Here is a 69,205-nt window from a genome sequence, read left to right on the forward strand (position 1 = left end):
GGAGAACCTGCTTGTTCTTTCCTTATGAAAAAGGTACTCACTGGCTATAAGAATTAATCCACAAAGCTCATTTGACAAAGTGCACCAGATTATAATGTGCTGTTGGACCTTTCCGTCTGCTCAACTTTTTTAAAACCACCCTGAACCCTCTGGTAGAATTGAAGGAGTCTATCATTTGTTTAATTCAATCAAGAACTAAATCACCTGGTAGCTAACTTGGGACACTGCATGACATTTCGATTTTTCAATATTTCCACAAATATATATATATATAAATATTTTAATATTTCCACATCCAATTGTGCACAACTTTTTTAAGGCACAGGCCAATTTGTTCCTGTCTTTAGAAGCCCGTCAGTTAGTAATGTCTGACTTTGGTATTCACAGCCTTCCTGGATCTACTTTTTGAGCCCCTGGAAATTTATTCATTCTTACATGTATTCAGCAAGGTGCTTTTTCCAGTGATAACAGGTGTGGTGAAGTAGGAAGAAATCAAGGCCAATGTGTCTGCTTCTTCAAATGTAATATTCACTTTTGGTTGGGTACCTCTTTTTTTTTTTCCAGAAGCAATACTGAAGTTTAATCCAAAGATTAACGTACCTGTGCTGTTTGCTAAACTTCATTAATCTGAGGCTGAGGTGTATGCTGAGGTGTATATCAAGAGGGCCATCTCCTCCACAGCACTATTTGTTTCAAATGGTCTGGTAACCTGATTACATTAGCAGCCAAGAAATCCAGGGCTACAGCCATCTCCACATCAAGGAAGTGTACAGGACAGATTGTGCCAAGGCTTGTTATGACACTAGAGTGGATGGAACTATCCTTTGTCATCACAGTTCATGCCAGTTCATGCCAGTTCAAACTTTGTTTGTGTCTTCAGTGAGAAAAAGATGCATACTGCAATTCTTCCATTGCCCACGTCCCATCTGTAACTTTATACATACTGCTTCCAACCACTGTGTCACTACTGAGGACTCCGGGGGGAACTCCACTAATTGTAAAGGCTTCTAAATTTCTTCCTTACATAATGGATTATGAAACCCATCACTCAGTAACTGTGAACAGCTCCTTAGTTTACACTATGAAGTTAACATGCTTATAAACAACAACTTGAAGGTAAAAAAGAAAGTTACTTCTCCCAGCTGGAGTTCTCTGAAATAGATCTGTCTTTATGGATACTTGCTTCTTGATATTCTTTCTTTCTCCTCTAGAATCTACTACAAACATGGACTCTTGGATTCTGACATCAGGAGAGAATCAGACTGATGCCAGACAGTTTTTTGTTCTGTGTACTCATGCGTGTGAAGGAAGCAAAAGGGATCATAACCTACCTCTTTACTGTAAGGCTGAAAATGCTTCAAGCTCTAAAGACTGGGCACATAACAGTGCAAATATTCATATATTAAATGTATTTAAAAGAACTTTAATGAACTCCAGTTACTTTGCTGTTGAGAATACCTAGAGACAGCATAATCTAGCCAGTTCTTAATGCAGTAGCAGCTCAAATACAGGATACAGGCTCAGGACAGTCTCATGTCAACCATGGTCCTAGTTATCTGTTCTTCAACAGACAGGGAAAAGTTTGTTGATCCCTAAGGAGCAAAATAATTCTGGTAGATTATAAATATATCTGTATGTTCTTAAATGCTCTATTATTACCTGTAATTGTCGGGTAAAGGATGAATCCTAAGTAGTGCACTCCCTGGTGATTTGGTCATGGTATTACAGATTTCATCTTGAATTGATGTCCTCTTTCAGTTGCAGCCCTAGGCCCTGTGACTGCCTGTCTGTCCTGTGACTCAGTCCCACAGCTGAGATCATTCTTATTTCCAGCCGTCAAGGGTACTGGTTATCCACATAACTCCGAACCTAACAATTGAAATTGCAAACAAAATACCATTGTTCCTTGTATGCTTTCCTGTTCCTGTCATCCTCAGGTAGGAAGCAACCAACATTTTTACCATTACTATTTGAGAACACACAGTTGAACAAATGAACTAATGAATCAAAGAATGTGTGAAAAAAAGATGTCCTTTTTAATATCCTGAATCAAGATAAATACATTAAAAATACATTTGCTTATGTTCTTACTCATTTTCTTTATATTCCTAAAATACAGTGCAGAAAGTACTCTTAAAAATACAGGGTATTTGCTGTGAAGTGTCTCCATTTAAATCCAGCTATCATTACAATTCACTACAACATCATGAGATGTAGACAGATAAATTGATAGATCAATAGACTGCTTAGTTAATAGGAGTTTCAGAAGTTCTTCTTTATAGTAATGTGGCCCAAAGACTCATTGAAAAAAAAGCTCATCTGCTATAGCCTGTAGGGTCATCAAAAGAGTATCTTTTTTAGAATCTTTCACCCAACAAAACCATTCTGCTGCAGCTGCAGCTGAGAGTAGCTGATAAGGAAAAAATAAATTTGAGTAGATTTTTATTTTCTTAGTTTTCTTGCCCAAGTTATATGTCTCAATGTGATGATGCCTCAGTGAAAAAGCATCTGCTCACTATCAGAAATGTGGCCAGTATGAGAAGCTGTACAAAGTCAGACTTCAAGATTCAAGCTCCTTTTGCATCCTGGTCAGAATTTACCTGGATCATTAAAGTAAAAGTGAGAGAACAAACCATTAATTGACTTCACATCTATGGGTCAAGACCATCTTTGAAACTAACAGGAGCGCCACTTACCTAGAAACTGTACGTTGTAGAGCTGATATTAAAGTCATAGTTTGTAAACAGTTTAATCAAAGTTATAGCAAATAATTAACTCTTCTATCAACACCACCCGGGTGTGGAAATAATCTTATTAATCATCTGGGTTACAGCAGTGCCTGTAAATAATATTGCATAACAGTTATCATTATAGAGAGTCTTTCTCCATCACTATTTTTATTTTCTTGAATGTACTTTATATATGTCTAAATACAGACTGAGCTTTTGGGTTTTGTTCCTTTTCTAAAAAGAGATAAAAAGAGATCCATAAAGCATCGTACTTAATAATAAAGTTTTAGAATAGCTAAGTCTATGTTAAAAACAGAAGTATTTTTGTAGTTCTAGCTTTTCTTTGTTTTGAACAAATAAACAAATTTAATAGGGATACAGGATCTAGACTGTATTTTTATTGATTTTATTGATTTTATTGATTTTACTTGTTTGGTGAAATATGAAAGTAAACTTTGTTATACATATATACTATGATACATTTTTGAGTTTTTAAACTGCATATGTCTTAACATACCATTGGCAATTCATGTTTGAATGTTAGTTCAGCATAAATTCTTATCCAAAATACAGTCTCTCACTTTAAAGTTAATTCAGTATATTTTCTCATTCAGGAACTCAATTAACTCCTTTGGATCAGGGTCTCAAAGCTCAGGTTAGGTCAGAAAGGAGAGAAACATTTATAGAGGTGGATTCTGCAGAGCAAAAAAGACATGAATAACAAGATAAATATTGAGCATGTACCTTAAATAACACATTTGCACTAACATGTGTGTCCAATGGGAGGAAAATTACGCATTTGTCTACAAAAGAGAGCAGCTAATGTTGCAATAGTGAGCCTAAGATTGGCAATATGAGACTTCACATTAGCAAATCTTAATGTCATTTCTGTTTAGTGCTTCTTTGTATAAATTACTTGTAAATGATAAAAACAAACAAACAAACAAACAAAAAACTAAGGTCCTATATGCATAATATATAAAATTGGCTTTTGAAAAATGTGTATAACAGGACAACATCTCATATGTCTTATAGGGGGATTTTTAGAACACATAAGTAAGTATGTATGTGCAACATCCTTTAATCCCATAATTATTATCATCTATCAGCTGGAGAGTTGCATTACAGATTTATTTCCCTTCATATAATAGTGGTAATTGCATCATCTGTTGAAATAATCTGTTGAAATTCCAGAAAACTAGATTTATTTTAATACATGGTTACCATTTAATCTTGCACTCCTCTGATTAGTTTTCCTCATCTTACATAAAATTATTCCCAGTCATTTGGGAAAGACAATAATTACATCGAGTTAAAAGCCTGGCACCATGCGCAGAAATGGTAACCTGCTTTATGTTTAAAGCTGCTGAAAGGAAGACAGTTACTCCCAGCTTAGATGGAGACTCCAAGGGAGGTTAGAACCAGTTTCTGAAAAAAAAAAATCATTAGAGTAAACCTATTGAACCTATTGTAGTAGGTTGAACACTACTGTTCTATTGGCATGATATTGTTACTGTGTAAAGTTTAAAGTGCCTCAGGCATTTCTAAAAAATATACATATGATGATACATAAACTGCCACTATTCCCTATTGGTTATGGAAAGAAATCTTAGGCTTGGAGTGTAAAATGTCTTTTTCGTCTCTGTCATTGTATGCCATCTGGTGAAAAAGGTCATTACGATTTAGAAAAAACTATATCCAGGTATCACAAGAACAACCTGAGACATTCAAAAGCCCTCACCGCTGAGACTCATAGTCACATTGTACATGGACATTTCTTCTCCGACACGTAATTTGTTGCTGAAAGTATGAAAACACAGTTCCCTCAATTTTCACATACTAAATCTGGATTGCATTGTTGACGGTTTTGGATGAAATGCAATTCCAGAACTTTTTCTTTTTTAATCTTTTACAAAATTACACCCTCACTTCTCACACTACTATTTTTCGTTAGCACTTATGATCAGGAATAATACTAACTTCTATTCAGAATATCTTTTAAGTTCTGTAATCAAACCTTCAAAACAATATTGGTGTAATGTGAGGTTTTCATACATAACTCCACTTATTTTTGCTTTCTTGCTTTCTTGCTTGAAGAACGCTGTTTTGATTAGTAAATTCTCTCTTCCTTGTAATATAATGATAATGAATTCCATGGTAAGCATTTCTTATTGTCTTTTTTCTTCACAGTAAATGACATGAAATATTAATTGCTCAGTAAAAGGAAGCACAGACAACTTATTCAGGAGTACAGATAAGAGACACTTCATTTGTCACATGAACAGACATCAGAGTTTTGAACAAATAAACCCAAACAGAAGAAAGCAACAAGCAATACTTTTCATTTAAAAATGTGATTTTTAACGTTTTGCAAGAAGTCTTACCTGTTTATCACATTATTATATTTTCTGCTTAGAGACTACATGTAAGCTGAGTTGTGCTTCGTCGATGGTTTTCTTTTAATATTTTACCTTGGCCTACAGAGATAACTACAAGAGATGAGAGGCTGCCTGTTGCTCCTTCCCTGATTCCTCAAAACTGCTTCGAAGCCCCGTGTCTCCAGTCCCCGGGGGACATACAGTCACCCTCACCTGGGAGAACAAAAAACCTGAGTAGTGGCTTATTTTACCCAGGCAACAGGAGAAATCTCTCTGGTGGAATGCTTGTATCTCATCCAAAGGTTTATTCAGAAGAGAGAGAGATTTTGTAGCTAGTCCAGATTGGATATTTCTTCAACAGCCCACAAAATTAGTACTGTAACATTTGCTATTCAAACACTGTTTTAGCCAGAATTTTATTTTATTAAGATTTTAAAAACTACTCTGGTCAAATACATACAACGGTAACACTGTAAGTTCATCACTCCTTCTCTTACTCTCCCAAATATGACATTTTGTTCAACCTTCTTTTAAAATATATCTGTTTCTAGTTACCCACTGAATTAAGTACGCTGCTCCTAATTCTGTTTTCAGAAATCTCCCTTTTGATTGTCCAGGCCTTTTGAAGGACTCAGAACAGTAGTTCACAACCTTGTGGATTCTGACAGATAGTTCAAGCAGGAGGTAAGTCAGTAACCAACCCCAGCTGCTTCACTAGGTGACATCCTTCTTTAGATAACCAAGATGTCCAAAACACAGTCTGCATGTCCAAATTAAATTTGATCTGGTGTAACATCTTTTTCACAAAGCTTCCCAATGACTAAGCCTCCTTAGGCTGTTTTATCAAGGAGAACTGGATCAAATAAAATAAACTTGAAATTAGGTGAGATAAATATTTTTGTCTTCCTGTTTCATTCTTGCTGTGTTCAGCAGGGCTGAAATTTGTACTTTCTAGGAAAAATAAGCAAGATTTCAGTGAGGGAAAAAAAAACTGATAGGAGCACGCTACAGAATAAATGAATAAATGGGAGCAAACCCAGTCTCCAGAAGTCTCAGATATAGCTAGATGGCTACTGGAGAAGCCCACAGAATATCTATTCCACTTGCAATGACACACAATGCTTCCACATCACCAACCTTAAGAATTTTAATAAGAGATCAGGAGCCATAGCAATTAAGTGTCACAGGTGGAGAACAGGACAGATTAAGGGAGTTATTAATGATGGAGATATTTGCAACAAGAAGAATCTGTTAAAGATAAGTCCCAGATGATACTGTAACATAAACCTGTCCAGTGCTAAGAGGAGGGAAAAAAAATTGTTGTCCCTGCAAAACCAACTTAGGGAAAAGTTCTCTGCTGATTACGAATCCAGGAAACAGATTAGCTCTGAGCACATAAAGAGTGTACACCATAAACACACCTTGGCAATGTTAATGCCAATAGAAACAAAGATATTTTGTCCTGCAAGCCCAGGATTAGAAAGGAAGGGGAAAAAAAGCCTCCTACCCTTCTCCAAAGATAAGCAGCAGAAGCACTAGCACATGGGATCAATGTAATATTTGGATTATATTACACAAATGTAAATGAAATGATCCAGACTCGTTTGCTTGCCCCTCTGGAGGTAATAACACATGCAATATGCAAGAACTTAATTTTCTCTCTAAGGAGAGATCTTTTCAAAAATGTTTCAGACTCAGTTTTAAAACCCTGTATGTTTTTCACACTCAGGACTCTAGGACTCTATTCAATACATTATTCCAGACCTCGGTCTTCAGATATGCTGTCTAGTTTGCATTTATTTATTACCAAGATAACCATTTGATCTTGTGTCAATATTGTCCTTTAACAATGCTCTTTCATATTTAACCCTTCCTGTGTTTGTTTGTTTGTTTGTTTGTTTTGGTGGTGGTGGTGTTTGTTTTTGTTTTTTGTTTGTTTGACTGATTTTTTTCCCCACTTATTTAGTCTACCACCTAGGTCAAAAAGGACATAAGCAGATGAAATTCAGTTCCTCACCCTTCCTTCTCTTTTGATCCCAGCCTCTCTGGTAATAGCCAATGTATTGCAACCAGTTGCAACATTCCCTTCATCCTGTATGTTGCTACTGGATTTTTGTTAACAGTCCGTTCATATATCTTAGGGCAGATACTGGCACAGCTTGGTCTGTATTTCGTTAGAACACTTTTCTTTAAAGCAAAATGAAATCTCATTTGATCCCTTCTAAGCAACTTCTCCAGCATGTGAACAATCCTATTAGCTAGTGGTGTGCTCTACACTACCTCTCCCTCTTTTCCTTCTTTAGAGTCTGTTTTACCTCTGGTGTAAAAACCTGAATATTATCTAAAACCACATGACTGAGAATCCATTTGTGCAAAGTACTAGGTAAATGCAAAAAGGTCTTCACCTGCTCCAAAGAGCAAATGGAAGGCATTCTCAGAAAAAACAACAGGGGAAGTAATAACAGTGATAGATCTTTTAGTAGGCCAAATGACATATCATATATATAGTTTCTAAGTCAGGTAAAAAGGCAATGCTAAAGGAAGAAAAACAGAGGAAATGGTGGTAAACAAGAACTGTGGAAGTCGTGGACTTCTCAACTCTAGCTGCTAGAACTGAATACAGGGTGTAACATTACACTGGTTTAAGTAACCACAGAGTAATAAAAATAAGTTTAAGTTGGATCTGATTGCCAAGGATTTGAGGTCTTAGCTATACCTACTTCTTTTACTTTAACACACTTTCATCTCAGTAGTAAGATTATGGAGGAAAGGCTTATCTCTGAGGCACTGCTGTCTGGTGCTGAGCACACATTTATCCTGATACTCCCGCCTGGAGGTGCAATGAGACCTTTGCTCTGCACCCTGTTGTAGTTCTAGCATGTCTGGCACCGCAGCGCTCAGCAGTGGTGTGACTTCATTCAGGCCCCGATAGTCCGCCGTTAGCCTCCAATCTCCATTCGACTTTCACGTGGGCCTTATGGGACTATTAAAGGGTGAGCGAGTCTTGCTGATCACTCCTTGGCTCTCCAGCCAATGAACCAGCCCACGGATGGGAATCAGGGAGTCTCGGCTGGTGCAATATTGCCGTCGGTGCACCATTGTGGTAGCGATTGGCACCTGCTGTTCTTCGACCTGCCGCAATCCTACAACAGAAGTGTCTTCTGAGAGGCTGGGCACAGTAGACAGCTGCTTGACCTTCTCCATACTCAAGGCAGGTATGCAACAAGTCCAGCAGGACTCTTTTTGATCCTTGAAGTACCCTCTCCTGAGGTAGTCTATGCCAAGGATGCATGGAGCCTCCAGGCCAGTCACGGAGGGGTGCTTTTGTCACCCATTCCCAGTTAGGGTCACTTCAGCCTCCAATACAGTTAGCTGTTGGGATCCCCCTGTCACTCCAAGGATACAGATGGGTTCTGCCCCTTGGTAGCCTGATGGCATTAGGGTACACTGTGTGCCAGTGTCCACTGGAGCCTTGTACTCCTGCGGTTCCGATGTGCCAGGCCATCAGATCCACACAGTCTCGTAAATCCAGTTGGTCCTTTCCTCTGCCTGGCCAGGGGCAGGGCCCCTGTAGTCCTGGTTGGAGTATCTATCACTTAATTCTTGCAAATGTGAGGAGGAAGATATATGTTACTAATGGGGTGGACTTGTTGGAACAGTTTTTGCACAGCCAAGATGCAGGCCTGTAGTGGGGCAGAGAGATTTTCTTCATATTGCTGAAGCAATTGAATTCATGGGCCCATCGAGCTACAAACAACTTATTGTATTACTAAATACAATTCCCTTTCCTGTCATTAGAGAACATCTTCATGTTTAAGGTAATGTAACTTGATTGGCCTGTGTTTTACCAGTATGGACTAAAACAAAGTGAATCTGTAAAATATAATATCTGTACTTACTGCCTATATTCTATAAACATAATTTATTAAATTACTTGAGATATATTCACAGAAGAATTGAAAAAGAAGGGATAAGGACTGGAATAAAAATCAGTCCTATGGCAGAACTGTAGAAATGGTGGATGTGTCAGCTCTAATAATGTGAGACAGAGATGCATGCAAAATTAGTTATTACTAGACTATCTACACCTCATTGTGAAAGAGCATTACAGTCACATATGTGATAAGCACACTGATAGAAATAAAGGAGCTATGCTATTTTACTTTCTAGGGCAAGACACAAAGCAGAAGCCAGAACCCAGTCAGCTTGGTAACTGGTCCAGCCATCTGAATGGCCTCCAGTCTCTCTTATATACATACAGCAAATTAAATAGAGACCCTCAGTAACTTACTTGACTGTTTTGATTGTATTTTATCATTCAGTGAGGTATTTTATGAGCAGCACATACACAGCTCAAGAGCACTCAGCAATTGTTTATCGGCTAATACAAAGAATAGACAGCTGGGACTAACAAGCTACCAAGTTAAGCATCAACCTGCTCACCATCGCCTTCCAATTCTCTGTTTTTTCTTGCTATTGTCTCCTTCAGTTGTTAACAATTGCCACGTCAATAATTACACTTTGCCTGCGTTTTTACTTTTCTTACCTTGCATCACTATAGCTCAGGTGCTGCCTCACACCTCAAAACCAATCTTCTCAAACTCTAAGCTACCAATTTGCCACACCAAACTAGAAGACAGGTCACAGAGAGCTGAATCTAAATCCTTGGGCTGAGTTACATCTCCTGTCCAGATCATTCTCTGAGCAAACAGCTCTGGAGTCTTCTTGCTTCTGCCAAATCTACGCTGTCCCCTTTTTCTTTCACACAGTTTTAAAAGCCTCTATTTGCCTTTTCTGCTTGGCTACACAGCAGTGTGACATAACTTAATTTCTGCATAAAATCCATTTGCTATGCTGATGTAACAAGCTATGTCAAATGGTTCATACTTTTGCTTGCAACTCTGACATCAATGATAGTAAAAATAATTAAGGAATTAATTCTCCAAGCTGACAGTAGTTGTGACTGAAGAAAGCATAAACAAAATTCTGAACAGAAGAATGAAAAATCCATTCTGTATATCATGGTATGGAGGCCTGTGTCTGCATTTAGATTACAAATTTACATTCTAAACATCTTATTTACCATAGAAGAATTTACCTGGTAACCTCTTGATAAAGCGATTAGTTGCTGAGTGGCAGAGCCAGCCTGTGTTATTGCAGGAATCAAATGTAATCTATAAGAACAGCATTGCAGTAATAAGCAATAAGCGTAGGTCCTTCCAATGCATTTTCTGCATCACACTGTTCATAAACAGGCAGGTGCTCAGAATGTAATACGTCCAATACTAGCTTCATGCAAGTCATCCTACAATTTAGCTCCTTATAACATGCTGAGGAGACACAATAAATGAAAGTACGCAAGTCAATATTCAGTGGGCAGTCAAGAATTAAATATGTCAGCAATTGTCATTGAGTCTTGGCAACCAAACATTTCAAAATGTCAATATGGTCAAAATGCTGGGAAGACAAACCAAGACCATAGCATATGGCATGCTTTGCTTGCATATCATTCATTTTGTTACAGAGGTCTAAAACTGGTTGATGATATTGCTTCTGTGACACTTTTGTAGTTAGTAGAAACCAGTTCAAAATAATTTTTTTTAGCCCTAGTTTGTATAACTTATGAATACATGAATATATGTACCATATTATTGTTTGGAATGCAAATTTATGCTTAAAAACAACTCCAAAATAAATGCGTACACAAAGGAAGTTAGAATAATTCTGAGGGTAGAAAGTTGACGAGATGATCATGAAATCATCACATCATTAAGCACAGATTGTCCTAAAAATAAATAATAATTAAAAAAAATCACCCTTTTTTGTGATCACTTTTCATTAGACTTAACAAAGAAGCTTCTTAACAAATCTTCATCTGAGATTTTATTTGCTGTTTGGCATTGCCCATCAGTTTACTGTCCTGGTGTTAACAGCCATCCTTAATATGTGTTTTGTGGCTGCTATTAGGATAAGAGAGTCCTCTCATAAAGGATGTTAGTAGTTCCCTTGCACTCTGAAACAGCCCTCACTGCTTTCAACCTAACGTAACTGGAAATATTTGATTAAAGTAGTAAATATTGTAAAACTACTAAATTTGAAAATATCAAATACATTTTATGGTGTTTTAATACTAATTAAATGTTTGTTCTTTTTAAAATATTAAATAAACCATCATGTAGTCTTAGCAAAATATCATTAGTTACTCCTGCAAAAGAACTGAGTACGTTACAACAAGTACTTAAATGAGTTGTAAAGGTGTTATCTTTCAGTTTTGAGTACCTATACTCAAAACCCTTGTAGTAGGCCGACTGAAAGACAGGAAACACACAGCCTGTCTTCTCCATAGTGTTCTAATGAACACTGCAGGCCCTGCTGCTAGTCACATCACCCCTGAGGAGTCCCTGCTGGAACTACAGTGGTTGGAGCCACAGCATAACCTTTTAGATCTTTGATTATCTTAAAAATTTTCTAAGTGTTAAAGCCATCTGCACAGTCCCTTAGGTACTCATCCTGCTTCCACTAGGTTGTCCTTGAAAAGAATCAGAAACTGTGATTTAACATAATACTGAAAATTAGAGCTATGCTATCCACCCTTGAAACACTGTACAGTGACTTCTAAACAATTATATTGCATGTAACAATTTGACATGTAACGATCCTTTCCCCATGCAATTAGGATACATTAAGAAGCATACACACAAAACATAGGATTGAAAGTGTTCCCACTGGAACAAGGAATTGTGTGCAAGGAAGACTCCTATGCTGAGTTCCCCCATTCTTACTTGCCTAAGTAAGAACATCATTGTAAGTGTACAGGAGGGAGCATCAAAGAAGGCTAGGTCAGGAAAAGGTAGCAACTTCATACTAGAGATATTAAAATTCAGGTTTTACTTGTCTGGCCACTGCGATTAAAAAGTAACAAGCATTGCACATACATGTCCGAAGAGGAAGGTGACCAAGGAAGAAATTTACACTTAATTCAGAAACATGGAAGTAAACATAGACTCATTAAAAAAAAAAAAAAAAAGACAATTCTAAACACAAAATAACCTGCACACACAATTTCAAAGTTCTGCTCAAAAAAAGTAAAACTGGTGAAGAAAGGCAGTCTATTCATGGACATTCATTTTGTTTCCTTTCTAGGTAGCACTGGGACTTTCATTTCCTCCAGGCAAAACACTGAAAGACTTGAGTAAGATTGCATTTTCTATTTTCAGCTTAAAAAATAAGACACTGTCCACAGCATCCTCTGAAATGTACAAAGAAAAAATCTGAAAAGTTACAGGCTTTATATTTTCTCGGATTTGTTGGCATTTTAGCAATATTCAGCAGATGCAAAAACTTCTGTGAGCTCAAAGAAATACGTTTTCTAGAGGACTACCCTGTATATACATCCCTTGGAAGAACATATGATAACTAGGTGATACTAGACAAAAAGTACAAAAAGTTCTGCTGCCAGAGAATATCTCTTTGTATTTAACTCCTAGTAAAAACATAAAGATCTGAGACTATTTTTCATTTTAAATAAATAAAGATGTTTCAAAAGAAGCTGTGTATACTCATTGCTTCACATTTTAAATAGAGGTGATTGAAAATTTCTGATGTTATTCTTCAGTAAATACAGGTTCTAAAGGAGTACTCTCTTAGAAATTTAAGAGGATTTCAGAAGAAATCACCATGTCTCTAAGTTCCCAGAGAACTTTTGTAGTTTTTTTAACACACTATTAGACAAAGTTTTAATTAATCTGAGGCGCTGAGATTTGGGGAGCATATTTGTCTTTGGATACATTTTGGTCTGTTTGATTTTTTGAAAAGATACAACACAGACTCCCCCTTCAGCAAAAGACTGTACTTTTTAAATAATTCTCCTCAAATTAGAAGATAAGATTAAAATTAAAATAAAATAAAATAAAATAAAATAAAACCATAGAAATTAAAGCCTATTTTCTAAGAGCTCTGGTTTAAAATAAGTAGTAAAATACATATGTCATGATAAACCTGAAAAAAAATACTCATTTGGAGATTTCAGGTCAAAATTACCTTGAAAACTCTGTACTAGCAAAAACAAGGAGATGCTCTGGGGCATTTTTTCATGGCAGCAGGTTAACTAACAGTGCAGTGCTCTTTGTGTTTCTAACTCGCTAAAAGCAGGTTCAAAGCTGTGCGATTCTTTAAGTGCTTCTTCAAAATTGGTGAGAGTGAAAGGAACCTGGGAAGGAGCCCTGGACTGCCAATAGAGATGACAACTAGGCATGTCATTGGTAAATCGTAGGATTTACTGTGCTAAGGAGTGGGGATGAAGACATTCTACATGAAGAAAAAAAAAAAAAAAGGAAGAAAAAGCAAGAGGTAATAAAAGAGCAAGGCTAAGGCTTTGACGTGTAAAAGAAGCTGAGACAGATAAATCCTACTCGGAACAGATAAGCAGTAGAAACTATAATAATTTTCTGGCGAACACTGTAGTAAAAAACAGTTTACACAGCTGTCAGCAAAGATTTTTGAAAGTCATGGGCAGAACGCCCCCTGCTTGGAGAGTCTCACAAGCCACCCATGCTGTACCAGAAGCTGGCCCAGCAGCTGGTGAGCTGGGTCAGCTCCACAGGGAAAAAAAAAAAAAAAAAACACCTTACGGGGACTTTTATTTTATTTTATTTTATTTTATTTTATTTTATTTTATTTTATTTTATTTTAGCGCTGAAAAGGAAGTACCTGTATGCACAGGGCTGCTTTAAAATAAATCTGTGAAATGCTGCATTGTGCATCAGGATTTCTTGCAAAGGTTGTTGAAATGCCATAAGGAGGGTATAGCAGAATAATTTTCTCGTGTCTGATTTATTCTCAGTTTAAAAGTCAGTTTGCTAGTCTAATCTCTCTCCACTAGCATAGGAACTCCTGAAGATTAGCAGGATGTCACTTTCAGGCTTTTATATTAGCCAATGCTAGAGCTGACATTTCCCAGATTCATAAAGATGTCACTCTTTTTATCTGATACCATAGATTCAAACGATACCTTGCCCAGAGCATCTCACAATACTTGCTGACTGTGTAAGATCCTGCTTTCATCTCAGATCTTTCCTTTCCTGCACAGTCCCTTACTCAGGCCTTTGAAAATCTGTTGTGTGGCCAAGTGCCATGGCCCCTCTTTTTTCCACGTACTGCCCCCTCACTGTTCAACCAACAGAAAACTCCCCCATGCTCATCACCACGTTAGAGCCCTCCCATCCCCTCAAACCAAGCTCCAGAAGTCAGGGAGAGGCCAGAAGGCCTGCTAGCAGCTTAGAAGCTCAGCAACCACGGCTGGTGGAACGAGGTTCCTCTGCTGGAGATCCAGGACCAACCTCCAAGAAGCCTGGGCACCTTCTCAGTGCACGTTCCTGCAAAGAGCTGAGGGAGGAGATGGTGTCCCAAGGGCACAGACACCACCGGCCTACTGTCCACTGCAGCAGAAGGTCTTGGTGGAGAACCCAGCTCACTGGCAGCAGAAGCTGCTCGCCCTTCAAGGCTGGCATTACCCTGCATTTATGGAATTTCTCCTTGGATCTGCTCCTGTCTCTCCCACCCTCTGCCCCAAAGCTTCATGCTAAGCACCACCAGGGAGCCTGCTGGGGCCTCCCTGCCCTCCTCAGGGCAGCAATTATTCCTGCACAGTCCTTCTGCAGAACCTAAGGAGCCATCAAAAGCCCCAGCACTCATGCTACCGAGATTCCTGTTCAAAGCATGAACTGAACACGTGCTGGAGCACGGGGGGAGCCGGCCTTGCTTCCCAAACTGGATGTCTGCTCTGAGGCCTCCTAACGCTTCACACTGTGATAGCTGCTATCTTACTGTTTCTAGAGGAAATGTCAGGCGGGTGGAAAACTCAGATTGCTTGCCCTAAGGGACTGCGGGGTGTCAGGAAGGGTGAGGCTGAACAGCAGGCTGGACTAAAATGCCTGGCACCAAGTACACCGAAGCTCCTGCAAGACCTATCTTCCAAGAAGGCCTTAGCCTGAACTGAGCCTGGGAGGACTCATTTCTGACATCTCATGCAGTTATACACTTTAATTACTGGTTTTATGCTGCATTTAACATTTGACAAATGAAAAATACATTGTGAAACTACTAACTTTTAATTTCACAGAGCATACGGAGTCTGCTCAGGGAAACACATTTTCTATTTCCATTAACTCTGGTGTTCCGAGGTATATAAAGCAGTGTGCCCCAGTGGTCAGTACTGACTTAGTATGTTGGCTACTCAATGAATAGAGTATATAAAACACCATTACTTCATTCAGCTGAAGAACCTCTCATGTTAGGACAAATACTGTCTCAGCTTCGTAATTCAACTCTTTGCTATTTTGTTTCCTTCACAGCTGCACACTGGAATGACAGCACAGCCAGTGGATTTCCTTGCATTTCCAGTGCCCTCATGGGGAATGCTTCTGATTATCTAAAAATATAACATCCACTGATCCTTTTATTTTCCAGAATCATCTTGCCTAAAAGAAAGGGATGTGTATTTTTGAGCTAATTTCTTTAATATGTCATTGACATATTGATTTAAAAGTCAGAGGTCTGTTATTTCTTGCTTGGCTTCATAACTCTGTATTTAGTATCTCCTACTCATAAACTCTCCCAATCCCCCCATCGACTTGAAATGACTCCAAAAATGACTGTCATGATTTTTTAGTTCCTTAAAAAAACTCTTTGTACATCATATATCTCTAAAGGAGTAATTACTTTTATTACATGAACATAATTTCTCTCTCCTTGTTCTGCTCTCAAGGTCTGAGGACAATCGAATTGTCACAGCTTAAATAAAGTACCTCTTCTCTTTCCTAAAATATCCTCATGCCACTATTTCTGGTACTTCCCTTTTTGCTAGTCTCTAGTCTGGTAAGAAACATAATGTTTGTTTCTCCCTTTTCTGTATCTGTCTCTCCATTCAATTTGAAAACATTTTCTTTATATCTAGTTTTGTCTTATCCCTTCTGGCTGGTGTATCTCTCAGGTTTGTATTTTCTTTGTCTCTTGTAGATGTGTTCTGATCTCTCATGTTTGTCTTTTTTTTTTTTTTTTGCTTTACTGTGGGCTTTGGAGTTTTTCTGCTTTAAATTAATTCATTATGCATTCTGTTTTCTAAACATCCTGAAGACTTTACTCTATATTTTACACCTGCCACCACCACCTGGCCAGCAGGGAGTCCCATGGTGGTGGTGGCACCAGGTTCTTCCGAAGGAGAGGACAAAAGTGTGGAGCTGCCCAGAGCACAACCATGCACCATGCAGGATGGGATTTCCAGGAGCGCCTATCAAAGCAATGCCCATCATCCTGGAGCCCTGGACTTCAAGCTGTAAATGAGATTTAATACAGACAAGATAAAATCTCTGTAGTTAGGTTTACATCTTGTTTATTGGGTGGCTGGTATTATCCACGCTTGCTACCCACAGAGCTATCAGCATAACAACAGAGGCGGGCTGAATTTGTATTATTCACGGTTACGCTACTGTCTGTATGTTTAGCACATCAGAGGTACAAAACTGATTTGTTTACATTGTCATTATAAACCAACGCTAAATTGATCTATGTTCTACTTTCTTCTTTAATAAGTTTTCTTCCAGAGCTTTCATCTGATATTTATTCTCAACCATGAAGCAAGGCAGAAGTTTCAGATATGTCTTCTCTGATCTGGCACTGTCATCTCCAGGCATTGTCTAATACAATTGTTTACTTTCAAGCATTGAATCATTTAATTTTCTATATTTATATTTTATTATCAGGAATGGTATTATTGTTTGACTTCAAATTCTTTTCTCTGTTCTAACCGTGCTATTTATAGTTATTATTTATTGGTCTTATTCCTCTTTCTTAGGTACTCTAATGACAGAATTAACTGCTCTAACAAACAAGGTCATCACCTTATGAGGGAAAAAGTAATTCATACTCATAGCTTGTACTGTATCCTTTTGAAAATCAATTAGATTTTTTTTCATGGACTTTAGTAATGACACAGCCAATACCTTTGAACTTCACAAATATGTATATGAACAATTATATAAAACACGCACACATATGGAATTGTTGTATTGATTTCAATAAGGCATCTACAGGTTCTTCATTATGTGTGGTACTAGGATACAGACTGGCACTCATCCACACTGCCTGCTGGGAACAGTGGCTGGCAAATGCTGTCCCCCAGGAACCATCTGGGAGGCTGCTGAGTGTCTTGGGCCAAAACTGTTGCAGGGAACATGCAAGTAATTAAGCAGAAGTGATGACTTCACGCCAGCACCTGGCCCTTCCCCATCCTGTTTGCTTTCTCTGTGCCTGAGGCTGTCAGTAAGGATAAATGCCACTGATGATGCTGATGTTTTGTTGTGCTTATGGCTAACCAAGCTAATCCCAAACTTGCTGTACATTAGGCAAACAGCCAGATGAAGATGGCAATACCTTTCAAATATTAGCCAAGGATCAAACTGAAAACAAGATGTGCATTAGTCTGTACTCCATTTACTAATGCTCCCAACCATGCTCCCAACCGTCTCTTCAAATCACCCACGAGCATATCTTAGCTACTATCTTTTAGCTCATCTTTGTGGAATTACTGGCCCCTGTACCCCAACCTTTCCACAAGTCCACATTTAATGATTCAATGTGTGGCAGTAAGAGCCAAAACTAATGCTTGTGAAACTCTGCCTGTGTCACCCTGCCTGTGCTGATCCCCCGCAAGAGAGCAAGAGGCTCTCAGCAGACACTGTGGAGCTCGCTGGGTTGTTGGTTAATGCACAGTGGTTACACAGGCGTTTGCTAATGGATAAGTATAGGATAAATCTGCAAGCTATGCTGTTTCTGATCGCAGTAAAGGAAGACAAATACTCAGAGAGGACGGATGGTTGTAGGGGAGACCTTCAGACTTTATGCAGACTTCCTTGCCTGATTTAAAAATTTGATTTATATTTGATTTCATTTTTTACATGATTTATAGATCATGTCCTGACCCCTGATCTGATCGTCACCTGGCCAGACGTGCCAGTGATTTCACTGCTTGCAATAACAGAGCACAGCCACTGAGCTGAGTGTGCAATCTGAAAAACACACCTCAGTGGTGAAAGCTCTTCCTTTTTTCTGTGTGGTTTTGCAGAGCGTTTAGCACCCCAGCTTTGTACATCCATAACACCCAAAGAAAATCATTAGAGCAACAGCAAGGCCAGCACTGACACCAACCCCAGCAACACAGATGGTAGCTACGGGAACAGACAGTCTCTTCCTTTTGATCTCTTCTGTGGACATTCTGCACACAAGCCTAGGGAAGAAAAAATAAATAAATCATGCATTCCATCATGTTTTAGTATGAAATCTGGTCCCTCTTTCTACAGCTTCAGTGTACTTGTTCCAGTACAAACAGGACAGGTCATTACTCTGGCATGGAGCTGATCCTAATCAGAGACTGAGAACAGGGATCTTCCTCAGGTCTAAGACCTCTGCTGTGCACTTTTAAAGCTTTTTGTCTGTATACGTATTTCTGGTGTGCTTAAGTGTTTAGAAACTTGTGGATTAAAAGAAATTTGTGGTAAAATCACATAACTGTGAACAAATTTATCGTAAAGCATTTTGCTTTTCCAGCCTCTGGAAGACTCAAGCAACTACAGAAATCTTCCTGACTCACAACTGGAAATCTCTTCCAGCCAGTACCATGGTGCAAAAACTCCTTCCCCAGGCCTCTCTCTGTGCTACAAGCCACTGTTATCAGAAAATGCCAAAACACCCTTCTCTCTCTGTTTCAGTTACCTGCACACCTCATCCATCCCCGCATGCCACTTTGAAAAGTACTGTTTGGATTCATTATGGCTTTGCATTGTTTCAGGAAATAATGTACTTCATCCTTAGTGATATGTAAATCTAGCACTTTCTAAAGATTTAACAGAACAGAGTTAGGAAAAAAAAAAAAAAAGCCTGTGTGTTTCCTGTGGAAATATCTTTTCTAATCACTGTGTTTCAGTACATCAGAGGGCAGTGGGGCAGCCCCTGGTTTTGTCACACAGGATGTCCAGGATGTGAGACCTGATGTGACACCAGCAAGAGAGCCCCGTCCTCGGTCTTGAATTGCTTTCATGTGTCTAAGTCCTACAAGTCTTAAAACATTTAGACAAATGACCTAGGAAAAAGGGCTATGGCTTTTTCCTCTCCCCTCCCTTTCCTTCCTCTTTTACCTCTTTCTAATTCAGAAGAAATGCATGCCTGATCCAGGACCAATGTGGTCTCACCAGCGACCCTGGCTGATGGGATATCCTAACTTCACTACTGCCTGATTCTGCCACAGTCATACTAATTAAAAACATGACACAGCGAACAGATGGTTTTTGTTTGGACCTGTGTTATCAAAAGCATTATCAAAAGAACAACCCAACCTTTCAATTCACAAGGGCCCAATAGATCAAATCTCCTTTAAAATTGGAATTTATTATGCTGCTGAATATTAAAAAAATAAAAATAAAAATCTAAACTCCATTAAACAAAACATGCATTGAGTTTGTCTCATTAAAAAAGCACATAAGAAACTAGTAGGGAAACAAATCAATCAGCTTTGTCTGTAGGAACTGTTTTAATTTAAAGTATGTTCTTGCTGCAGAAAATGTTAGGGACAGTAAATGATTTAATACATGTAAGACAGAAGCTGGGAGGAAACACAATCTTCGTTTTGTATTTCCTATTCTGTCTTTAGATCTTGCCCTCCTCAGCACTAGTTTTTTAGTCATGGTGTCTAAAGGAATGCAGTCCTGAGTTGTTTAAAGATTTGTTTAAACCTTTTGCAAGGACTACACATTAAAATTAGTTTATGTTCAGAAGTTCGGTTTCAATTACAGTTTTAGTGAACTGGAAATGAGGCCAATGGGGAAAGATTTTATTTTTGCTAATCCCCATGTAGTAGCAACATAAAGGGTAATTACCTCTCACTGTAACTTTATCACATAGGTGCCTTTTGCTAAAATCACTGCTAAAAGCAAGCACGTAAATTATAAAATCATACAAAGGTAAAAATGCTGACAACAAAAACAACAACGTTGTATTAACAAACACTAAAATAACACCAATGGGAAAATACAGGGATGAGAGTAATCACCTACCAAATGCTGCTGCAAACTCTCTAAACCTACATATTTTTCTGAAACAGACAGTAAACAGTTCAGAGTGATAAACCCTTTTGTGACACAGATTGTCTGATTCTCCTATCACTTGTTTGGAAAAGAGATAGAATGTCTTTTGATGTTTAGCTAAAATAGATGAAAACTGTCTACAGAAAAAACTCGTGTACTGTTAAATGGAAAAACGGTTCAACAAAAACATCACAATGTCACTCCCTGTAACCTTACTGTAACATTCCCAACCTGATGGCAAGGTCATCTCATCCCTTGGCCTATCTAGAATCAGCCTAAGATTGAGGTCAAGAGGAAAAAAAAAAAAAAAGACAAACAATTTCTTATGACCTAGGCCAAATGCTTGCACCTGCTACTTAACCTCTGTGATAACTAGAGGTCAAGAAAGGCATGAGCTTATCTAGAATAGAGAATGCATGTCTGATGTCCTATAGAAAGAACAACATCAACTATGGGCAGTGACTTTTACTTTAAAAACAGATACCTTTAAATAAATCTCTTAAAGAATTAAAATGTCTCCCTTAAAATACCACAAGCTTTAGCAATTTATTAAGTTTTGAAGAATTCTCAGGATAAAATATCTCAATGTATTAAAATCTCAATTTTCTCATGTTCAAGAACTCATACTAATAATGCTTTCAGCGAGTTCATTGTATTTTTGGTGCCTGTCTCTTAGAATCTGGAGTGCAATTTTTGCCCGTGAAGAAATTAAAAAAAAATAAAAATAAAAATAAAAATCTGGTAGTTCAGGGACTTCATTCTTTATATTCATGACATAAACAGGCAAAATACATCATCTAAAGGCTGTAGGATTTTCTAATCAATGGAAATACTGTTGTATTGGAAAAGTTTGGAGGAAGGAACCCCACCCCAAAATCTCGTAACACACACTTTGTTAAAAAATTTCATTCCTAGCTGCTGACACATTTCATGATGTTTGACAAGAGCTTAATTCCTCCATGAGGTTTGCCCACACTGTGCTCAAGTAGGATGGGTCCATTCTGATCCAGTCCATTCTCGGTGACAGATGAGTAGGTGAAATCTTCCGTGGATCATAAAAGGAGTAAAAAAAAATCTGGGGTAAATAATTAGGAGATACTGTAAGTGCAGAAAATGAAATACCGGGAGGAAAGGAAAGAAAACCAAAAGAGGTCAGTATACATCTCTGAACTGTTGAGCTATCAGAAAAAAAAATACATGGAATATTCTGCACCTTTCTAGTTGCAGGCAGAAAACAGGTAGGGATTGTTTCACAGCACGAATGGTCTGGTGAATGTATGAATGAAAAAAAAAAAAAAAGTGTGATTTTCTTCCTGTGTTCCAGAGGCTGAAGGACCACTTTCTGCCCTGGCTGCTGCTGCCTCTCTGCCAGAAACCACCATTCTCATGGCTCGGCTGCTGAGACAGCTCACATGAACACTGCTGGCCCGTTTTTAACTCAACCAGCCTGTTCAGTTCATGCTGGTTATTCAAGTATTAGACTGACCCAGATTATTTTGTTTCTGGTGAACCAAATTGTCACAAACTTTCTCCCTCACTGGCAGAGCTGTGGCCATGGCAGTTTCCAGCAGGGGAGGCGAGTACAGCAACGTCTTTAATGGCCTTGCCTGCTTGCTAAATCATCACCTGCCCACAGCAAGAAGAGCTTTATTTTAGAGCCTGGAGAGTCATGAATAAAAATCATTTAATGATACATTGCTTAACCTACATCATTCCTGGGATGTCATCCAACATCATATTTTCTCCAGTGGCAAACTAGATTTAATAAGTCCCTATCCCTTGCTCCCATGTCCCTGTCACATGCCTCATCACTTTTGGGAGTCATCAAGAGAAACTGTGCTCAGAACTGGATCATGGAACTGATATTTTAAAAGAACTAAAAAATCAAGGTGTGTGGAGAGAGGGCAGAACAGAAATTTATTGCATATCCACTAGATAAAATATAATGTTAATAAATGAGATACTGATCAGGAGAAAGGGCACTGCTATGTTTTATGTTAATGCTACATTAGAAGTTTTTGGCAAGCTATTCTTTGTTAGCATCTGTGAGCTATAGGACACCACAGATTTCCTAAGACATTAGAAGTTGCGCTGTTTCTGTAGTAATAAATAAGCTCAGTCTGGGATAGGTTGCGATGGCCACTTGGGAAGAGATCCTAAAATTTTAATAGATATTTCTGTAAAAATGCTATTACTGAGTTCAGTGCTCAGTTACAGTCAAAAGTAAAGTGAACGCTAGCAAATAGAAGAAAATAAATAGAAAGCAAAACAGAAAATACTATTACACCGAAGTATTATTCAAGGCTGGGAAGTTTATTTGGGAACTACCACAGCATACTTGGCTTATTCTTATTTTTTTTCTTAGCCACAGTTAGCTATGGTTGGACATGGCTGAAGAGGGATGACTGGGATAACTGCCCCTTGGTTTGTCTCTTTACATTATTCTTTTCTAATCGGTAGTACTGCAGATATATCTGTGAGTTTCATTAAAGTATCTTAATTTAAAATATTTCATACTTAGGATTCTCTCATACAATGAGAATATTTTCCTCGTATTGTAAATATACAGTGACCAGCTACTGCACCTCTGGCTGGGTAACCTAGCAAAGAAATACAAGCAGTCAACAAGGATAGCTCCACAGTAATGAACACCAAGTGCTGGACCACCTCGTATTTTTCCCCATGTAGCTCTGATGGGGTGTCCTCCCCATCCCATGCAGAAGGCAGACTGGTGGGGTGATGGGATGGGGTGCAGCAGCAGAAGAACCCCTGTCTCGGGGTGCATGCAGGGACTCATGGCGTGTCCTCTCAGCCACACGTGGATCAGCAAGTTGCACAAAGCAGAAGCACCCCCATCGTCAAATGGAGAACCTGCACAGCACAGCCCAAAGAGGCGAGAGAGGGGTGCCCATACACAAACGTGCATGGCGGATTGGAGCTTGGGGGGCTAGGTATGAAAGGGTTTCGGTAACCTGTAGGTGCTTGTCAGCGTTTTCTGAGTGTCTTGTGGTCTGGTTTCTCTGTTGGACTGCTGTTATTGATCCGCCACATAAAGTTCACCAATTGGTGGATAATTACCTGTTTAATAAATCAGTAAACCAATTTAATCCTGATTTGAGTTAAAGCCTGTGAGTCAAGCAAGTCTTCTCTGCCACACTCCCATATGTTTAAAAAGTAACTTGGCCTCTTAAAAAAGAGGCCATTACAAGACTATTACAAAAATAGTAAGCAATTAGCTTAAGTACCCCTGAATCACACTCAATTTACAATAGCTCTTTAAGTCTGATGATTGAATATTTCATTTCATAGGATAAATGTAGTTAGAAATTACATCTTCTTAATCCTCTAATTATATTGCTCTTCACTTCAAAGAAATTTGCTGGTTGGGTGCATTTATGTGTCAGTCCTCTCTATGTGTGGTCACCACTTAATATAAATTTGTAATAGAGAAAGGAAATTTCTTATTTGTAAATTGTATTTCAATAGGTAGTCTCTCCTCAGGTACTTCAGTGCTATTTGCAACCAAACTGCTGAATTTTCAGAGCTACTTCCCAAATGATTATACTGTCTTCAGTTAAAATATAAGACTATGAGAAAATAAGGAAATTAAAAATACTTGTCGGGCTAGGAGAGTGCAAAAGAAGCAGAAAGCAATCAAAGTTTTCCATTCTGGAAAAAAAAAAAAAATATATATATATATGAAAAGAAAAATGAAGCTCAAGATTTGGGATCTTCAGATATGAACTAGGAAGCAAGATGGTTCAATTGGAAAGCAAGTAGTTCCAGACAAACAATGTATCCCCAAGAATTTTACAGAAAATATTAATCATGAAACACAGCAAATAAATTTAAAACCATATAACAAAAATGTAGTAAAAAAGAAATGCACATATAGTTGTTATGAACTTAATAGAAAGAAGATAATAAAGCTACTGGTCATTTAAAGTTCTAACATAAGAAGAAGCTCTAGCAAATGGCCAGCCTATGGCTAAATCTTGCCCAAACTTAAGGTCTTACGTTGCACCCAAGGTCATACTTGCGTCTGCATGTCAGGACCTCAGCAGGAACAAATACAGTGACTATATGGAAGATATTACTTTTATTATTGAAGCACTAACATTAAATTGCTCTACTGCAGCTAGGCAAGGGCATGTCCCTAATTTGCTACCCTGTTTCTTGGGATGCTAGATCTGCTAGATTAGTTTTGTTACCCTGCAGTTATTTCAACCAGTACGATCTTGTTTTGTGGTCAGTGGTAGCTGCTGAGGTGAAAAATTAATTGCTTCTATAACTTCTTGCCTATGGCCATATCCTTTGATTTGTCTTTCTTCGACATCACTTTTTGGACTATTTTAAAGTTTAATAAATCTCCACAAAATTCTCACATTTGTTATACAAAGTAAAGAACCCTACCCACTCTTTAGATTAGAAGCACTCAATATGTGCATAGTATTTTTTATAATGGTCTGTGACTCCAGCTCTTATATAATGCCAGAAAGTATATGAACTTGAAAGGAAAAATTAATAAGGAACAGAGAAACATAAAGTTATTATTTTCAGAGCTGCCCCAGAGAACTGTAATAAAACTTCCTAATAGGCACAGTCAGAGAAGGCTGCACCTATGAAATCTAGCCCAGTTCAAAGAGAAATGCACTTTACAGTAAAGAATTAAAGCTACACGTCTTTAAATTAATTTTTTAAGGTGTTCCCAGTGTGTTCACAGTCACAGGATGTGGTCTCCTCTGGCTTCAGCTACATCAGCAGCACTTTCAAAAGTGCAAAATGAACAGTGGTGCTTTAAAAATCAGTGGTTCGGTCCATTATCTAGGACTACATGACCGGGTATGATTTAACGGCATGTACTACCATACAAAAAAAAAAAAAAAAAAAAAAAAAGGAATATAAAAAGTTAAACCAGAGACTACAATCAGTAGAAACAGAAGTATAAGGCTAACAGGGTCTGACAATTGGCAAGACCAAACAGGTACTGCTCCAATTAATTATTGTTCAGCCAGGATTCAGAGCTGTTTGAAGACAGCAGGCACTGGCGGTATTCGTTCTGGCACTGTGAAGACGCATGAAACAATGGGACGATCAAAACCATGGTACAAACATTACAAAAGTTATCTGTTATCTTTCTAGCCCTTCTGTCTTTTGTCTCCAAGTGGGAGCTAAAAGATGCTTTATGTAGAAATTAAAGCTGCTACCAATAACTGATGTGACTCCCCATTGCTGCAACAAACCAGTAATCTGTTCTGTGGGAATTTCTCCACTCTGGCAAAATGTCACATAAGGTTATTTGTCATGGCTTATACAGAAAAAGAAACAGAAAAGATTCGGCCCCCTGCCCCCCCCCAAATCCTACAATCTCTTACCCCCCCAAAAAAACACCTACCCAATGCTTCAAGGTATAAAGGTGTGAACAATTAAAATTCATTCTGATTTAAAATAAAAAGATGGAGAGCTGTGACCTAAGCACTCCTTTATTTCTTGCTTTTCAATAGACTTCTGTTAAAAAACTTTTGCTTTGCTTCTGTGAAAGCTAAGTAATTACTGTTCAACAGTGTTACTGTTTCACTGCAATTGCAAATGCCAAACAAACCACAACAATTACAAGAACCTGCATCTCTCATAGATCTGTCTAATGACATAACCTGAATATGGCTATAGCATAACTAGAGGAGTCTGTCCATCACTAGAAGGGTGAGACTTAAGGTATCTTTAAGAAGGTAATCATGGGATCAAAAATGCACAATATGGTAACTAGCAGACCTAAATAACATGCCTGAATATATGTTCTGTTGCTGTCCTTCTAAACATTTGTTTGGCCCATCAAACATTTGAAGAAAATACTGAATTTACCTGGGATGGCTTAATATATTTCAAAATTAAAACAAATATATATATATATATATATATATATATGCTGAATAAGAATTAGGAGTGTAAGCTTTCTGGGACTATAAGAGTTTAATTCTCCCTGACACCATTGCTGCAGAAGATTAATTCCTCATGTACCAGATCACTCATATCTAAGTGCCAAAGGGGCCTCTCTGATGCTGAAAAAAATCTCTCTTACAGATGGTCATGAAATCATCTGTGAAACTACCTTGACCTTGTGATAGCTTTTGATAGCAGTTGCACAATGGGTTCTAGCCTTCAAAAAAAAAAAAAAAAAAAAGAAAAGAAAAGGAGGTAATTCTGAGAGACCTGTAGTTCTGCAAGGCACAAATAGTATTTGAGTATTTGTTCATTTATACATTGCCAAACATCTTTTTAGAGGACTCAAGGGTCACTGGAGCTTAATCCAGTTCTAAATCCTTCTCAGTTTCTCCTCTTTACTAGAGTTTGTATTTCAAGCCAAAAGGAAAAACAAAACAAAACAAAACAAAAAAAAACTCACTATGCCATAATTTTCCATATACACTCCACAGATACGCTGCCATTTGCCTTCTTCTGTCCCATAGTTTACTGGAGTAATGTCCCTTTAAGCCATACTTTCTCTTGCAAATGTAAAGCAAGAGACTGAAAAGGTACAGAATGCCAAGCAGGAAGCCATAAGATAGAAACATATAATTGGAATTTAGTTCAACCAAAACCAGTGAACACAATGCAGAAAGTCTTCCTGATACTTCAGCTGAATCTATTCTTGCCATATACAAATTGCACAGATTACAGATTTTCATGTATGGGATTCAGGCTACATATCACTTCCTGGTCAGAGAGAATACAGCACATTGAATTAAATACTCTTAGATATTTCTCTGGGCTTATCCACTACAGAAATATGATAGAATGACTGTGTTTTGAAACATGTAACTCAGAAAATTTTGCTCTGTTTAAATCTGTTTATAAACCAAGCCTTTGATAAAAGACTTGGATTCTGATTATATTCTGATAGGTATGTAATCCAAACATTTCCTCCATGAAAAGAGTGAACGTTCTTTTCTATGAGTTCTTACATAGGCATATAATATAAACCCCATCCTGACTCAGAAATATTTGCCTTACTTCTACAGCACTTCTTTCACACAGTAAGGTACACGTGCTTGTAAGGCTGGAGCTCAGAATTACACGATAAGAGTTACTCTGACAACACCTTCTGTATATAAAATATACACATTGCATATATTTGTTTTGGTTTTGCTTTCAACAGCTAAGGGCAGCATTCTCAGCACCCCCCAACTTACCCTTATTTGGTCAATAGTCATGGAAGTTAGTCTTGATAAGGGATTTCAAAAGAAGGAAGAAATGAACAGCTTTAAAGCCAGCCAGGAGGCAAGGCCACACTCTGAGAAGCACGGATAGATGTTATGAAGCCAGGGTCACTGGCAAGTGGAGGTCTTTGCTATCGCAAAAACAAACAAACAAACAAACAAACAAACAAAAAACTATAAGGTCCATGAAAGAAAGGCTTTGATGCTGAGGGCAAACATGATGTGTGAGAGCAGAAAACAGGAGTGAGAGTCAGGGAATGAGACAAGGCAGTACTTCAGGCCAGGACATGTGAGAATAGAACATGGGCCAGTAGAAGAAGGTAGGCAGAAAAAAAGATGGATCACCAGAGTCATGCAGGCATGTGGAAGTGCAGTGCTCATGCACAATGCTCTCTGCCACTGGTTGTAGCCCATTGCCCTGCTCTTCATGTGTCCTGCTCATGAACTTCCCCTGGCACGCTAAGGCAAGGTCCATTTGCTACAAGCTACAAATTTTGCTCAACTTGTACTTACCAGGTAATTTTTTTCAAGTTCCATTGAAAGGGCATCTCAACCCCGTACTGTGCCAATGTGAAGCAGTCCATTTTTTTTCCTACAATACAAACTCCTTGTCAAGCACAAACTTAAACCAGCTTCATTACATATGCCTTTTTAAAACCTGTATCATCAGCAGGTATTTTTTAAGGGTGGTTTATTTTACTTTTGCTTAAGCACATTATTTGCCAATGCAAGCTAAAATGACCTAAGCACTGTTACACACACCTTTCTGCTAGTTAGTGAAACATTTTAAAACCCTGTCTGCTAAAAATCATACTCAAAGTGCATTGTCCTGCCTAAATCAGACTTATTTGTGCAGTGTTGGTCCAAAGGAGATATCTCTTCTAGGACATAGTCCAACTAAAACAAGGAAAAGCAGAGGTGCAGACTGGCTCACAGAGAAGGAACGTTGAATATGCCAGGGCTCTTCAGCTTGAGAAAGAGATTACGAGGAATGTGATTGACACATATATAATCCAGTAGCATAGCAGCTGAGTACTGATCAGTTAGTCAGTTTTCTAATATGGTAACATCTCTGGAAGCTGATAGAAGCCATATTAGAAATGAAGAAGGTGACTTCTCATGCAACAGCTGACAGACCTGTGCAATTCACTGCCAGATGATGGCTTCAGGGGAAAACTGGCTAAGTAGCATGAGGAGAAATCCACTGTGTTACTAAACAGGCAGAAATCATATGCATCAGCTGCAGATGACTGGAGAACAGGAGAGTATCAGCAGGGATAAACATCTGGCCTTACCTGCAGGTGGCTCCTCCTTGGGGCTGGAGGATATTGGGCTTGGATATTATAAATATAAATAATATAAATTTTTAAATACTTTAAATATTATATCCAATATTGAGCTTGGTTATTATCACACAACTGGAACACTGCAATTGAGGGCTCTAAGCTTTTCAGAAGAGATAGGCAGGGAAGGAGGGGAGGGAGTGTTGCCCTCTATGTTAAGAAATTGATAGATTGTGAAGAGCTGCTTCTGAGAAACAGCCACAGACAGGTTGAGAGCTTGTGGGTAAAAGTTAAGGACTGGCCCAATAAAGGACACCTTGTGGTTGGGGTCTACTACAGGCCACCTGATCAAGGGCCCAAGGCCTGTTGACGAGGCCTTACTGCTTCAGCTGTAAGAAGCATCATGCTCGCACGCTTTGTGCCTGATGGAGGAGGAATTCAACCACCTGAATATCTGGGAAAGCAGCACAGCAGGCTGTAAGCAATCCAGGAGGCTCCTGGAGTGCTTTGAGGATAAATTCCTAGTCCAGGTATTAGACAAACCAACCAGAGAAGCATTACTGTATCTGGGGCTCACCAATGCAGATGAACTCATTAAAGAGTTTAAGACTGGAGGCAGTCTAGGCTGCAGTGACCACCCTGAACTTCGGAAGAGTGAACTTCCAGCTATTTAAAGACCTAGTGGATGAGACTCCCTGGGACACTGTCCTTAGGGACAGAGGAACTGATCAGAGCTGGCAACTCTTTAAGGACACTTTTCTTAGAGTGCAAGAACACTGCATCCCCACTTGTAAGAAAGCAAGTAGGAAAATCAGGAAACTGGTCAAACTGAGGCACAAGAAGGAAATGCTCGGGCAGTAGAAGCAGGGGCATGTGGCCTGGGAATGCCCTCCCACTGTAAGCAAAGAGCAGGTTTGAGACCACCTGATGAAACTGAACAGGTACAAGTCTACTGGGCCTGATGCCACGCATCCCAGGGTCCTGAAGGAATTGGATGATGTAGTCGCCAAGCCTCTCTCCATCATATTTGAAAAGTCCTGGCAGTCAGGTGAAGCCCTTGGTAACTGGAAAATTGGAAACATCACTCCTATTTTTAGAAAGGAGGTCCCAGGGAACTACAGAGCAGTGAGCCTCACCTCTGTGCCTAGGAAGATCATGGAACGGATCCTCCTAGAAGCAATGTTAAGACACATGCAAGACAAGGAGGTGATCCAAGACAGCCAGCATGGCTTCACTAAGGACAAATTGTGCCTGACCAATCTGGTGGCTTTCTGCGATGGAGTGATTGCATCTGTTGACAAAGGAAGACCTACCAATGTCATCTGCCTGGACTTCTGTAAGGCCTTTGACACGGTCACACATGACATCCTGATCCCTCAATTAGAGAGAGATGGATTTGAAGGGTGGACCATTCAGTGGATAAGGAATTGGCTGGATGGCCACAGCCAGAGAACTGCAGTCAATGGCTTTATGACAAGGTGGAGGCTGGTGATGAGTGGTGTCCCTCAGGGGTCTGTCTTGGGAACAGTGCTGTTTAACATCTTTATCAATGACACAGTGGGATCGAGTGCACCCCCAGCAGATGATACAACAGAAGGAACGGACACCACCGAAATGGATTTGGACAAGCATAAGAAGTGGGTCCATGCAAACCTGATTCTTTACTCAGAGGGTGGGGAGGCACTGGAACAGGTTGCCCACAGAAGTGAAGGTGTTCAAGACCAGGTTGGATGGACTTTGGGTAACCTGATCTAGTGGGTGTCATCTCTGCCCACGGCAGGAGGATTGGAACTAGATGTTAAGATCCCTTTTCAACCCAAGCCATTCTATGATTCTATGTAAAGAATAACCTTATTGTTCTTATACAAAAGCATTCTTTGTATTTCACTTGTAATGTAGTATTGTTTCTTTAGGATTATAATAATTCCCAAAACATTTCACAACCTACAATTCAACTCAGCACAAGGCTGTTGCTAAACAGTTTGTGTTGAAAGATTTTTGTTTTATGGCTTTTTCAGTTTTGAAATACTAAGGTGACATAGTTTCTTAATTGCAGATGCAGTTATAACCACATAAGTGCTAGAATTGGTGTTACCTTTGTCTGTATTTCTAAAGTATTATAATTAGAAAGTGTTAGATACATAAAGTCACGAGTAATGACAGTATTTAATAATTTTGGTTATATCAGATGGGAGAGTATGCGGGATTCAGGATACAATTAGCTTTAAGATTTTTGTTTGTAATAGATAGAATTTGTTGTTGGATGGTGGTTGTCCTACTGTCACCTGTATGGTCAGTCCTGCATCCAGATTCCCCTTCACGTATTTCCTACCTGACACTTCTTAAAACTCCCAAGGATATTTTGTATTCCCATGAGGCCATATAGCCTTGTAACCCAGAATGTACTAATGCAGATGAAACAAGACAGCACAGCGGACAAACACCAGAGCAGATTACGTGTTGAATGCAGCTAACATAAAGCCCAGTATCCTTCATTAAAAGTAAACACCTTGCAGGGGGGCTGAAAACAGAGCATACATGTATACTTCTTCTATAACTCTGCCAGCGTCCAATAGACAAGCTACCAGGTAAGACCACAAATTCATGATTTTATTATCTGAGAAATTCACATTCCACTCAGGTCCAGGCTGCGGGGACAGCGGGCGCCCCCACACGGCTGCCGGGCCGGGCTTGGTGCTCGGGGCGGGCCGGCTGCTGGCGGCGGTTCCGGCGGAAGGCGGCGGCGGCAGGGCCGCGGCGTGGGCCGGGGATGGTGCAGGACCCGCGGGGGGTCTGGTGGCCGGGCTGCTGCTGCGGGCGGGGCCGGCGGGCGGTATCGTGTGCCTCTGCTCCCGAGCCTTCGTCGAGTGAGTGAGGGGTCGGGGTGCGGGCGGGGGACCGAGCTGCTATAGCGGCTATGGGGGGGGGGGGGGGGGGGGAAGGGGGAAGGGGGAGGAAGGGGAAAAGGCGGGGAGGGAAGGGAAAAAAAGGCAAGGAAAAAAGGAAAAGGGGAAAAGGAAAAAGGGAAAGGGGAGGAAAAGAAAGAGGGGAAATAAATAAATACAAATTAAAAAGGAGAAAGAAAAAAATAAACAGCCGCGCGCGGCTGCGGGAGGGCCCGCGCGGAGGCGGAGGGAAGGGATTCGGGGACACGGGGAGGTGGCCGGGACCCCCCAGGCGTTACGTCCCACCGAAACGACACCTTTCTGGCCCTGAAATGCTCTCTGAGGGGATTCTGCCGGCCAGCTGTGTTTTCTGAGCGCCTCTAGGCTCTTTACGTCAGGCTTTATTTAGGGAGGCCTTTTTCGGGTTTTTCGTCGCTTTGTTTAATGGTGGCCAGCTGCATCAATGTTCCTCTTTATTTTTGTAGGGATCGGAAGTTATATAAGCTGGGGTTAAAAGGATTTTATGTCAAAGATGACAATGACTGTACAGGTAAGGTAATGTACAACATGCTGTGTGGCCATATATTATTTGAGTTGTGTGTGGCTATTTGGGGTACAGTTGGACTGTGTAACCTATAGCCCATACCTTTGTGCCTATTTTTGGCATGTTTTTCTGTTCTTTTGTTACAAAGACAGTTGTGAGTAAAAACGTAGCACGTATGTAGCTTTCAAGTCACTACAGTCTTGATGTGGAGCTTTGTGTCAAACCAGGCACGATGCTTATTTCTGCCCGCACAGATTTGTCAGCTCACATAATCACTACCTGGTGCACAGAGCACGTTAGCTCACACGTGTCTGACTTCTCTCAATTCATAATTTCACTTTCCCCAACTCAAAATTAATTCTATAACGGAAGGTCTTTAGGTCCTTGGTGGGCCAGCTGGCAGCAATACAGTCCTCTGCCTCTTCCCTAGCCTAGGATATTAGCTGGTGCTGATGAATCTGTTGGGCCAGGATTAGGGGTAGAAGCAATGACCCTGATGTCTTGCAAGGTACATCATATGATGATGGCTTGGTTTGAAAGGAAGAAGTCTGAACAGAAAGGAATGTCCATAGAAGCTAAGGGTGAGTAGCACAGGGTACGTGGAGGAAATGTGAATGGAGTGAAGCAGCAGGATGTAAACCGTGTCTTTGTACATGTATAGCTGAATTCTGGTGAGAGTAATCAGTTAAAAGCAGAAGGATCTTGTGCTATAACTTAGCAGTAAATATACCCTGACCAAAAAAAAATCATAAATCTCAGAGTTTTATCAACTATACCATAAGCTTTTGTATTTCGTAACTTTAAATTAGAGTATAGTCAATACACACTTGACTTTCTCAGTGGCGTTTGTCATATACACATGCAATATTTTTTGAAAGTTTGATGGATATGCAAGCAGGGATTCAATAGTTGATCAGATGTTTTGGAGATGAATAGGTTCTGCAGTTCCAACAGTACATCTTTGTAAAATCATACCATCTTTGTTATTTTTGAAAGAATTGTAACGAAACTGGCAGTTTCTTGTATTTTAAGTTTGCTGTGATATGTGCCAAAACAACTACTTTAAAGAATTTTCTTTTTATAATACTGTGGTGGTGGGGTTTTTTTGTGTTGCTTGCTGGGCATTGTTGCAGTTTGCTTCTCCAGTTAATGAAGTGAATGTGTGTGGTGGTTTGACCCTGCCTGGCAGCCAAGCGCCACACGGCTGCTTGCTCGCTTCCCTCCTGCTCCATGGGATAGGGGAGATAATATGAAGAGCACGAGCAAGAAAACTCATGGCTGGAGGTAAAAGTGCTTTAATAGGTATGGGAAAGAGGTAAAAAAGAAGGCAAGCAATGCAAAGGAAATCACTTGCTACCTCTCATAAGTAAATGGCTGACCAGCCTGCCTCTGAGCAACAGCCACCTAGGTAGCCAAAAATCCTTCTTTCTTCTTTTTCTACCCCAGGTTTTATTGCTGAGCATCACATTATATGGTATGGATGATCCCTGTAGCCAGGCGGGTCAGCTCTCCCAGCTGTGTCCGCTACCAGTGTCCTGCCCACCCCCAGTCTAATAGTTGGGGAGTGCAGAGTGGGGAAAAAGAGCCTCGATGCTGTGCAAGCATTGCTCAGCACTAGCCAAAACACCGGTGTGTTATCAAGACTGTCTTAGCCACAATTCCAAAACACAGCACTGTCCAGGCTGCTGTGAAGGAGGTTAATTCCATCCCAGTCAGACCCAGTTTTGGCTGTTGAAGTTGGATTTTGGTTTCTACTGTTAGTCATGCACTTTAGTTCTCCACTTGTTTTTGCTTCCTGTTTTTGCTTAAAACGTAGTGTATGCATTCCAGCCTGGGAGCAAAGGCATACAGAAATTGAGAACTGATTTGAAGTTGTATCCCTTCTTCTTTTGTAGGATGGCAAATGTATCATGCTCACAAAAAGGAGAAAATAATCATATTAAAATAATGACACAGTTAAAAAGTTTGGAATTCATGTGTTAATATTGGGTTAATGGAAAAAAAATAACGTATAAAACTTTGCATTTGTATCAATGTTACTGTTTTGATGTGCTAGAGCAAAAGATGAAAGATGCTGTATCTAGTAATATCTTCTCATGTACTTGAGAACTTTAAATGGCAAAGAAAGCTTAAGAGGTGATCCTGCTATTTTTTATAGGCCATAGTGATGCGTGGAGGTGTCAATCAGATTATGTTCACTTAATATAATTTGTTAATAGGGGAAGAACAAGCATCTGAGGAGGAAAACCGTTGTCCCAATGTGGCGTTCAAGGTGGACAGTAATCATGCTCTGGACCTGGAAGAAGTTGAGCTAGACTCAGAGGCTGAGCTTATGAAGAGTATGGGATTGCCTCTTCACTTTGGTGGACAGTCAGCTCACAGGGACTTTGTGGTAAATCTTTACATGCTTTATTTGTTCTGTTTACTTCATCTTCCCAAATGTAGGGGCATGTCTACTCTTCAATTATTTTTGAGACTGCAGTTCACGGAAATGTATCAGAGCTGAGGTTAAGCTGCTTTGCTCAGGTACCTCTAGCGATGTATACCATCGTGGTCTTGTAGTTTGTAAAACCCACTTGCCAATTGGACTAGATAGGGTTTGGCTGTGCTTTGTGCTTCCCTGTCTGTATTGCTTGAGCTGCTAGAGGGAGCTGGTTTAAAACAGCCATGGTAACACTGGTGCTCTGCTGCAGGACAACGCGTATATTCCAAACTGAGTGTGTGTGTTAACATCATCCCCTTTAACCATTTAGCTTTAGGTAGTAGTAGAAAAAGCTAGTTACATGCGTTCCCCTTGTAGCTGATCTTCTGAAGGACAGGAGTTAGGCTGGGGTACTCTGCTTCCTGTACAGAGCAGTTTGGCTCTAGAGGAAGGATAAAGTTTTGTGGGGGTGAGAATAAGGTAGTGGGATATTCACTGTGACCAATTCATAGAATACAGACCTCCCTGGAGTGAGAGCGCTTTTTTGCAGAGCGCTCTGTTATTCTGACCTGATTAATTTGTTAATGTACAAGTTTCTCCTATTTACTGTTTTAAATGATGACATTTTAATAGACCTTACTTACAGGCATCTAGCTTCAAGCCCAAGGTATGCGTATGATTTGTGTTGCTATGTAGTAGTACCGCAAATAAGTCAAGTGAAAAATAATACGTTTTTACTAGATTACTACTAAGTGTTGCGCTTTGCACCATGTGTATTAACATGACATGAGGGACGTGAACAAAATATTAATGCCAGTTCTCTGAATCTAACTCCTTTACGTTACACCTTATGCATTTGTCAGTGCAACAAAACCAGGGATTGCAGCCGATGAGGCATTTGGGGTAATACCCATACATTTACAGGTTTTTGGCCATGTGAGTTGTATTTCCTCATCACCACCACCACCCTTTTACCTGCCAAGTTTAATTTGGCAGTTTATTCAGAAATTTGGCAGATTTATCTTATAGAACATTGTGTTGTTCATGGATGTTTTTGTCTTGTGTGTGTAAGCACAGGAAGCCCCACTGAAACAAGTGGAGTTGTATTTGTTGAAACCTTAGTGTTTCCTTCCAGTAAGAGGTTTTTGTCTTCTGTTTCTGTGCCCCCCCCAGCAGTCCTTGATGTTACTTAGTTTTACTGTTGAGCTCAGCCCAGTGACAACAATTTCTGACTAACCTCCCTTCAGCATTTTATGCTGTTTCACATTGATGTATTTTCTTGTAAATCCCTGAGCAATGAATGACTTCTCTCCCAGCAGTCCTACTTCTGTCTTGAATTCTGAGTTCTCTTGGTGCATCTGTTTTCAGAAGCTCTCGCTGTTGTTTGTCACAACTTTCTCAGACGTGTGAGCCAAAGCTACGCAGCTGGGCACTATCAGACCCATATAATCCTAAGCCCATTTTCTGGGAGAATGCTAACAGTGGGGTTGCAGTGAGAGGGAGCATTACAACAGAAGCAGAAATGTGCATGCAGAGAGGACAACAAAAGACTGCCTGTATGTTTTGGACTTCTAAATATGTTTATCCATTGTATTTTAGGCAACAGAAAAATATAGAAAGAGAAGTAACATGAAGATTATGAAAAAGAAAAAGAAGAAAAAGGAATTACAGCAAAAACACAAGGATAAAATGGGGCAGGAATGCCAGGATCAAGCTAATGGTGATCACAAGCAGTCCATCTCTGATGACCCAGCCCTAGCTACAGAGCAAAGTGGGAAGAGCAGCAAAACTGAAATTGTAAGTGAAGGGAACTGTGGAAGTTCAGAAACTCTTGCTAATGAGGCCTTACCCAGTGAACTTAAAGACAAATGGGAGAAGTACTGGAGCGAGTACGGAGAGGGCCTTCTTTGGCAAAGCTGGCTGGAGAAGCATAAAGAGGCCTCATTACCTGAGGCCACAACAGCCTCTGAGCCTTGGAATAGTCCAGACACCAAGGAGGAGTGGGAGCAGCATTACAGCGAACTGTACTGGTATTACTGGGAACAGTTTCAGTACTGGACAAGTCAAGGATGGACTACAGAGAGCTCACACAATGACAGCATGGAAGTTCACGGGGTAACGCAGGAGGCAGATCTGTCAGGAAAAAAGGACCTTGTTAGCCTGGAGGCTGAACGCAGTGAAGTGCTGAGCTTGGAGCTGTCTCCCTCTCACACCAGAAGTGAGGAAACACTCACTTCAAGTGCTGAGCCCCATAATGAGATAATCTCTGGGATCTGTAATTTAAATCTAAATTTGGACAAAGTAGAGCAGAGCAGTGCACCTCTAGCAGTAACCCACAAAGACCCTCAAGAGCACGGTTCCTCTAACAGTGAATGCCAGTGTCTTTGTGCTTCAAGCCAGAAAGAGCCCTGTGATGGAGGAACCAGGAAAAGGAGTGCATCTTGTGAAAATAGAAGTATTAACCAGTCAGGTAATACAAAATCGCCAACATTGATTCTACCAGTGTATTCCTAACTGGTTGCATACAGAAATATAAAAAACAAGTCTATGTCTTTATTATGCCGTTTTAAAACATGGATTGAGTATTTTGTGTAAAGATTGCATAATTAATTCCTTTTTCTTCCTTCTGATTCTCTGGTACATCTCTCTCCTCTCTAGCCTGTATATCGAATGTGTCCGTCAGGCACAAGTGATTTTAACACAACATATACTTTATAAATCTCCCAGATGTACAACAGAAAATGGTGAGAGAGCATTGTTGGTGCTTACTGATTTATTTATTTACTTTAGTATTGGTGTTGCAGCAGTGTCATTCAGCTGATGTTTTTCTCACTGATAGTCTGAAAAAAATAAAAGAAAACTCCGGTTGATGTTTTCATGAATCTAACAAATTTAAAGACAGCTTATATTTCCAAAAATGTTGTTTCACAGATTTTTTTTCTGATTTTTTTTTTGTTGGCAGGTTGTTGGGTTTTTTTTGTAGCTTGTTTTCCCTTCTGTCTAAAAATGCCATGCTTGAAAATAAACTCTTGTTGTGTTGTACAAGTGGACAACCGTCTGTTATTGTGGACCAGATGACTCCCAGAGGTCCTTTCCAGCATTAAGCTGTCAGTTAGGCAGTGAGCTGCAGTCATCATTACAACCCCAAATTCATCTGTGCACAACTAGTGCTAACAAGTGGGAGTGCCAGGTTGTAGACAAGTACAGTGAGAGGCAGTGACTGTGCCTTACAATACTGGAAGAGTTTCCTTGAGGGATGTACAAGATTGGGCTACAGACTTTTTAGCCAACCAGTTCAGTGTGCAGAGAAAGGAGATGGCTGTCCTGTTTGCTAGTTTGATAAGCAGCAGTGTAACAGCTTTCCTGGCTGATGTGTGCTTTCTTCTACTGAAGAGGAGGGATGAAGTACGTGATTAGCATCTTGGGACTTTAGTTTTGATGGGGAAAACCTCTGAGTCTGTTGCTAGTGACCTTTTAAGGAAGGAAGAAGCAGGTGTGCTCCCATCTTCATCCTACAGTAGAGTTGAAATGGCAGAGATGAAAGAAAAATCTGCTTTCCAACAAGACATGAGAGAAGGTGCTGGAATCCTCTATTATTAAACCTATGTGAATGTCTTCACGCAACTAATGAACTGAATACTAAGTTTAAGAACAAGGAAAAAACTATTCGGAATTTGTATCCTGTAAGCATTTTATTTTTCTTGGAGATCTGAGATATTTTGATGTCAGTCCTGCTTAAGATTATTAACTGCAGTGTAACTAGTACTGGAAGCTTGCGTTAGTACGTTGTCCCTCAAATGAAGATAGGTAAAGATCTGGATGGTTTGGCACCTGTGCCTTATTTGTCAGATTCGGATATGTAAAACATCTTAACTGTATCTGCAAATGTACTATGGGGATGGGAAGATCTGGAATTGATTAGGCAAAAGGAAAACGTGATCTCATCTTTTTAGGTTCACAGGGGTCGTGTAACTCATGTAGTTCAAATGACAAAGAACAGTTGCTGCTTCGTGACACAAATGAAGATGAAGAAGAAGAAGAGCCTCCTGAAAACAGAGTTGCCAAAGTTAAGAGAACGTAAGTCATGACATTTAGACCATCTTTTTTCTCAAATTGTGATTTATAGCATCTATTTGTTTGATCAAGATGGTGAGTTAAAATTTCAGTGCAAACCCACATAGTCTTCCATCACTGCCTACCACCTTACCTGGCAAGAAGCAGCAGATATTTCTTCTTTTCCATTGCTGTATGAAAAGAATGTATGGCCTCGATGCTGAGTTGTGTGCAGGGTGACAATACCTTGTGTCACTGAAGTATATAAGATTGTTAAATTGGATATGATGATTTGTTTAGGTCTAGTTAGTGCAGAAGTTCTGAGAACATTATTATATATTTTGTATTGTTTAACTTAATTATGTGCTGCCAATAAAGTGCTCAGTGCTGTGACAATCATAAAATAGCTAATCTCTGCCTTGTCACAGTTTTTTTCTTTCCTCTGTTGCAAATTTATAACCATAAAGATGATGGGATGGCTCTTTTTCCTCTAGTAAGTTTACAAACTCAAAGGTGAGGGGATGAATGGAATTATCATCTGCTAACGATGTTGCTTTTGTTATAACATTTTGCTGTTGCCATAGGATTAATAATGGATAAAGTGATAGATAACGTAATAGATGATGAAGGTAATTTGGAAATCAGGTGAACAAATGCTTTGTGTTCATCAGTTCTGCGTAGGGCTTGGTATTAAACGTTTTGAGAAATTATTCAGAATAGCTGGAATATTTATAACCCCTGTGGAAGGACATAATGTCCCTGGTGTTGGATAAAAAGAGCTTATGCATATAAATAGGCTAGTGTTATCTGCCTTTTTTGGTTTCAGCAGTGTGTGGGAAAAATTACTGAAATTTACATTTAAGTGGTCTCAGTATAGGAGTTTTAGTAGCATTTCTTTAAAATAATAGTGGGTGGGTTTTGTGGTGTGGGTTTTTTTTTTTTCTGTCAGAAATTAACTTTTTGGTCATCTGTGTTTTTTCCTAGCCATGAACTGGACGTGGATGAGAATCCGGTGGAAGATCCTGAGGAAACCTGTTCTATTTTGGGTTTCAAGTGTGGCACAGGACAAAAGTAATTGCTTATGAGGAGCTCAGGGTTTCTTCACAGCAAGTCTGCTCTGTTGATATTATTTAAATAGACCGTTCATCTCCAGTCCAATTTTGTTAAACTTTTTGAAGATAAATGCAAAGTTAGTCTTTGCACTGTAAGCTTGAAACTGTAAGCTTTAGCAATAGAAATCTAAAGTTACAGAGATGAGTTAAAAAAAACAAGAAAAGCACTTTGAAAGACGGACATAACTCATAGTGTGCTTACAGTTATGTAACTGCACATGACTGGATAAATAACTGAAATGGCTGCTCAGTTACTTAAATTAGGGATGCTTCAAGTCTCAAACTGTTAACGGTCCTCTTAGTTTGGAGTCTGTGAGCTTAGATCATAATTTCTAGATGTTTTATTTGTTGGAATGAGGTTGCTTTATACTAACAAAATGATAGTATGTTAATAAAGCATTGCCATGTTATTGATTAGTGAAATTTCATTGTCAGTAGTGTAACGTAAAGATATGGTCATCAGTGCCATTGAAGAAACATTGTAGGACACAGCTAGAGTGTAGATTAAGTCTAGGGCTTCTCTGAGATGTAAGTTGTTTAATACATACATATATGTTTCAGAGAGGAGCATGTCTTGTAGTTGACCCTCTGTTCTACTTCATAAAAACTAATTACGTGAAATGCCCATATTTCTTTTTTGTTGTTGTTTGGAAATGTGTTCACCAAGATACGAGAGTACCTGTTTTGAAGGTTCTTTGCAGCCACCAACATGATGCTTAATTTTACAAATCAAGATTATTTCTCCGTTTCCTATTCTTCTTAAGTCTGGTCTGGGAAATTGTATCTACCCAAAGTTACGAGTCTATTTGCCAAACAGGGTAAACGTTTTCACAAAACTATTTCAAATAGATTTAAATGTTTTCTTGAAGGTATGTCTGTTTTGCAGCTTTACCCAGTTATACGTGTTTTAAAAGAATATTTAGATCAACAGATGTCTCAAATATTTAGGTCTAACTCACGTTCTGTAGACGTATACATCCATGTTAAAGCTTCCCAATTGGAAATGGACCAACTAAATCTTTTTCTTCTTTTCAGGTATGATGGAATTCCAGATTTTACCCACCGAAGTGTGCAGTACTTGGAGAAAAAAGCAAAACTCAAGTCCAAATTTTTGGACATGCGTAAACCAAGGAAGAGTAAGAACACACACATCTTCTTTACAGAAGAACCTGAAACGTCTTCCCAAAAAAATAAAACTCTGAAGAAGGTGGGCTTAATTGTTAGTGTTGCTGTAGTTCTATAGAACTGTCTGTTCCCTTGAGCTGTTGTTGCATTATGGAAAAAAAAATGCACAGAGTAGGTGACACTTTTTTTCAAGTGCCAGTCTGATGCTCTTTATTCTTCTTTTGTTCCCCACTCTACTCCTCATCCTGCTTAGGTGAAAGGTAGTTAGGTTAGAGTGGATATGGAAAGGCATTGGTGGATTCTTGTCAGTCTGTTAAGAGGAATGGTGAAGTTACATGGAAGTCATTCCTAATGTCTGGGTGCATCATTCCTTTAGAGGAGTGCATAGATTTCTGTAGCTATTAAAAGGAAAAGGTATCTTTGGTCTTAAAGTGGATGTGAGGGCATTTGTTAATGCTGTCTTTTCAGTTATGAGGAAAAAAAATTGTATATATTAGTGTATTTTATGCAAATCCCTATTATTAATTTTAGTTGTTGTTTCTTTCATGTAAAAAACTGCACAGGACTTCATGTGTTGATTGCTCAAATGAGGTGTTTGATGGAACATCAGCAACAGGATTGTTCATTCTGTAGAATTTCAGTTACTGTTATTTTAGTCCTGACCCTCTGGTTTTTTTTTTTTTTAGTGTTACCAACATTCTTGCTTAGACCTCTGTCTGCATATATTTCCAACTATGACTTCATTCCTTAAAGTAATTGAGTCTCTTTGAAATGTTACCTCAGATTGTAAATGTTGCTTTGCATTCTTGTGGGATTCTTGGCATTCCCTAATACCCCGTTGTAAACGTTGTTTTCTGGTGGTGACAGTGTATGTTGTCTTGAACTCCAGTACCATTGCTGTAATTGTGCATCAAAAGCTTGGTCACTGTGGTCTTGCACCTGAAGCCAGCCTTGCTTGAGGAGCACTTTGATTATGTGAAGGAAAAAGGTTAGAAATTTCCTCAGACTTTCTGGTAAAGAACTGTCCTAGGCCTAGTGCCACCCAGAGCAACTAAGGTTAAAACTGAGCATCTGCAGATACCGTTGAAAAGTTTGAACTGACATCTGTATGTTGGCCAGGATGTAATGCTGAGTTACCTACTGTGCAACAGATCTGATGCACGCACCATTTGGTACATCTTGGAGGTGAGGCAGCTGATGTGTGAAGGTCATTTTACATGTTTATGCTAACCTGGAAGGCAAAATACAGCTGTTTGGAATGCAGATCAGAGAAAAAAATAGTTAATTAAAATGTAGTAGTCTTGGTCAGCTGTGCTCTGGCAAATCTGGCTATTTATATTTCAGATATTATTTGCAAATGATTCGCTGTTGATATTGTGGAGCTTCTCTTTTGCATGTAGCTAGTATCTGGATACCGAAGACAGCTTATTGTGAAAAAGTTGTGCAAAGGGAGCAGAGCTAAAAACTTGAATGTTTTTGGTTTGCTTGTTTGTAGATATTTTACTTTTTTCAAAATTGGAAGACTGTATCCATGGTAGGTGATTTTGAACTGTAATGCTTTTAAACTGCCCTGTTTGCACCTGGTTACCAGCACATCTCACAGTCTGCGGTATTTGACAATTCCAGGTGGAAGAGTTCTTGAAGCAGGTTAACAAACCTGTTGAGGAAGCCGCGTCCCAGAAGGCCTCTCCTCAGGATAAAGTGGAGGGGTCGTCCACAAGCAGCGACTCGGAGGATCAGGAAAGCGTTACCGCCACACGGAGCGTGAGATTCAACATTCAAAACCCTGAGCCCCTGCCTTCCAGCGTGGGTGGTGGTGAGCCTGGGACAAGTAAGCCTGAAGAGGAAGCGATGGTCACAACAGCAAACGGTGCAGATTGCCAGGGCACGGGGAAGCTGGAGTGTGGCTCTGGAAGGGAGCTTGTCCCTCTGGACATACCAGATTATCTCCGGGAAGAAACAGAGGATTTGAGCCCAGGTATTCCTAATTCCTACAAACTGGACATGAATTGGCAGTTTCTCTCCCAAATTACGGCGTTGCGTGGTATTTATTTATGCTGTTTAGTCAAAAAGACTACCTCGGTCCAAGTGGTAATTTAGAGCTGTACCAGTGAATGTAACTTGTTCCTGGAGCACTTAAATCCCATGTCTAACCTTTAATTTAGATAGTATTTCTTTATAGATGAACAGTTATTGTTAGTCTTATGTGTGGTCTAACAGGTCTCTTGCTCACGCATCTTTTTCTCCTGTACGGTAAGAGTGGTTAATTTCAGGTAGAGGCATGGACCATCCAATTTTGGGTTCACAAATGCACCTGGCTGAGCTTTAGGCAACATGCATTGTTGAATTATTTTTTTTCTAAGAAAAAAAAAGTCATTTATTGTGTGAACCTGCTTATTTAACACTTGGAAAAAAACAAAATAGGATTATTCAGGTTTCCGCATAGAGTTTAATCCTTCCCACAGTTATGTTAGAGTTCTACTGCAAAATTCTCATCTAGATTGGTTCTTACTCCTTTTTTATATATGGACATGAAATTAATCTCTGATCCATTTGGTTGCTCACTATGGAGAGCTTATTGCCATCAGTTGAAGATCATGTCTTACCTGTTAACTTAGACAATGGGTGAAATCTTTTCATTTTAGGACTGTTACAGATGCATGATAGATTACTTTATTCCTTTGTTAAAATGGATGCTCTTTTTTGACTTAAACCACAAATCTGCATAGTCTGGCAAAGAGTAATAAAGGTCATTTAGTAGTGTTGAACATTTTATATCTTGACTCTTATCTGCCTACCAGTTGCATTTCTGGTCTATGAGAACAGTAATTGTTAACTTTTGCAGTGTCTTCCAGTTGTAGATGAAAAAGGTACTGCAAAGAAGAAGGAGAAAAGAAGGAAAAGAAAGAATAAAATTGCGTTGGGATCTATACCTGCTGAGATTGCTGCAGATCCTGAGCTAGTCAAGTACTGGGCACAACGTTACAGACTGTTCTCTCGGTTTGATGAGGGGATTAAACTAGACAGAGGTGCGTTTAGTACAAAGTACGCTGACTTGGTGATATGAAATGTATCCAAACTGGTGACCCTTCTTGCAGTTTATTACTAATTTTCTTACTAAGTGGAGTATTACTGAGTGTGCGTTTGCAGCTCTGGATAAATTCCATCAGCCACTGTGCAGACAAACAAAAAATTTAAGGACTTCCTTGGAGCTTGTAGTAGAGCTCCTAGCATGGGACACCCCTCTTTCTGATAGTCCTGATGCTTGCTGATGATCATACCCAAATAATACTTGATCAGGACTTTTTCAGAAACTTTTTCAGAAACTTTATTTCCAGATGATCTTGGCGGTCGTTTCCAAGCTTAATGATTCTATCGCTCTATTCTATATATCTTATGAAGTGATTTTGTGAAAATTTGAATTGTGCTGATGAATGTAATTTTTTTCTGTTAAAATAAAAAATCTTTCAGCAGTCATGTTCAATGTCACGTTTTTCCATGTGTACATGGAAACCACTTCCAAATCATCAGTTCATAGGTAAAAGAGGAATTAGGATTACTACTTTGTATTTGTATGTTGTTTTTGTAAGCCTTTACTTTCTAATTCTTTTCCATATAAACAGATTATTTGGTAGACAAGACACTGCTGTAAAGAAAATAATGCATAGTATGTAAGAGGATGTATTTCTGTTTTTATTTGTTGCAGAGCATAATTGTTAGATGTATAACGTTGTTTGCAGCTGTGTTGGTGTACTTTTCCTTGATAGGCACCAAGTTCAACAGCATTCTCTGAGAATGAGGCATATCTGTACACTTCAGTGAGACTTTGTTTGCTTAGCAGATCCCTGGGCTGACGAGAGTTTATCATCTTGAAAGCCTGTATTTCCTGGTTGAATGCATTAAGCTAGAATTGCTGGGATTAATGCTAAACCTTCAGCTGTTTGTTTTTAATTTAGGTGACCTTGAACTAAGTGGCAAAAATAGACTTCTCTTCCGTTTGCAGAGGGCTGGTTTTCGGTTACTCCTGAGAAGATTGCTGAGCATATTGCAGTCCGTGTTGCCCAGGCGTTCAACTGTGATACGATAGTGGATGCGTTCTGTGGGGTTGGAGGAAATGCTATTCAGTTTGCTTTGACCTCGAAAAGAGGTAAGCAGGCATTGTATGTAGCACGCTACTTTGTTTCTTCAGTCGTTTTCCCTAAAAATTTGGGTATGGACTTTGTTCAATGATAATTTTTTTTCAGTGCTTCTGAAGCAACAGAATCTTTTTTTGCTTCAACAGAATAATAATAAGAGCTTTCTGTTTTTAAGAAGGACCTATAAAACTGTTATCATACTTTAAGTCAAAGTTGGATTTATGCTGTACTAGTCAAAGTTACTTTTACATGGCATAGTAACTAGTCCGTAGGATGCTCTGAAGAGTGATGATAAAGGTTAAGTTCTTTTTGCAGTGCCAGCCCGCAGCAACACCAAAAGGCTGCTGCTTTTCTCAACAGTTACGTTAGGTCTATGTACTCAAACATGCTACATGTGAATAGTACCTAAAATACTGGAATGGGATCACCTGCAGGTTCAGCAGGACCAAATATAGAAAAGTGATGATAACGTGATACTGGTATAAATTCCTGTTGCCAGGTAATGAAACTGCAGTGAATCATGAGAGCACTTTCTGTAAAAATATTGACTACTTAATCCTCCTCTACTCATCAAACACTCTGGTAAAATACCAGCTCAAATAACACTTCTGACTAATTTCTGAGCAAGAAAAATGGTAGTTTGTACTGCATTAAATTTGGTAAGCTGTGATGCATTCTATAAATATTTTCTAAATTTCACATAGTTTCTTGTATTTCTTGGCTAAATATGTATGATTTTCTACTGCCCTTTTATTATAACTCTCTTGCTCTGTTGGGTACTCAGTTTTCAGTACAACATGATCAGCCACAAGATAAGAGTTCATCTTTAACAGAGGAGAAAAATGAGTTTCCAATTGCCACTGTTTAAGCTGTTGGGCTCCTGCCAAGATGGAAGAGAGGAGGACTGCCTCCCGTAGGCAAACAGCTTTGCCTGTCCTGTACTTGAGCTGATTGTCATGGTAGTAGATGTAAGACTCCCAAAACTCTAACGGCATGCAGAGGCTTCCCAGTTCTGCAACAGCAACTGAGCCTTGGCTGTGGTGTTTCCATGCTTTGGTGTGAATGCAGCCATTCCTCTATTTGTGCAGCCTCTACGACAAAGTAAAGGACCTTCCTTCCCCTTTGAGGAATTGAAGCTTCATGTCTACCACTGCCTACAAAATAAAGTCATCACTTAGCACATAAAATGAAATTACAGATGTGACTTGTATCTGGTGGCTGCATGAGAACATCTTCATTTTGAAGCTTCTACCTGGCAATTAGGTGGCGTCCACGTGGTGGTCAGATGGTTTGTGTGCTTCACAACTCATGTGACTTGTGCATTTCCTCTCGTTCATTTGCAGTGATCGCTATTGATATTGATCCTGAGAAACTCAGCCTTGCACGCAGCAATGCCGAGGTGTATGGTGTGGCCGACAAGATCGAATTTGTGTGCGGAGACTTCATGGTGCTGGCTGCTGACCTGAAAGCTGATGTTGTGTTCCTCAGCCCTCCCTGGGGCGGGCCTGACTATGCCACCGCTGAAATCTTCGATATCCAAACGATGATCTGCCCAGATGGATATCCTTTCAAACTTGTGTGTCATTGTGGTTGTGATTTTCAGTCATTTATGTTTTCTCTCTTTCTACCCGTCCTCTTTTGAGATGGGCTTTGCACATTCAGTTTGCTGACTGGAACTCATGTAAGCTTCAGTTGAAGTCACAGGTGTACCTTGTTTGTTTAATTCGCCTCCAGCCTCAGCTATATTAAATCTAAACCTAAAATTAAATACTTTTATTGGTTTTTATTTGAAAGAATAATTGTCATATAGGGTTATTTTTAAAAGGAAGAAAAAAACTTTTAGAAAAATGTTCACATCTTCTAACTTAAAGTATTCATTGAATGTTTTTAATTTCTTTATAGGATTTTATTCCAAAAAACGGAACTAATCAAATAGGCATGTGTAACATATAGGCAATAATTAGTCATATAAGCTATGACTGATTATGAATTCTTTTTTTAATGAAAACTATGTCTTATGTACAATGTAAAGTAGCAGCTACTTGTGATGTGGGAAAGCATAGAGGAATACGAGCAAAATATTAACCCTTTTAATTAATGTATAAAATTTAATTAATTTATTTGCATGGTAGGGAGCAGTCATTCAGCTGGAAAGGCATTAGCGTAATAGCTTCATCAAATGTGAAGTGATGTTTTTCTTTTCCAAATAATCTCAGTTGTTTCTCCCTTGGCTAAATTATAGCCATATTTCTAAGGGTAAAGAAACTTTTGTTTGCATATGTGGGATGATTATGTAAAATGGATTAGAAAGCAGATATCAAACAAATGTACTGGCTATAAACTGCATTTCAATTTCTCAAATGCTTCTCTGCAGTCCAGTTAAATTTTCTAGGGAAATTAGTAATTTTTTAGCTTTCTAGTGAAATAATGGTGAAATAGTTTCTGCATTTAGACAGTAGTAATTTCTGGATTTCAGAACAGTATTTAACTTACACAGCCATTCCATTACTGCATAAATAATGTAATTTGGGACATGCTTTCAGAATGAATGAATATATAACAATTTCTCCTTCCCCATTCTTCTTTTTTTTTTTCCTTTACTGGCTTCTACATTTGAAATTTTCAGGCTCTCCAAGAAGATCACCAACAACATTGTGTATTTTCTACCTCGCAACGCTGACATTAACCAGGTAGGTTACTGGATAATGGCTTGATAAATACAAAAAACTCATCTGGCTTAAAACCTAAATATTATAAGCAGAAATTTAAGATTTTTAAATCTGTTCAGCTGAATGTGTTGGGTTTTTTAAGTTTGAACATCATATTAAGTGATTTCTGTGTTTCCTGTACTTTTGGCATATTTAGAAATGGAAGTAGTAGGTTATTTCCATGTTTTTGAAACTGTTCCTTCATAGAGCAGCAGACTGGAAATACTTAAAGACAGTCCAAACCCAGTATATATGAGTGCCAGACAGATACATTCATATAAAAGAAAAAAAAAAAAAGAACCAGCCCTTATCATCTGATAAATTGCATGGCTTTCAGTTTATGAAGGAGTTGCGGGAAATCACTGTACAGCCTGATACCACTACTGTCACTGTTGTCATTTTGATTAGTATGTCAGTACATTCTCAAGCAAGAGACATATGAAGTTGGCCCATGTGAACCTAATGAGGTTCAACAAGTCCAAGTGCAAGGTGCTGCACCTGGGTCAGGGAAAGCCCAGACGTGAGCACAGACTGGGAGAAGAACTCACTGACAGCAGCCCTGCAGAGAAGGACTTGGGGGTTCTGGTGGACAAAAAGCTCGACACGAGCCAGCAGTGCGTGCTTGCAGCCCAGAAGGCCAACTGCATCCTGGGCTGCATCACCAGAGGAGCGGACAGCAGGGCGAGGGAGGGGATTGTGCCCCTCTGCTCTGCCCTTGTGAGGCCCCTCTTGGAGTGCTGCATCCAGGTCTGGGGACCCCAGCACAAGAAGAACATGGACCTATTATAGCAAATCCAGAGAAGGGACACAAAGATGCTCAGAGAGCTGGAGCACCTCTCCTGTGAAGACAGGCTGAGGGAGTTGGGGTTGATCAGCCTGGAGAAGAGAACGCTCCAGGGAAACCTCACTGCAGCCTTTCAGTACGTAAAGCAGTCTTATAACAACGATTGAGAGGACTTTTTACTTGGGCAGATAGTGATAGGACAGGGATGCCCCATCCCTGGAAGTGTTCAAGGCCAGGCTAGATGGGGCTTTCGGCAACCTGGTCTGCTGGGTGGCATCCCTGCCCATGGCAGGGGGGTTGGAACTAGATTGTCTTTCAAGTCCCTTCCAACCCAAGCCATTCAGTGATTCTGCGAATGTCAAACTCAGCCTCTTCTTTACTGACTGATATTAAACATGCCAGTCACTTTTTAAAGTAATTAGATGACTGTAGCATTTCCCCTGGGTGTCTGGTTTAGTTTCCTCTGTATATTTTTTATGTTAATTATGTCTTGTAGATTTTAAGCTAAGAAGGGAGCAGTAAGATGTTCTTCTCATGTGCATCATACCACAGAAATTCCCAGGATTATTTCCTGTTTTTTCAAAAGCTGTGTCTGACAGAGCAGAAAAGGTATTCAGACAAGGTCTGCAAAATATTCTGCAGCAAATACACAGCTTGAGAAATAGACTGAAATTCATGTGGCTTAAGTAATAGCACACGCTTTACCTGTGCTGTGCACAGGACCGTTTGTACAGTGGGTGATGATTTAATTGCATTTTATATTTCAGGCTGGTAAAATGTTGGTACCTTATGAATCTTTAAATGAGGACTTTAATTTTAAGAAGAGTTTCTCTCGTTTCAATTTCTAACCATAGTGTTTTATCAAATGTAGCATTCCCACAGTGAAGAACCACCTCACCAGGCTTCTTCTCTACTCATGAGCACTTGTTACTGGATTTACAAGTGGGCAAAGGCACCTATATCACATGTCCCCACAAAAGCACCTAAGAGTGTAAGAGTGCTCTCCACAGCCCTGTGTCTGTTCCTGCTGAGCAGTTCAGCACCTGTATGTGGTTAGGTTAGGTGTTCTGCTGCCCCTACATCTTGGTACAGTTGGTTCTGAATGTTGTTGGCGTACTCAGAATATTCCTTGACGTACATCCAGGGGTACAGCTTTACACGAAGTGCTGAAGTGTAACTGCTCTCACTCAGAGTCATGGCTTTGTGGTCACAGCTTAGTTGTTAAAAGCCAGCGAGAGGGGTGGGTTCAGCTCAGTTGTCCAGGCTATAGGGTATTCTCTGGTCCACAGTAGACTGCATGCAAAGGCCATGGGTTTGGCTGCCATCATCTCTAGCTGTATTTAAGAGTGATGCCACTAAAAATCTAGAACTTTAAATCTCTAAAGGAAATGAAGATTTATCATTGAAGTTCTTAGTAGTTAGTACAGACGGTTTTCTTCTCAGTTCACTCGTGATTTTGCCCACAGTCCTGATCCATCGTTTTCTCATGGATCAGACAGGGTGGCTTCTGCCCCAACAGCTACCTTGGCAAGGGTCTGTGAACACCCCTGCTGGTGTGCAGTGCTTGTGAATGTAGTCCACGAACACTGGAAGCCTATAAAAGTCTGAAGTAAATATTGAACTTTTTTTTTTCGGGAGATTAAAACCTGAAATCAGAATAACTTAGATAAGGCAATATTTGCTGAATAGATTACCCAGTGCCTTAGATTTGAAACTTGTAAGGTTTAAGGTTCATTTGTGACTACATTGCTCAGGCATGTCAGATTTCCCTCTTCTGTGTCCTTAAAAGTTCTCTCTTTGCATGTACAGGCTCATACCTCAGGCTTTCAGGTATCCGATGGCTACCAGAACAGCCAGTCTGATAGGCTTAGCTTGGAAAGTGGCGGTTGTTAAAACTTCAGTACCTGCCTCATGTCTCTCACTGACTGACCTGAATCTACAACCAAGGTGTGCTTTGCCCATTTAAATTGATAAGGAGCTGATTTAATTGCCATTGCAAACCTTCATGCAGATGTTTGTACTGTCTTAAAGCCAGTGGATCGGTGCGAGGTGGCTTGTCTGACAGCGGCTCTCAAGCTCCCATGGAAATAGATGCCCATCAATTGGAATCGACCTTAGGGCAGAAATAGTTCAACGGTTAATTATGGTGGTGCGAATTTAGTGGAAAACACGTGCTTCTTTTTAGAGTTAGGTAGCTAACGTAGGACAGTGGTCTTGCTGTGAAAGGAGGCGATAGCTGACTTCAACTGAGCTGTTTCTGAGGGCTCTGCATTCATTGTCTTCTTAGACAACACCTGCAACTTCGTTCCGCGTGGTTTTATTCCAAAAGTAGTGCTTACCGTGCCTGCAGGCATGGCCTTGTCTGTGTCAAGTTGATCCTGAGGAGAGAGGTTTTTTCTTAGGCTGAATTTCCTTATGAGATTTGCTGAGTGTAGGTGGCAGAGGAAGAGCAAACTTCTGCGCTTCTGCCTCGAGAGGGAGCAGCGAACCAGTGGAATGCGCTCGGTGTGCTTACAAGAAATGTGAAGTGTTTCCCTTAGTTGCATCAAATCTCCCAGTTCATAAGCATGTACTTGCTACAAAAATTATAATGCATAGGTCCATTTTTAAGTTGAATCAATCTTTCAAAAACATTCTTTCTAATTAGGGGAATATTCAGGAACCATGATGTGTGTGTGTGTAGATAAAAATAAGTTTGACCTACTGAGAATTCCTTCAAAGTAGGGAAGAATTAGAAATCACTGTCTCAAATAGGCTTGCATATTTAAATAAAAATTATGCCATAGCAAAATTAAGTGAAAATGTTTGATAAATACTTGGGCAGTTGAAAGCCATTCTTGCCTTCAGTGAGGTATTAATTAGGGTACTTCTATGAGTTATTAATTAAGGGTACTAATTTAAGCTGATATTAGTTGAAAATAAATGAAAATAGAGAATATACATGCATTGGCATAATTCTGATGAAAATTTCCTGCCCTTGTTCTGCTGTTGATTAACATCAGGGAACCTGAAGTCAGGGAACATTCAGCCTTTCCGGGCATCCTCATCCTTCCCAGCTGGTTCATTTCCACCAGATCAAGGGAAAGAAAGGAGGTTCCTGCAGGAGATCCAACATATGGGTCTTAAAACTTCACCCAAATCTAATGAAGACCTCCGTGAGTGATTTGAGAAGCAAGCTGGTTGAGATTGATGAAATACTGTCTATGAAGTGTTCATTAAGCTGTGAAGCTGTGCTCAGCCTAATTGTACAGTGTACTCACCTCAGGGACCAGGATTTATCCCAAGTATCCTGCTTTCTTGCACAGCCTGTTTTCTGTACTGAGTAACACATCTGTATCTTTGTATTTGCAGCAAAGAAAGAGGAGTCTGGGATTTGTTGTTGTGGGAGCTTCTTCATAATGGTGGGATAGTTTCTTTTCAGCTCATTGCAGAAGGCATTCTGTTATGTAGGACACCAAAATGTGTCCTCCTGCGTGTTCACATACTCGTGTAGCGATGCTGTGGCCTGTTCTTCTAAGTGACGTGAATTGAGGTGTTTGTCTTGTCACTTGCTGTCAGAATGGAGTCTTGGCAGTACGATGGCTTCACCCAAAAAATGGGTGAGGTGCATATGCTGATGATGTGTGAGATGATGTGTGATGTTACCACATCAGCATCTCCACCAGCCTAGACAGCTTGAGCGATGGAGTACTGGTGAACTGGGGGTTCATTACTTACCCTGCCCATGGATAGTGGTCCACTCAGTTATTAATTGTTATGAACCTTATAGCAGAGAAAGCAAATCAATTAGAATAATGTTGGCCTACTCTTAAGACGGAACACGAGTGATTTTGCTAAATGAAGGTGATTCTGAGAATGAAATTCCTAATTATTACTCAACTTGAGAGCTGTCTTTTCAGATGAGTAAAATTGTTCCGGTCTATCCAAGATCCAGTCTGTGGCAGAAGAAAGACACTGCAATTTGAGAAAGATTTGCCAGTGTTCAGAAGCCTTATGGGTAGATCAGATGAAGCTGTAACGTATACACATTGTCTCTAGGAGGGATCTGGCTCTGTGGCTCCGCTCAGCAGATTACAGCCACAACGCTGTGAAGTCACATCGTGGACCTTATTAATGTGCTACGCAGTTTTTGTACTAACGGGATTTGTGTTGGTATGGGGTAGGAGAAAAGACTTAAAGAAAAAACATGGAAGTGTCAAGAATTTTGCAGAAGTGGGATAACTTAAAAAACAGCCGCTCTTCAAAATTCAAGTCTATTTCACAATCAAATTTTAATATAGTTCCAGTTTCGTAAACAGGAACTTATAATACTGAAAATAATGCATTTGCCTGTTAGACTTACTATTAAAGTCCTGCAGTATTTCCCCATTTTCAGCCAGCAATTTTTCGACCTTGAAGTAGTATAGCATGACAGAGGAAGAGGAGCAATGCTGCTTTTTTGGTAGTATGTTTCGAAGGATAATCTTCTTTCTTTTATGCACTTTTAAATATTATTTCTTCATCAAACCATATGCAAAGTTTTACACTTCATAAAACACTGGATTATGTTCTTAACATAAACTTTACCATGAGCACAACTGTTAATTGCTGGCCACATTCACCATAATTCTGTAAATACGACAGATCAGACAAGATACTTGTGTTTGAAGTTACAAACAGAACAGCATAAGAGGCAAAACATTGCCAGGTGGGTATTTTTTTTTCTAAGAAAGCTGCAGATAACTTAGTGCTCAATATCTGCAGGAGGAGTTTTTCCCTGTCCGTAGAATTAGAGAGCACCTCAAGGGTTTCAGCTTGTGCAAGGGAAAATCATGTTCTGTCTTTCAACTTTCGATAAATACTTTTTTTTTTCCCGAATGTTAGTCAAGGCTGTGGTGATTCAACTAGCGTTCTCCATGACTGCATCACTCTGATGGATGTGTCTGCTCTCTGAACCTTGCTAAAAGGAGGGGACGATGCAGCTTTAAGGAGCGTGGGTCCACTGGAGAGGCATGGGACATACTTATGGCAGTCTCCCACATAATTCAGCTAGTTAAACAGAACCTATGTAAACTGGCATCGTAATGCAAATTGGCAAGCTCTCTCACTTAAGCTAGCAGGTGAATTAATTCTTCCTAGCCGGTTGTAACTCAGTCATTTGTGAGCTGACTAGCCAGCAACCTGCTTGTTTTTTTTAATTGGTGTATGACACAGTCGCTGCTAGGAAGTTCTTAAAGACTGCATTTATTCATTCTATATACTGTGTTTTTAAAAACATAGGCAGGGTAAGAGGCAAGCAAAAGTTTACATTTGTCATTATGTAGAGTTGCTAATATTTTTTTTTACTTTTTCCTTTTTAATAAGTAGGTCACTGTTCAGACCCCGTCCATTTTCTGTGTTGAAAACTTAATGTGTATCTTTACGAATTAAAGTGGTGTAAAATTTTAAAAAATAGGTAGATACCTGGATTTGGGATATTTTGGTTTGGGAAGGGCATTGTCTGTTTGATTTTTATTTTATGTGTGTGTATAATAGCTATACCCAATTTAATGTAATCATTTCACTGTTGCTGGAGCGTTTTCTGTCCTAAATGTTTGTCTTGCAGATCTGGCTTATGTTTCAAATGTTGCCTTTGTTACTTGTCTAGTGCTTAGAGTGATTCCCTGATCCTAGAATCAAGCAAAGTGCTCATGACTCTAGTGGTCACAAAAAGAATGCACATCATGCAGATGCCTCTTCTTTTCCTGCTTTTGCTCCCATAATATGTTCATAGTCCAGTTTGGAAGCATCTAGAGTTAAAAAGCAAACAAACAAACAACAAAAAAACTCTTGTTCTGTCTGCAATCTAGTGCTTAGACGGTAGGATGTTTGCTGTGCTTTAGGTTTTGAAAGGCCAGTTGTTACAAATGACTGATCAATGAAGAGAGAGTACAGATGGGTAAACCTTTCTTCTTATTTATTTAAATAAATAAGACTGTTTATTATTTATTTATGTAAAAAAATAAATGTTGCCATTCCACATACAGAAAACCGTGCCAGAGACATCCGTTTAACAAAAGAATATATGGTAACATCTGTGAGTTAAGAAATTTATGGGAAGCTGACTAGTAAAACTAGCATTTGCCCCTTTCAATTCAGCTATGATTTAAGATTAGATTGGTAACTGGAGACCTGGCCAAATGTGACCTGCCAAGCATTGTCACTTTTATTTAGGAATAAATACAAAGATGAGCTAAGAAGGAAGCAAGAGGTCAGAAGGTGATCTTAAAATAATTTGATGCATTTTTAAGATGCTTGGATGTTAGAGTAGTTGACGCTTAAAAGACTGGAAGTTGATGTATTTTGTAGACTGATCGTTTTTTAAGCAAATGTAATTTCTTACAATTCAGGTGTAACTTCTTATTTTCAAATGGATTGGATTTTTTTTCCTCTAGCCTTTAGGTTGTTTTTTTCCTCATTTTTACTAGTTGTGTAAAATGAAACGATTTACATTTTAAATATGTGACTGGCTATTGAGGCAAAATGCTTATTTCTCATACCCCTGAAAACTTTCTTGTGGGGAAAAAAAAGTGTTAGTGTACTTATCCAAAGTAACCTTAATTCATGGCTAAAACAGGTAGGAAATTACTAAAGGAATTTTGATATGATAATGAAACTGCAGGGACATTGGGAAACCCTTTGAGTACAGAAATACAGCTGAGCGATACAAAGCCATTTTGCACCTTCAGCAAGTCCATTTCCCTTTTTATATTTCTCTTCTGATATCCCCTCTTCTAAACTTAAAGCAAGCCAGTTGGCTGCCTTTTTTAATGCTCTGTGACTGTCTCGGTAGCTGTAGAGTAATTCCATTAAGAGTCGCCTCTGGCTGCTCGCCTTCCCCAGGTGTGGGGACTGTGGTTAGCAAGCAGAGCCAGGGTGGTGGGGAGACATGGGCATGGCGTTGTGGGGAGGGCGACCTGTGCAGCCTGGCAAGTGTCGGGATGGGGTTAGGAGTACCAGCCCTGTAGGCTGGTGTCTACAAATGATCATTGATTCAACCATTTTTTGACTTTTTTTTTTTTAAAGAAGCCTTTTCACATGTATCACTGTAATTTAATTCAAAAGTGTCATAGAGATAGACAGAGATACACGTGTATATATATAGATATTTCTAAAAATAGATGAGCATCTTTGTTTTTTCAAAGCACTGTTCCGTAATCTGCTATTATTTTTAGAAGGTGGCACTCTACCAGTTCAATACACCTGGAGGGCTGCGTTCAGCTCTGGGGGCCCCAGCACAAGAAGGATGTGGACCTATTGGAGCGAGTCCAGAGGAGGGCCACAAAAATGATCAGAGGGCTGGAGCACCTCTCCTATGAAGACAGGCTGAGAGAGTTTGGGTTGTTCAGCCTGTGGAAGAGAAGGCTCTGGGGAGACCTTATAGCTGCCTTTCTATTCGTAAAGGGAGCTTATAAGAAAGATGGAGAGACTTTTTACAAGGGCACGTAGTGATAGGACAAGGGGGAGTGGTTTTAAACTAAAAGAAAGAAGACCGAGATCAGATGTTAGGAGGAAATTCTTCCCTCAGAGGGTGGTGAGGCACTGGCACAGGCTGCCCAGAGAGGTTGTGGATGCCCCATCCATGGAGGTGTTCAAGGGCAGGTTGGTTGGAACCAGGTGATCTTTAAGGTCCCTTCCAACCCAAACCATTCTATGATTCTATGATAATATGTTGTCTTTAAAAATGTTAACTTTTCGTGCAGCAGTTTCTCCTTATTAAGCTGTCAGGCTTGACTGAGCCCTTCTGAGGGAAGCTTGCAGGCTGGCAGCTTGTACAGAACTAAATTTGCAGCCTCCAGCAATTTGCAAACAAGCGTGGTGGTGATGTATTCGTGTTTTTCTCCTCTGAATGCTAGCAGTTCCATCTGAGCGGGCAGTGCCTCCTTGCTGGGCTCCCTTTGCTTCCCTGGACCTCCCACCAACGTGAGAAGCTGAAACATTCACAGTGCACCAATGAGTTTTGAGAAGTGCAGCCATGGATTTCTGCAGTCCTGACATTTCTGTTCTGACTCCGTCCCTGCAGAATATATGCCCGCGTGCTCGTTACATTTTTGTCACCTTTGGGTTTTCAGATATTTTTTAGGAGTCGTTTGAAATTAGTTATCCTGGATTTAATGCTTCAAGACTTTAAAGCTAGACATTGCATGCGTGCTCTCAGGTGTCCTTCGGTAAATGCCACCCTTCAGCAGAGCAGTGACATTTACTTGCGTTACTGAAAAAGTATTTTGCTTTATTTGGTCTTCTAAGAGAAATATTTAGTAAAGATTTCTGTTTAATATGAATGTGCTAGTCATACTTATATATGCTTAGTTATACATATTGTGCCCTGAAATCGGGAGTGTGTAATCTCAAGAAAGTAATTTCAGTATTGTTATCCTACATTGACTAATCCAGTCAGTATTTTAGAAGATTTAAGCAGCTATAGCTACAAAAGGCAAAGTCACTAACACTTTTTGGGAGAGTCATTCCATCTTTCATTTGTAATAAAAATAAGAGGACAAAATTAACGTCTTTGAAAAAAAAAAAAAGAAAAAAAAAAGGATTGTCTTACAATGTTAACTGTTTTTAGAATTTCAAGTAAGTAAAGATAAGTCATAAAATTAACATTCCTGATCACTTGCCAATTTCAGATTCTTGTGCTATTTTTAAACCAGCCTGCTTCTGCTTTTTTACTTAAGTGGCAGGTTCCTCTTTGACAAGAACGTGGAAATTTTTTTTTCCTATCACCGTTAAATTGAAGGATGAAGAAACTGCTCACACAGTTGTTTTTGTTTGCAGATACAAAAAAAAAAAAGGAAAAAAGAAAAGTAAATGCATGTTTTAGATAAGTGTGGTGATTTTCTGGGCAAGTCAATAAAGGTTCAAGGTATTTAGATTAATCTGTTATTTCCTCCTGATAGTAGGCTGTTTTTTTACTTGCAGTAAAATAGAGGAAGTTCGGCATGTTTATATTTAAACCCATGCTACAGCATGACATCTCAGAGGAGTTTAGAAGTGTTAATAATGCAAACCGAACTTCAAGTTTTAGCTGGCAGTACCACAGGCTTCTTGGTTTAAAGATCAGTTAAAATCTGCTGCAGGCTTGCAGACCCTTTTTTTATTTTTATTATTTTGTTGTTGGCATAGAAGGTTTGCCAGCATAGGGAACTATAGAGACGGTTTTCCTGTAGCAGGCAGGAAAAGGGCTGCAGGGAGCCGAACCTGCGGCAGCTCCAGTCCTGGGGGGACACGCCGCAGCAGCCATGGGTTGGCCTGATGAAGGAGGAAAAGAAAAAAAGAAAAGGAAAAAAAAGCCAAAGCTGAGTTTTGGTGTTCTTTTCCTTCTGTCTGTGCCTGTGCAGCCTGCGGTGAGGAGGAATCGGTTGTCTGCGGGGCTGCCGTCTGCCAAAGTGGTGCTGCTGGGCGCTGTGGATGCGAATGGAGGAGGACGGAGCATTGCCTGCTCCAGTCCAAACTACAAAGTCTGCTGCAGTGTTTCCCTTGCAGTTACCTTCTGTAATCATTAAGCATTAGGGGTGCTCACCAGGCTCGGGCAGCAGAGCGTGAACGTGACATTCTCACCCGGGTGACTGTAAACAGGAGCAGAGTGCTGCGCCGCCTGCCCTGGGACTGCTTTTCCCCAGGGCTCTACCTCTACCTACAGCATTCCTCAGCTGTTACTCAGCTGCCTTGCCATCAGCACTGTCTGGGACTCCCATGCACACAGCAGCAGTGTTTTTTTGGTTGCAACAGGAACAGGAAAAAAAAATGTAACTGTTTTTTGCAGCCTCCTCAGCCTGTTTGTTTTTTCTTGGAGTGGCGGGGGTTAATTTTGTTGCAATGATGTTTTCCCCACACACACACACTCTTCAGTGCAACCTTTGTGCTTCCTAATTTCAGCTTTTGTTCTTACTCTGCCCCAAAACTTGGGGGGCGATAGAGGGGAATTTTGGGTCACAAGAACGCCACAAATCACTTCTGTGATGAAAAGGAGACAGAAAGAGGACCACAGGCATTAGACAAGGAATATTGTTGCCAGAGCAGCGACGTTTTACGTGACATGAATAAAAGTTCGGGGAGTTTGCCACTTTTCCTGTGCATTGATTGATCTGCTTTTTGTTCTTTGTTTTTCAGATTGCTTCTTTGGCGGGGCCAGGAGGGAAAGTTGAAGTAGAACAAAATTTTCTCAATAACAAACTGAAGACAATAACAGCTTATTTTGGTGATCTAATAAGGCATGACCTCACCTGAATTCAGCATGGATTCTTCCAAACCTTACCTCCTTGTTTACTTCTTTGCATAAGCTTTTGTACAGCTGGCTTGTTCAAAATGACTTGAGCCATTTTCTGCTTTAATTTCTATTCACAAAAAAAGAATGTTTTGTTTAATGCTACTGTCAATAAATGTTTTATAACAGTTTTGACAAAATTCTAAGAATAGAGTAGCTGTAAATGTAGAAAAAATCTTTATAAATGCAGTCTTGCAATGTTCAAGTCCAACCAACTGAAGGGGAGGAGTTCAGGACTTCTTCACAACTCTGGTGTGTGCTCCTTTAGCGTTCACTCTGTTTTGGGCACTCAAATAGTTTGAAAGACACAGTGTGTCAAGAAATAATATCTGTGCTTAAGAAACAAAAGCAGCTGTACATAACATGGAACCAGGTGGTCAGATAAACCACCTGGTACAGCTCTGAGCTGACTTCTCTGGGTCCCTGTGCGCTTGGAAACTCTTTCAGGTTTCCTTTGTGGCACGCAGGTCCACGTTTGCTATGAGTACTGCAGCTTGTTGCAGCATGGAGAGAGAACGGGGTGTGTTTGGGGCTGGCAGGGTTGTACCCTCCTCTTTGCTATTTGTTCCTTTTCTCCCCTTTGTTACAGATATTTAGGAGAAGAGTTCTGACTGGAGGTTTGCCCCAGTAGCTTAGCTGAGGAGCACACAGGTTTGTGTTCCCCCAACCCTTTTTGAGGCCTTTGGGATACCTGGTCCTTGTGCAGGCATCAGGGAGTGGCAGGGGGGGAGCCCAGCCCTCTTACTGTAGGTTTGGGTGGAGAACAGTTACTTTTGGACGTTTTACCAAACAGAAAAGGAGTCAGGAAAGAAAAGGTGTGTGTAGGGCATGGCCCTAGCATTCTCACTGAAATATGCTTACAGTAAGTATCCAAGATGAATTTTGATAACTGCTTTTGGAGTAGAAGTGTAGGAACACAGCTTTGAAGATACTAAGTGCTGATTCTCCTCTACCTGGAGTGCAGCAGATCATTATGTTGGAGGCAGCAAAGACTAAGCATTAAACCATGGATTTGCATTGGTGAACAAAGCTCTGTAGAGTAACTGCATAGAATAACCAAATGAGAGGAATTTTTTTTCCTTCCTCCCTTGTAAGGAAAGAAATCCAGCTTTTCAAATCAGGAGCCTAATGTGTTAGTATCTACGGGTTGTTAAAAATATACATGCAACCTGACCCAGTGCAAGCTTTGAGTGCAGTAAAACGGCACCCAGGACATCACTCTTCCTAACTTTACTGTCCATCCAATACCAGACAGTTGCTAAATGTTAAGTGTTTCATCCATGTTTCCCATGAGGTATAATCTTTTGACTTTTTTTTGTTTGCATCACTGCCTTTTGCCACTGTGCTGCAGAGGGGAAGTGCTGCGATAGTGCTGGCCTCTATGTCAGTATTTAAAGGGAGCTGGAAAGGAGAGAAGTTATCTTCTCTGCAATAAATCTTATAGAATGGCAATGAAGATCCTTCTCTTTACACCTTCCTCCTCCTGATATGTGTTCTCTGTAGATGATCCTTCTGCTATGAGGAAGAAGTTGGCAAGAGTGCTGATATTACAGAGGCCTACTGTAGCAGTGGCAAGTGTAATGAAGTTATTAAGCTTCCACTACAAGCTAAATAAAAAAATAATTATGAGGCAAAATGAAAAATAAACTAATTTATACTGTGTATGTTACAGTTTTCTGTACACTAAAATTGGACTATAGTGGGCTTACAGCTGCTTACAGAAATGCTATGGTCTTATTCTTTGATCATCTTTCCCTGCCGAAGTCAAGGAATAGCTTTTGAAGCATTTGGGGATCTCACAAATGCCACTCACTTTGCCTTCAGAGAAATGGTCCAGTTTTGTTTAGTGTCCAATCTTCAAAATGTGGAAGCTGAAACATGACATAGGGGTTACAACATGTACTGTCCTATTAATATTTGCTTCCAATGTAATGAACTTAGTGGTAAACAGGAAAGATTTATCAAAGGTTTCTGCTGAGCTTTGCAAGCACATTAAGAATCAAAAATGGAAGAACATCCTTATTTATGCATGTTTCTATGTAACCAACAAGTGCAAAATACATCTAAGATAGTTTTTACTACAGGGTTGTCAGTAGTTTCAACCAACAAACTCCATGGAGGACAGCTTCAGTCATGACAAAAGTTTCTCTAAAACGTGGTTCTGTTTTATGTGCTGGAAAAAGGTTAACACGGCTGAGACAGTTAAATTCCGAGGCATCTCCGCCCCGGAGTTTTAATACCCTGTTCAGAGTCCAGTAATATTTTGCATATAATATGCAAGAAATTAGTGTTAGGCTACCAGGAAGCTATGTTGCCACTGTGAAGTAAGTATTCTTAGAAGCTTGGTCTTTTGCTGATTTTAATCTGTAAAATAAGCTACGAGAAAAATGCAGAATTTCTTTTGGAAGTCAACAGCTATTCATACTAAATACCATGAACGCATACTCTTACACTTTCTGCCATGCTCCTGAGCTCTTAGGTTTATCTTAATTAAATCAAATACTAAGCCCAGCCCATTGGTTTCTTTGTTTCTTTTGGCATAGAGAGATGGAAAATACAGCTATGGAAAGCACACTGCAAGGTGCAGTGCAATTGCAAATTCAGTGGGATCAGAGCAGGGCAGGGGTGAGGCTGAACAACTTCATGGTGGGAAATTCAGCATCGCTGCCCTTCTCTGAAGGCCACCGTGTTAATGTTATGGTAAAAAGTCACTGTGCCATGAAGTTTTAACGTACAGGTTTTAGAAAACCTTCCCCAAGTGTAGTTTCTGAAATAACATCTGGCTCTGTATGTGCAGCTCGGGGCTTACACAAACAAATTCGTGCTACACCACAGTGACTGTGGTAACATTTAGAAGAGGGAAACCTCATAAATAGTGCAGGGAAAAAATTACTTGCAGTACCTCATTGAACAAGGCGGTAGAAAATTGTCTCATTTTCACTTGGTTTGTTCTCTGCTTCCGTCTGCCTCATGCTCGCCATTTACTTTTAACTCTGCTTCCCCCCCAAAACCTAAATCTTGCAGTCCCGTGTACCAAGGAGGGTGGTCGTGACCCATCACATGAACGAATTAACCATCACTAGTTTAGCCTTTCAAGCACAGGTATCTTAGTATCTGGAATATCTTGGTGGGGTTCAGGGTCCTTAAAGTTGATTTTCAGTGGTAAGGAAGTTTCAGGTTGCTGTACAAAACCAGACCAAATCTATTTGGGCAAGTGTATTCAAGTGAGGAAAGCCTACAGTGCGTTGTTTCACCAGTTTTGTGGCCAAAAAGATGAGGTGGGGGGGGGGGGCGGGATGCAGCAGAGGAAAAAAATGCTGCAAAACCAGGCTTGAAACCAATGCAGACCCTTTCCTCTTCCAGCTGTCGGAAGGGGAAGCTGCCAAGCGCCCCAGCCCACTGGGTCAGTGAGGGGTGTTACCGATTTGCCTTGTAACTTGGGAGCCTGCAGAAGGGCTCGCTGGCTGAGAAGAAGCTAAAGGAAGGGCTGAAAACAGGTGGGCAGGCTGAACGTGGTGAGGCTGGAGATGTGCACAGGCCACGAACGTCCGTGCTGCAACCACGCGGGGAGGAGGCGGGAGGAAAGGCTGAGCCTGTAAACAAGGCCTGTCCACCACAGGGCCTGGTTTCCATCTCTAGTCAGCACGGTTTTTACGCTTAAAGCAAGGTGTTTGGCTCCATGTCGTCCCTTGAAGGTGCTGGTGGCATCTCTTGTGCCCAGGTGAAGTGAGCAGGGCTGGTGTCCAAGCCAGAGGCATTGCAGCAGCTGGGCTCTGTGCGAGGGTTTCCCTGCGCAGGGGAATTCCCCAGCCAGGTGCAGTGCAATGCACCCCCGCAACCATCAGAAGGGTCTTGCCATTTACTCATCCTTTTCCCTACATGTCTCCACAGAAAGAGACAAAGATCAGTGCCTTTCAGCAGGCGTCCCACTAGGAGTACCTCTGGGTGTCCACGAGCCTGGGGTTGCCACCAGCTGCTCATGTGCCCTTCTTCAAGCCTCATGCAAATGACTTTTCTGAGATATTCCTTTTGGCACGTCTCTGAGGCCTTGGTCTATCACCTTCCTTGTTCCAAAACCAGGCAGAGTTTCGAAGCACTTCCCAGCAGCGCAGGCTTCATCGAAAACCTGCTGAAGCCAAGCCTTGCTCCGGGTTTTGTGGTTCGCAGCCTGCCGAGGAGAAAAAGTGCTGTTGGAGGCAGTCTGGGTCTGATGACAGCGCAGTCCTTCCTGTCTCTGTATGGCTCAAGTCGTCCTCTTCCTTATTCTCAAAACTGCGCTGTGACCTTCTTGTGAAACTGCTGTGGTTTGTTAGAGCAGCACGATGGCTTGGCCAGAGCCTGTACAAGGCATGAACGTGAGAAAGGAGGCTCACAGGGTGCCTCTGTCGCACCGGGAATAACAAAACACCTTTCACTGGTCTTTTATCCTAAAAATGTGCCTGAAGAATGTGTTAGCAGAGAGGATATTTCTCTGCACGGCTACTGCAAATTGATGCAGTTTGAATAAATACATTTATCATATCACAGCACCGCTATCAAGAGCTCAGGGGGCTCTTCACAGTGTCATACACAGCGATGGTAACAGTGGCAGGAGCCTTTGTGAAAGGCGGTATTGTGATCTGACAGCAAAACAGGTCCTAAGGTATTCATTAAATTGTTCCAGACACGGGGACAGCCTATGATTATGTCAAACAGGAGCAGATTGTACGCTCTGCTCTGCTGGTGTACACGAACTTAGTTCTGAAAGCCTGCCTACAGAAGGTAAGCACACAGCCTTGCCCTACAGCCCTGCAGAAGGGCCCAGCCAGTGGTCCCAGAGGGATGATGCTCGGGGGAACCACAGGTGACACACAGGTGCTGGTGCCCTCAGGGGGATGCAGGTTGCACAGTAGCTTATCCTTTTTTTTTTTTTTTTTTTGTATGTTTGGGTGTTCCCAGCAGACAAACGCTCAGATCTGTACTTCTAGAAACCAGCTGTCCCCAGGTGGAAGCTGGAGTTCCCCAGGAAGAGGCTGTGTGGGCAACCCGGGGCTCCAGCTGCGGGTGAAACCTCGCTGGGGGAAGTGTTTTAGTGCTGGGTTTTGACACCGAGAAGCCCCCATCTCCCAACAACAGTGAGTCTCATGGAGCTTCTTCACCTAGTAGAGAAATTACTGTTCAGGGTCTTTATGAACACTTTCAAAAATTGCTCCGTGCAAGTGTTCCTGGTGGCTCAGGAGCAAGCTGAGTGCTAAGGGTGCTGAAAGCAGGGCGGATTGCAGGTCCACAGGAGCTGTGCTCAGGCTGCAGAGCTGAATGCCACAGTTCCTGGATTGTAGCTGCTGCAAGAGAAACTCTTCGTGCCCAGTTTTGCTTCTTGCTGCCAAGTTTTGCGACTTTACTGGCAGTCTTTTGGCTTTCACTGCAGCTTGTAAAGAGCATTGTCTGGGAAAAAAAAAACAAAAAACAGCTTTTATTTAAAAATAGATCTGTAACCCTTGCAGATAAAAAAAAAAAAAAAAAAAACAGAAAAACTAAGACCTGGATGCATTATAGTAGTTCAGAAAGCAGATAAAAATGTCCAAAATATAACTGTTTTGTTGTTTGTCTCTGCTGCTGCTTGGATTTATCGGCTTTATTTAAAGAACTTTGTGCATGTATTATAAATAAATTAAAGAAAGAAACAGTCTGACCTCTTGTACGTTTATTTCCTCTGTTAATAAGAACAATCACCTAATCCAAAATTAGTTTGTATAAAAATTCAAAGAGGAGAAATCATTTAATCTATTTGTAAGTAGAAATACGGTTAGGTGCAGTGGCTACAGCATCAAGGTCTGCCAAGAAGAAATCCAATTTGGCTGATTTGACAACATCAACACTGTCCAGTTAGCTAAAAATAAATAAATAAATAAATAAAATAAAAAGTAGCTATGCCAGCACAGGAGGCTCAGGGCTCAGAAAACCCTAGAAGATTCATGATTTCAGCTGAGCCCAGGGCAGGAACAAGTGACAAGCAGCTGTTTGATAGCTATGAACCATAACAGAAATGAACCTGATTTTTTGGTTCATTTCAGCAGAGCTTGTGGACAGACATGGTTGGTGGTGGGGATTAGGGACCTGGGAAAAATGCCTGGAAAGGAAATTCCAAGGAGTGACAGACCGCAGCTTGGCAGCAAGAAAGGACCCAGCTTGTGTGAGGAACAAGAAGAGCCATGATCTATAGATTACAGTTATTAGGCACCTGGCCTTGCAGAAAGTCTTAAGAGAGAAGGGAAAAGCAGAAAGTCATGCCCATCCTCATGCAGGTGTTTGATGGGGTGACCGGTAGTAGCCTGGAGGACTTCACGGATCTGCTGATGCTGAAGGAGCTGCAGCCTTGCACAGCAGGACCGTGGTGGGCACAGATGAGGTTGTCCGTATAAGAATAACTTAGATAAAGCAATATTAATAAAAGATCAAATTCCTGCTAAAGTCCAGGTTGTATCAAGAAAATGCTGTCAGTTCCTTTCCCCTCTTCTTCTGCAATATGAGTTTTATACTGCCTTTTGGTCAACACAGGGAAGGTTTTTTCATTTACAGTAGACAAGCAGTCAGATGACCCTGGTGACAGGTGTCAAGTCATGTTTGTGAGACTCCACGCCAAGTGTGGTGAAGCTAGGATCATGACCAGCAGTATCATTTTCCACAGCTTATCTCAGAGGTCATGAATACAATAGCTGCTCCATGCTGGCCACAGCAGGACTCGGAAGCACAGGAGCACACCAGGAAAACTGCATTTTAGAGAAAAATACCACAGATGCTTCAGTTGATAGGCCTGGGAGCCAGCTGTTGTGTGATGGGGGTAAAGAATAACTGGGCAACGTGACCCAAATGGGCAGGGTGGTGATGCCAGGTACCCTCTTCACAGCATCTGTAATGCTTCAAGTGCCAAATAGGTCTCCGAAAAAAGCTGGGGGCAAAGAGGCCGTGCAACTGGCAGTCGGCCCCTGTCTATCCAGGCTAGCACCTGCACTCACCTTTCCTGGTTGGTTTTTCACTAAAAACAGATCAAAATGAGTCAGTGGCCTGAAGTGGAGACATGTAGCTGCTGAGGTATGGTAACTGTTAGTTTTCTGGTCGTAAGAGAAAATAGGAATGCTGCAATTTGTTGTTTGTACTATAAAATGTGTTTGATAGGACTATCATGGGTTAACACAAAGAGCTGTGAGTAAACAATATATGTAGGAGCAGACAGTAAAAGTTTAGAATTTTTTGGTTATAACTCATGACTTCTTGCTGATCCTTCATTATTTTAGTTGAATATTTACTTGGTACCATGGATGGAGAGAGACCCAGATCTCTTCCTTGGAGCCAAGGAGAAATTCCTAATTTTCTGTCACGTAGCTTTCCAACAAGGGCGACCCAGACTCCAGTCCCAAAAACAGCATCCAGCCCTGCAGGGGAGGTTACTGCAGCTATGTCTACATCAGCAAGCCGTGCAGCACCATAGGAAGGGAACTACAGAGGAAAACAGTCAGTGCCCCCATGCAGCACACGTTGCTGGGATTTTGCCATGGAGTAGCTCTGATCTGGCCCTGTGGGATGAGTGCACATCAGTGGTTGAAGGGATCTTCTGGTTAGGATTCACATGGCAGGAGCCCAGCTTGCACACTCCAAGACTATGCTGCAATGTGAGTCACAATAAGAGCTGAGCCATTAAATTCATTAAAAAAAAAAAAAAGTGTTCCTGATCCAAATTGAACCACCAGTTTAGAGATACCCCGGGGAGAACGGGTACCCAAGGGACTGAACCCCAGCTCAGCATCCTGATCCAGCTGGAAGAACTGAAGGACCAACCTGAGCCAGAAAAAGGGAAAGGAAAGGAAAGGAAAGGAAAGGAAAGGAAAGGAAAGGAAAGGAAAGGAAAGGAAAGGAAAGGAAAGGAAAGGAAAGGAAAGGAAAGGAAAGGAAAGGAAAGGAAAGGAAAGGAAAGGAAAGGAAAGGAAAGGAAAGGAAAGGAAAGGAAAGGAAAGGAAAGGAAAGGAAAGGAAAGGAAAAAAGGAAAGAGAAAAAAGAAAAGGAAAAGAAAAAAAAGGAAAAAAAAAAGCTCTGCTAGACATCTGTGATTCCTCCTATTATTATTATTTCTACACGTCTGTCTCTACAGACAGCAACTGAACACTCCTACTTTGCAACCGGCAGAAGCTCACTTTGCTTTCACTTAAAATTCATTTCAGTTTGCATTGAGTGATGTCAGGCTGGCTGGCAGCCTGCAATATTTCAGCCTCTGTGGAGCAGCAGTCCCAGGTGGGGAAACACTTTCACAGGACCCACCAGCTGCAGGTGAGATCTCCATGGATCAGGCACACAGGGATTTTCCTGCGCTGAGCCTTTAGGGCTGGTAATTGCAATTCTTTCCCTTCCATGGCATTGTCTATGGAATAAAACTATATGTCACCTCGTGTGAGAGCCACAGACATGCATTGTCCTTACAGGTGCTGGATGAGAGATTAATTTAATAATAAATATTATTCTGTTAATTATATATTTGCTGTGGGCTTTCCTAAAATATCATATGCTGCCATGTAAACACCAGAGTTATCTACATAGGTTATCTTACACCCCACCTCCACCTCCTTCCCATCTGTCCAGACCTTGTGAGCCACCAACTCCACGGATGCTGGCCATCCTCATGCCTGTGGGTGCTCAGGACAACACATCTCAGGAGCTGTGATACAGAACCAGAGCTGCTGGGTGTAACTCAGAAAAGAAATTATGCAACGCAGCCAAAGAAATTAATGAAGTGGTAGCAAGTAGGGCAAGATTGTTTTGAAATGGGAATTAATTATGATAGTATATTAAGCTGATTATGCATCCGGGTTGAGATGTACAGAATGGGTGAGCTATGCTGTAGCTGGGAGAAGCCAGGCGCACAGCCAGACCCGCACAATCTGTGTGTTTGTGTGGCTGGTGGCAATGAAACCCATTGCCCTCTGCGGAGAGTACTGTAAATGTGAGCGGGGTCTGCCAGATGGCAGACATCCGGAAAGACACAAGGAGAGAGGAAAGCATAACCGCATTGTGCATGGAGGTAAGCGGGCTGAGCCTGTCCACAGATGGGAATCTGCAAATCGCAGTCCTGGTGCAAGCTCACGGGAAAACGCTGACGAAGTCAGAACCAAATTCCTGAGCCTCCTCTGTGTAGCTGAAAAATCAGGACGAGGGTTCAGACTGGTCTCATCTACGGTTGCACAAATCTAGAGGAAACTGCAAGCCTAGGTGTGGCTGAGCTGCTGTTGCTGTAGGGCATACAGAAGGGATGTAGGAAGACAAAACTGAGTTCATACTGGTCCTGATGCTCATTAGCGCTGGGGCTAATTATACACTGGATCACCCTGTACATGATATTGGATTGAAAGGCCAAAATCAGAAAGCATGAGGAGTGCAAATATGTTCCTACTTCTCTCTTCCTTTGCTTGCCACTCGCCATGGGCAGCCATAGGGATAAGGTGTCCTAGCGCTGCTGAATGCCAATGTGGGCTGGGGAGAGGGCATTTCTATGTAGCTCTTTTCTTGCTTGCACTATGCTAGTACAAACAAAAAATATTCTAGGATTGAATTCCATGAAATAAAGACCAGAATATCTGGAAGAAAAGAAATCTCTCTTTACTTTTTTTTTATTATTATTTTTATTTTTTCCTTTCTGCATCCAACCTGTACTTGACTGTTTCTTGATTCTTTGCAAAACTTTGTCTTTTCCCCTTTCAAGACAGGCTGAGGAAACAGATAGCAACACGGTCCTCCTACCCTGCCTCATCTGCTTTGATTCAGGACTCAGGCAGGTGAGGGTGAGCTGCTGCTCTCTGGGGAGAGGGTGCTCACCGAACACTTGTGCTCAAAAGTCCCTGTGTTTGATCCCTCAAAGATCCCCAGATCCCTGGATGCTCATTTTCAGGATACATTAAGGGAGAGGCTGGCAATAGGGTATTGCCACCTGACACAGCAGGAATACACCAGCCCATACCTCTTGGAAATGAGGAAGAAAAAAAGCCTCTTCCTCTTACCTGCTTGACTCCCCACCTCCTCCTCAGCTCCTAGTGAAAAAAAGGAAGCTCAGAACAGCTGATTTGATTTACACCCAAGGACAAACCTGTTTGGACAAACGGGTGTGTGTTTTGGAAGCCAGCTACTGATACAGCTTTTGAGTTTCACCTTACCCCAGTAATAAAAAGACCCCAGAGAAGCGCCGTGATTTGGGTGTTTGTCTGTGGCATATGTTAACATCTGTGCAGGAGCTCCTTAGACCTTATCTGGTGTGTGTATTTGTCAGGGGTCTGGACTGATAGAAGGGCACTCTGTAAGGATATGAGCTCCTCCACTCTGCTGTGGTATAAGGGGTTGCTAGTGACTTGTCAGTTCATGTTTTCAATTACTGTTATTACTATTATTTTA

General features: G+C 40.5%; 1 protein-coding gene across 1 annotated transcript; it reads left to right on the forward strand.

Annotated features, from left to right (window-relative positions):
• Nucleotides 1–31,511: 31,511 nt before the first annotated feature.
• Nucleotides 31,512–58,944, forward strand: TGS1 (trimethylguanosine synthase 1). The gene is given in 14 exon segments (XM_035553256.2): nt 31,512–31,530; nt 31,533–31,608; nt 32,112–32,176; nt 34,390–34,562; nt 36,192–37,062; nt 38,546–38,669; nt 39,630–39,716; nt 40,793–40,964; nt 42,509–42,860; nt 43,738–43,911; nt 44,886–45,029; nt 46,362–46,578; nt 47,630–47,708; nt 58,642–58,944. Coding segments are annotated over 14 exon segments (2,670 nt in total). The 3' UTR covers nt 58,759–58,944.
• The last annotated feature ends 10,261 nt before the right edge of the window (nt 58,945–69,205 follow it).

Source organism: Cygnus atratus, chromosome 2 (genome assembly GCF_013377495.2).
Source record: "Cygnus atratus isolate AKBS03 ecotype Queensland, Australia chromosome 2, CAtr_DNAZoo_HiC_assembly, whole genome shotgun sequence".
In the NCBI taxonomy this organism is placed as follows: domain Eukaryota; kingdom Metazoa; phylum Chordata; class Aves; order Anseriformes; family Anatidae; genus Cygnus; species Cygnus atratus.